Raw genomic sequence first — 72,089 nt, 5'->3', positions numbered from 1 at the left:
CGCAAAGACAAAAACTGGGAAAAAAAACGTAGCTCCTGGGATGTATTTGGCACTCTCCAGAAATGTATATAGAGGTACGTATTCAGAATGAATCAACAACAGCTGAAATCCAAAGTTAAGTCCATCCCTGCATGAAATGTAAACAAAATGAAATATAGAAATAAAGATGCAAAAAGCTGTCATGAAAGGTACACTTTTGGGTTTGATGGACCCTTTATGTGCAATCTATCTTTTGAAAATGTAACTGCCATGCCACAGTGACAGCATTTATTTTTTTCGGAGATATTTCTTGAACAAATTAGGATTGATCTGACTAGAAAAACACCATATTGTGTTCAACCTTGAGGGATAACTACATATGGCAGATGTTTTTTATGTTAATTAATAAATTGTAAATTATTTAAATGTTGAAAATCAGACAGCACAGAGTAGTACACTCATGAACATTTGTTATGGTCATATTTATAGCCCTGCATTGCTATTAGGATGCAGAGCACAGTTCCAGCTTCAGATGGCAGCTGTTGATTCTGAAGAGGTTCAACCTTCAGGGCATGGCAGCCGCGGGTTTAACAGCCTTTCCATTTCCTTCTGCCATACCCATTATATCCCACTCACGTGTGTTGCAAGAGAACAAAAGGTATTGCAGGGATAGTTGTCCACAAAGTGGCCAAAAATTCTGGTGACAAAAGTGACAAACACCTTTTTTAAAAAGTACAAACTTTTTACTCTTGAACTTTATCTGTATGTCATCTTGAGCCATATGATGTATTAGTGCCATGAACAGATGGAAATGTAATAATTATTTACTCAAAGCTCTTCTACTTTGGCTCATGTGCTGATTCTGTGCCAGCCCTGCTTGATCTTCCTGATCCTTTTAAGTCTAGACTATGATTCGCCCATTTTATCAACTAGAAAGTACAATCCACTATTAGCTTCACTGATAATAGCAGATTTTTATTATAGTTTTTTTATAGTCCTTGTGAGAACATTTGGAAGCATACATGTGAATGAATAAGATATTTTCTTTGCAAGAATTGTTATTTAAATATAATTAATAATGGTTGAAAACTAGATTATTGAGAGATATAGATAGCATTAATGTAACAGACAAACAAACAGCAGTTACATCTACAAACAGAAAGGTAAGCTTTCCTAAATATTATATAGGTTTCTCTTTTAAATTAATATTTTATATAGAATAGTATAAAGTAAGATATTTGTGTATATACTGTATATTAGTCTGTGATGAAGTCAAAACTAAAACTAGTCTAATAAAATAAGATGGCATTTTTAAAAGATCATTGTGCAAAAATTAGTATGTGAATATGTTTGGGAAAAGATTCCTAAAGATGACCAAAATCTTATTTTAAAGAATACACAGTTTTAATGAAAATATTTTTAGTTTAAATGCTTATCCAATATATATATATATATATATATATATATATATATATATATATATATATATATATACACCTGCAGGAGTTTGCATGTTCTCCCCGTGTTCACATGGGTTACCTCTGGGTGCTCCGGTTTTCCCCACAAAACATGCTGCATAGGTAAATTGGGTAAACATAATTGGCCGTAGTGTGTGTGTGTGTGTGTGTGTGTGTGTGCGCGTGTATGTGTGTGAATTTGAGAGTGTATGGGTGTTTCTCAGTGTTGGGTTGCGGATGGAAGAGCATCAACTGTGTAAAACATATGCCAGATTAGTTGGCGGTTCATTCCGCTGTGGCGACCCCTGATAAATCAGGGACTAAGCCGATGGAAAATGAAGGAACAAATACTTAAATTAAGTCTAAAGCTTCAAACATACTAGCATATCAGTGGTAGCAAAGTAATCCACACAAGGAAGCACATTTGCTTCCAAAAACATACTTATTTTAATCACGTGAGTAACCTGACGTTGTGGCTGGTGGGAATACAGAGGTGCTGTTTACTCTTGTCACTAAGGTCACACGGTGGCACTGGCAGGAACATGTTTCAGCCTGTGTGTGTGTGTGTTTACTCCCTCACAACTACAAAAATGTAAATCAGTCCTTTGGAAAGTCTGCTGTTGGCAAGGAGACAGTGAAGGGCAGTGCTAGAAGCAGCCAGAAGTGCTTTAAAAATAGAGCATTTTTACCTTTTCTGGCCCAGGTTACATAGAGATATATTACGTCAAAATAATTATGTACCACCCATGGCCTTGATATGTTTTCTTTCTTTGTTTTTGGTGGCAGCGGTAATGTCAAAAACATTGCCCTAGGCGTTAAAGTCATCCACTCACACACACATTGTGTTGAGGCATGTTATTTTTATAATTTTTTTGGTGGTATAAAATAAACATCTTTAAAATAAAGAAGAGCTTGGGCCAAAGTGAGTTATATTCATCAAAAATTCATTTTCAGGGAAAAGGGAGATGCTGCGTCTGCTGTGCTGCTACAATATGTGAAGGATGGCTCGAGATGAATTTAGGTGAATCTCAAAAAAGCACATTTGGGTCAACCAAACGTCAAAAAATGAAAAGCTGCAATCTGCAATAAAGAAAAAGCTATTTGTATTTCGACCATTATATCATTTATTTTTGCATTGTGATCTTAATTTTTAATTTTCATACACTAATTGACAAAAGTCTTGTCGTCGATCCCAGTTGTATGAGCAACAAATAATAACTTGACTTCTAGTTGATCATTTGGAAGTGTCAAAAGTTTGATTGTTTCAAATGAATCATCTGTTGAACTGCATCCCAGTCATCACAAATACTGCAGAAGGCCTATTGGAATCCGCATAGACCCAAGATTTTCATAGAAATCAGTCAAGTTTGGTCAAGGAAAAATCATGGTTCGGGTTACATTCAGTATGGGGGTGTGAGAGAGATCTGCAGAGTGGATGGCAACATCAACAGCCTGAGGTATCAAGACATTTGTGCTGCCCATTACATTACAAACCACAGGACAGGGCAAATTCTTCAGCAGGATAGCGCTTCTTCGCATACTTCAGCCTCCACATACAAGTTCCTGAAAGCAAAGAAGGTCAAGGCGCTGCAGGATTGGCCAGCCCACTTACCAGACATGTACATTATTAAGCATGTCTGGTGTAAGATGAAAGAGGTGGCATTAAAGATGAATCCAATGAATCATACACAATATTCATTCTTTTTCCACTGCACAATGACTTTATATTCTATACTGTACATTATTTCTGTTAAGTGACAAGACTTTTGTCTAGGCAAAGTCAGACCTTACTGTCCTAATGAAATCATTAAATATCAAGGCATGATCATATTTTATTTTGGTAAAATAAGTGTAATCTAGAGGCCTTTGCCTTTCATATAAGCCACTGCTGATACCAACCAATTATCAACTAGAAGTCAAGTTATTATTTGTTTGTTCCTAAAGCTTGGATAGGTGAAAATACTTTTTGTCAGGTTTTGTAGAGCACACTTTCCCTTGACAAATACAATTTTATGTGATCATCATAAGAAAAATAGATGTGTGTTTATAAGAATGTGACTGAGTGGAACTGGACACAGAAACTGAATGTTCTGTGATAGAAGCTTTCTCATATCTTCATCACTTCCTCCTACAGCTGCCATCTGGATTATTCTCCAAGCCTTCAATTCACAACTGCAGAATGAAATTTGCAAAGGGCCTGCAAAACTTTTAAGTAATAAGAATGACTGTAAAAGCCAACTATTAGTGAAAACAGAGTTTAGCTTTGCGCCAACTTATCCAGCATATGTTTTACACAGTGGATGCTCTTCCAGCTTCAACTCTGTACTAGGAAACACACACAGACAGTCATTTACATACTACACACAATTTAGTCTATTCATTTCACCTATATATGAAATGGTGAAATTCACCTATAGCGCATGTTTTTGGACTGTGGGGGAAACCAGAGCAGCCAGAGGAAACCCATGTCAACATGAGGAGAACATGCATACTCCACACAGAAATGCCAACTGGCTCAGTTGGGACTCAAACCAGTGACCTTCTTGCTGTGAGACAACAGTGCTAACACCTGCGCCACTGTGCAACCTACCCCACTTTTTCAGAAGCAAAATTGGCCGGACCTATAGGTTTAAATCTAAATTCAATTATGTTCTTGAATTCGAATGATATTTTCCCCCTGAACAACAGACAGATAAATTGGTCACACTTTAATTTACATTTTATTTGGTTAACCAGGAACTGTAATTTTAAAATATGTGCAAAATTGAGTGATTAAAAATCTGTTATGGCCAAAGAGTGTTATTGAACAAATGGCCACAAAGTTCATGATATTATGCATCATCCGGGTAGTCAAAGTGCACTTATTATTGTTATCAGTGTGAACGCACTACTTACACGCGTAGAATAGTGCATAAGTATGCGATTTGGGACGCACCTAATGTCAAGTTGTATTAACTTAATATCCTTCAAGAGTTCACACTTAGCTGATAATTGATTAGAAACTTGTTTAGCATACTGTCCCGGGAGAGAGCCCTGAGCTCAAAAGATCCTCGAGCCCAGGGCTCCCTCCCGTTGCAAGGCGGGAGGGGAGTTTGAGCGCAGGTAAATCTCGAGAACTCCCCTGCCGTAGTAACTGATGAACAGATAGTGATTGCTCTTAAGAAATAACTACTTACTAGAAGCATATTTATGGTGCCGATTTGAATTAGTCAATTAACTTAAGTTGCATGTTTTTGGATGGTGGGAGGAAACCGGGGGAAACCTACATGAGCACGGGGAGAAAGTGCAAACTCTTCACAGAAACATCTGCTGGTTTGGTAAAGCCTGGAACCAGAGACGTTCTTGCTGTAAGGCAACAGTGCTAAGCACTGGACCACTGTGTCCCCATCTAGGAAGGAGGAGGAGGAGGGGTGGAAGGGGGGATTCTTCAAAACGAAGATAGCGGTGGAATGTAACCCAGGGTACTTGTAGTAGTTTAGGAGTCGTCTGATTGGGTCATTGAGAATTGAATAATGCAGATCCAGCTGCTAGCAATCATAAGCACAGGATCCTCTCGAAATTAGTTATATAAATAAACTTCACTTAGTAATGACAACAGCACGGTTTGCAGTGCATGTGTCATAAAGCAGACTGTAAAAAAATGCTGGGTTCCACACAATACATTCATGTTGTTCCAGGACAAATCAGTTAGGTTAACCTAATGGTTTTTACACATTTAAGTGGATTGAACATAAAACAGTAAGGTTGCCACCCCCTTGCGTTGTTTCAGCTCATTTTAAATAAGTAGCTGAAACAAGCAGCGAAAATAATAGGTCACTCCTCCATACCCATGTCATATTAATTTGTCCTCCTAAACCACCAAAACAAGTACACACACAAAAATTGTGTGCATGTATGTGTGTGTGTGCGTGTGTGTGTGTGTGTGTGTGTGTGTGTGTGTGTGTGTGTGTGTGTGTGTGTGTGTGTGTGTTCCAAGTTCAAGTGTGACTAATCTTTTACACACAGATGGACACTATTTTTTCAAAATGTTTATATGTTATTAGTTATGGGGCAAAATGGATAGGATGAGGGTTAAACATGTAACAGTAACATGTAACATGTTTATTTTTGTTTCTCTTAATAACTTATCTAAAGAACTTATTTTGTGTTCAGCATAACAAATAAGCTCATAAATGTTTAGAACCACTTAAGAGTGAGTAAATAGTAAAAAATTCCCTTTTTTGGGTAAACAAACTTTTCTTTTTAAAGAAGAAAAGTAAAGTGTGGAAGAGGTGACTAATCTTCACATCAGCACCCAGAGATTTTGGGAACAAGTTACAGGTTATTTTCAACCCTGTGTGCAGAGCTGATGCTGCGGAGCCTGAGCAGAACACAGGCTACTCCCAGGGGAAGAACCAATGAGGTGAAGAAAGAGAAGACACAAACTTCCACACCCTTGAGGTTTTTTCCTAAAGCAGTCCAGCATGAGCTCTTGGAGTTAACGGATGCTTCCTCCAGCCTGATTGTGCCCTCGCCTGTTTTGTTGTTATTAATCTTGGGACTCTGAGTCATAAGAAAATATAACCCAGTTGGAAGGTGGAAGTACAATGTCTAGGCAAGACTATAAAGGAGTTTTTTTGTAACAAGTTCTATACTGGTAGTCAGTATAGTTTTTTGTTGTTCTTGTTCATCTAACTAATCGTTATGAAGTGGCATATAATTTGTCTGTAACAGAAGTGACAAACTCATCAGGGAAAGCATCTGTCTGATGACAAGTACACTACAAAAGTTCACTACACTACCTGACAAAAGTCTTAAAATTAAATACAAACTAACATATTATTCATGAAAAGTTATCTAATTTCTTATTTTTACACCTGATATTGCTCAGTGGAAGCCTTTAACTGTGAGGAATGGCAATTGACTGTTTCAACAAAATGGTGGATGCATCAACATGTCTGGAGAGGTTGAAAGTGACATCTACATCTATGGGAATACAGAAGAAGTCAACACAAATGAAGTCTGTTTAAACTGAAATGCTGGCGATGACTCACAGCACAAGCAGGGACCCTAATGGTTACCAAAGCTAATGAGTATGTTGACACCATATAAAAGCATTTGAATCCTCATGATTATAAAAGGATTGACTTTGACCACATGATCATTGTATCACCTGTCTGCCACAGATTAATTTAGGCATTATGTTAAAGCATTATGTTAACACTGAAACAACTCTAGAACTCTAGAGAGTCCTAGAATGTAAGCAGCTTACAGTAATCGTGTGATTTATTTGAGAAAACACGTATTGTCATCTTGAAATTATGGTAATCACAACATGCCATGAACACAGATTGTGGCTTACTTCTAAGTCCCCTTGCTAAGACAGATTATGTTAAAGTTTTTTCGTATAGACATTGCTAAGTAAATGGCTGTTCACTAGAGCCCCTTCTGTTATATAGTGCGTTTATGATGTCATCAAATTGCCATATTGGAGAGCAAATCGTAAATAACACCAACTGGCAATTGACTTGCATTTTATGGTGATTTTGCTGCTGAAAATGATCAATTATCACAAAATTCAAATAGATTTTGTTTCATGTCAATCAATTGGACATTTAAACACTTTGAGTGCTATAGACTGCCAAATATTACAACAAATCAAGCAGAAAAGAGAAAAAAAACCCCATTTCTGGTCAATATATTATGCTCATTTTTTAGATACTACTGCTCATATGTATGTTTTACCACCTATTAAAGAACCCCTATTATGAGTTTTTGAAAATGACCTTCCATGCAGTGTGTAACACAGCACTAAGTGAATGAAAACATCCAGCTGAGATTTATATCTGAAAGTGCACCCTTTTTAAAACTATTGATTCTTTAAAGAAATAGTCGACTCAGAGTCGAATAAATAAATCGTGTTGGGTTTAGATCTTTTGCTTGAACGCATCAGTGTCAATATGATACATCAACATAAATGCTCTGCTGGTTCTGGTAAAAACGTGAACTAGCAGAGTGTTGGGGACCAGGGGACTGATCATGACACAAAGATGACAATCACTGACAGATGGAGATTCGGCTGCGGGGAATAAAGTGTTAAAGTTCATTTTCACAACAATACCACCGTATAGCCAACCTTGTGCTCAAGTCATTTTTCAGATTTTTGATACAATAACCTACACTGCAGCACAGGATTTGCAATCTGTTTGCTATTAAAGGAAGGAGCAGCAGGGACTATTACATATGGGACTTTGTCAGACTTTGACAGGGACTTTTTTAGTAACTGTTACAGTTCATATGGACCAGTTTCTTCTTCCTCCGGATCATAACATGTAAGTGTCATTAAAATTGTTGCCTCATTTTGTGTAGTTTGCAAATTATGTTGTGGAGAGGTAAGCATGATCGAACACCCAATGAGAGGGGAGAGCATGCTCAGAGCCACCAGCAGGCCAATCAGAAATAATAGATAACACCTGTTTATTCTAGTGATTGGACCGGAGGGACACGCTTCTTAAGGAGAAGGGAGAGAGCACACACAAACAAAGCTTCATGTGTGGTGCCATTTTAAAATACAATAAAACATTTTGCTTACCTGAATCTTCTTCCCACAACAACAAACTACTACATATGTGTTTGTGTGTTTGTAACTTGTAATCGCTCCACATGGCTTGTAATCACTCATTTTTTTATAGATCAGTGCTTGTACTGTATCTCTCAGGTTAAATCTTTATCGAGCTGTTTACATACTGCGTCCAAAATCACGGTGAAAATTTGTCGCGTGCTTTACCAATTTAAATGTGTTTTTTGAACTCGCGTCTCTGAACTCGCGATCATGCCGTTTGTATTTGCAAAGGCCAACATCAGCTGTTCCTCACGTGCTCATCCTCAGTCAATTTTCAAAATAGTTAAACTTTTGTCACTGTGTGGATCAATACTGAATTTGTGTCGTTACTTGGGTTTTTTTCACATGGGACCATGGGCCAGTGCTACATTTGGGCTTGTCTGTACAGTTTGGGGTAAAATAATTTCATGGATTTTAAGCTGTAGATGAAGCTATATTTTAAGTGACATTTCTCTATAGAGCTAGCCTAGTGTTTTAAATTGTATATGCCCAGGGCTGGTGCGTCCATAGAGGCGCTTGTGACACCCACCACCTCCGTTGAAAAAAAAAAACAAGAAAAGCCCCCTGATTTTTACCACTTTTTCAGACGTTACCCCATTCTCACCATGTTATTTTTTTGTTTATTTTATTTTTTGGCTTCTGTTTTCATCTTATCTGCTTTCTGAAACTGTTCTTCACCAGACTCGAACCCCGTCATCATGATCAGCTCTTCTTTGCATCTCAAGTCTAACAACATACTTGGCAAGCTACTGGACAAACCTGTAACAGCAGGAAAGCCGTGCACATGGAGGTACAGTAAGTGGTCAGCTGGTAAGTGCGAAAAGGAACAGCATTATACCACCCTGTATTGTTCGTTTTAAAGACAAAATGCAGCCATACGTACGTCTGGCTACATAATTCGCGATCTCCAGAAATGTATACAGGGGGACATTTTCAGAATGAGCCTATGTTGGTATATACACAGTTTTTATTTACCCTTTGAATGTGAGGGACAAGTTTCAGCCTGAGGCAGTCAGTGTGTACTCTTGAGTACCTGTATGTGGTTCTGAAGCTGTGCATATTTTAACAGAAGACTGACAGACTTTTAGCCCTGTCATCTACTGTTATCCACACTCACTGAACACAGGGTATACATTTTCTTTAATTTTTTTATTAGAAATTCAGAATTTTCACTCTGTGATTAATATATGTAGGAGTGACATTATACTTCACAGTGATAAGTGTCTGTCAGTTGTTACAAAGGTAAAATATTTACAAACTGCTTTTTATTTCAGAACCTAAAGTATAACCATGCTCGTTGCTCATCCTCCCAAAATGTACCTTAGCTATATTACTGCTTTTTATAATTGAAGATTAACTATAATGGGTTTGCAGTTTAGTTTGATGGTGCCTTTGTGGCCCGTTTCCACTGAGTGGTACGGTACGGTTTGGTATGCTTTTATGGCCGTTTCCAGTGTCAAAAGGCGTACCGAACCGAACCCTACCGTACCGTACTGTACCACTTTTTCTACACCCTTTCGAAAGGGTACCAAACACAAGAAAGGCTACCAAAAGGCGGAGCTAGACGCGCAGCTGAATGCTGTTGGTTTACAGAGATATGTCATTCGCTTGCGCAACAAGCCAGAATGAAAACAAAAAACCTGCCATGTTTAAAATACACAGCAAGAGATTACACCGGAATTAAATATACACATAATAATAAGTCATGGTTCATCCTGGCTCAAACAAACCTTGTCGTCCTCTTGATGAACAGCCACAAAGGCATGGAGAAGAGCAGAATCTACCCTGTGCCTCACAGTTTTTTACGAGCCAGTCTGAAGTGCGAGCGGTTTCGCTTTCTTTCTTGCGTTCGCCGCGCGTCTATATCTGAAATAAACTTCTTGAGCTGATGATAAAAACCTGCGCTTGATTATTGACGTGCTTTTGAAACCCAATCCTGTCAGACACTGACAAACGCGAGAGTGAAGCAAAAAAAAAAAAAAAAAGCAAAGGAGAAGCCGGAAAAAAAGGAGCACATTATTTTTCAGCAAACATGAACAAAATACCATGTATAACTATTATCTTTACCTTTTGGACTAATATGAACTGGGAATTATGGAATTACTGTCTAACAGAGGCTACATGTGCTGCTAAAGATTACAGACACGGATAAGAGGTTTTCACTGACTGTAGGCTATATTGTGTGTTGTTTTTGAACCTAAATAAGCACTAAATGTCTGCTATATGTAGTTCTTCTGTAGTTGGTAACATATTGGAGACTGTAAGGGGCTGTATGTGTTTATATTCATTTATTTATGTTCATTTGTTTATTTAATATAATTACAGACGTAACAGTAGGCTGTTTCGTACTGTCATTGATCTGTAGTTATAATCAACTCATGTTCATAGAAAAGTTAGTAATAAACATTTCTACACAAGTAATTATGTGTGTAAAGCATCTGTTTTGTGAGAAGTGCTTCTCATATGATATGTGAGTGACCCGTACAGCTTTATTGTAGACATTTCCTCGAGCGAGAATGACGTCGACTGAAACTTTCTGTCATACACCACGCCCACCAAAAGGGTACCCTTGGTAGTGGAAACGCAAGCCTGATAAAGGTGACACGTACCGACCCGAACCGTACCATACTGTACCAGTCAGTGGAAACGAGCCATTAGAGATTCAGTTGACTATAAGCAACTTTCGTCAACTATCTCTTATTAAGGGATTAGTGTCGGGATCCTGCCCTGACAGTCTTGTCTGTCTTGTCACTATTTAATTTTCCTATGCTAGTCTTGTGCTTGGGTTGGCCATGTGCTCCTCTTGTCCTACCTCTTTGGCTGCAGTCCACTCCACTTTTAGACACACACTCATACACTTCCCTTCTCTTGTTCCCACAGGGAATCCCTTCCGCAATTTTAAAGTGCATTCCACTTTAAGTGAACAAGGAAGCTTATTTTGGCGAACCCTTGATCTCTCGATTTTTACCTAGGGAGCAAGCCTGCTTCATACGTCCACTCCAGCACCTGAATTGTCCCAGAATGCAACACGATTGTGACGTCACAACAGTGTAGTTCTCAAGTGCTCAAGGGTTTAGGGCATTCCTTTTAAACCCATTCACATGTTCCGCCTGTAGTGGACACTTGTGTAACGTAATTAAGGATGTATATCTGAGGAAACAAGATGGAGGCAGGTTGGCGTGTCGAGGGCATAAAGATGGACTGGACTGTAGCCTTTGTTTTCAGTTACCACACTCCCTGGTTTAGCCCTTGTTTTCCTGATTGTGTTCACCTGGTCCTCTTGTGCTCTTCCCTATACTGTATATTGTGCTCCTTGCCCTCATGTTGTTGCTAAATTGTTTAGTTGTATGCTTTGAGAGTGTGAAATAGTAGGCTTGGAATCCCTGGCTTATTTGCTTATTGTCTTGCCCATCTCTCTTGTTTAGTTGTGTTTAGTTTATTACAATTCCTCTCTATTGTATTGTGCCATTTTTGTTAGCTTTCATTACATTTTGACCCATTTTTGTATTGCTGTCTTTTTTTGTCAGTCATCAGATCTTGTTTTATTGTACTCTGTCTTCCTGTGAGCCTCAGTATTGTATTAGTTTATTGGTTCTCTATAATATCTGGTATTCTTAGCTTTTTATAAGATTTAAATATTGGATTTCTTGTCCTACCTCATATTATTTGTATAAGTGAGTCATTTCTTGATGGCTTCTTGGTTTTCTAGTATGGCACCTTTTTCTATTTTTTTTTTAATTGTTTTTTTATTTCTCATTGGTCATTTTTTGCCACATTTTTTCAAGTGGTGCTCACTGCAGAGCCACTTGGGGAGAGCTGAGCTCCAGCAAAGGGGAGCTTGAGCTCCAGCTCCTCCTTCCTTGCACTACTTCTACGAGTGATGTCACTGGGGGTTGGGGTTAGGGGTGGGGTGGGTGTATGTATTAAAACAGCTTGTAGGAGGATAAGCGAGAACTCAAGCTCTCCCTCGCTGGAGCTCATCTGGCTCTGCAGCGAGCAGTGTCTCCATTTTTTTGCAACTCTCTTGTTTTAAGCAGAGCTGCACCCAGTCAGTATATGGATGGGAGACCACATGGGAAAGCTAGGTTCCTGCCGGATGGGGTGGTAGTAAGACTTAGCTTAAGCTTAGTAAGACTAGCAGCGGCACCTGCGGTCAACCATCTGTAATGCCCCAGGATATTGATGAGGAGTCTATACTGCTCAGTGAGCGCCATCTTTAAGATGAGATGTTAAACTGATATCCTGACTCTTTGTAGTCGTTAAAAATCCCAGGATGTCCTTCGAAAAAGTGTAGGGGTTTACTCCCGGCATCCTGGCCAAGTTTGCAGATTGGCCTCTGTCCATCATGGCCTCCTAACCATCCCCATAACGTAATCAATCACACAGTCTCCTCTCCACCAATCAGCTGGTGTGTGGTGTGCGTCTGGTGCAATATGGCTGCCGTCATGTCATCCAGGTGGATGCTGCACACTGGTGGTGGATGAGGAGATTCCCACAAAAATGTGTAAAGCACTTTGAGTGTCCAAAAAAGCACTATAGAAATGTAAGGAATTATTATCATTATTATTGTTTTGTCTCATCTTGAGTTTGTCTTGCACTGGTCCTGTACTACATTCCTTCCCTGGCATGCTTGTTGGGTTTAAACTCTGCTAGTTCCTTTATCAAGCATCAAGCCCTGCTTCTATCCACTATTGCCCTTACTCCTTACTGGCCAAAACCTCTGATGTTGTCTGGGGTTGATAGAATGTGTTGCACTCACAAAGTTACTTATAGTCAGTTAAATGTGTGTTGGAGGAACAACAAAGTAAGACTAATTAAGTGACATACACAACACTCTTATGGCTGTTAGCGGCAAAGATTCTTATACTTAGCAATAGGTCTAACGAGGACCATAAGAATGATCTTACAATGAAATAAAAAAGGCAAACCTAATTCAACCCAGGCTCATTGCAGATGCAAAACCAGGTCTTCATTTCTGGGGACAGCGAAATATGTAATCGGAGATACGTCTGCTCCCAGTTTTTGCTTTTATAAATCAGCAGTGTATAATTTTTGATGATCTCAATATTTTATCATGCGTACTCTTCTCACATAAATCCACCAGAGGGCACAATATACACTTCAGCCGACCAGGGGTGCGTTTCCCAAAACGACGTAACTCATGGCTTAACTATCATAGTAAGATGCATCATTTGGGAAAAGAAGGATGTAGTGTAGTTTCCAAAAACAACAGTTTCTCTGTTGCAGATTCATCGTTTGAACCACGTTAGTTATAACGTAAAACGTCCACAATGACACTCTGAACGAGGTGGAGTAACTACTTCTTTAGAGAAAAACCTCATACTTTTTAATGCGAATTATATTGTTTTACACGCACATACATTTAAAAAAAATCCAATATTAGTTTTGGTAAAAACATACACTCGTTTTCCATATTAATTGATATGTATTAAAATGGCATATATAGGGCCAATGTTTCCTTTACCAATGTTATTGAGAATATTACATAGGCTATTCTAATACAAAATCACTTACAAAAAAGCTAAGTAGGATATTGGTTATTTATTTTTTATTTGTGGAAAAGTCTATTTTTATAATTTGACACATTCAAGCCACTGCAGAAATGTTCTAACCAACAGGCCCATGTCATATATAGTACAGATATTTAATAAATAACCTACTTTAAATTAAAAGCATTAGCGTATGCTATGTATTTTTGTTTTCACAAGCTTTGGAGACGTAACGTAAATTTCACATTTAAATAATAGGTCACCTATAGCTTTTGTCATGAGCCACGGCTGCGTTCAAAATGGCATAAATGTTTTTTAGTGCACAACAAAGTAAAGGCAATTGTCAACATGAAGATCGCTAAAACTGAACTGCAAAAATACTTTGAAAGCAAATTACACTTAGGAAAGATGACTTTAGTGTTTTTAAATTTTTTTTTTAATAATTTTGAGTTTAAATGTTGGAACGTTCTAAATGAACAGGGCATGGGGGGATAACTGGGAATAGAACACAGCCAGGAACTATGCTTCTAACTACATCTCTAGAGGTGGAGTTGCAAGCGTACAAGTTTGCGACGCAGTTTGCAAATGTTTTGGGATTTGGAAAACGCTAAATCAATGAACTATGTTTGTAACGATGGAACTTGCGATCTTAGTTGGCTAACAGTGGTTTTCGGAAACACACCCCTGGCCAGGTTGCAGTCGACTGACTGACCAACAGACCCAACCACCCCTTTCTTTAAACTCAACCGCTAGTGTTTCAAAAGCAATCTAGAAAAAGAAAAAGTCACTGTGGCCATGTAATTTCACCAGTGATTTCAGCCTGTTGTTTACTTATTTTTTTAGCTTTTGTTTTACCTGGTTTCTAAAACCATTCTGCGCCTGACTCGAACCCTGCATCAACTTGACCACGCGGAGGTGAGCAATCGGTGGTAGCGGGAAAAGGAAACTGTCACAGTGTCTTATCGCACCATATCATTTGTTTTACAGACGAAATGGAGCCAGACGTACCTCTTGAGTACATATTTCGCAGTCTCCAGAAATGTAGACGGGTACATATCCACATTGAGCCTGTGTGGAACTAATTTCACAGATCAATATTTTCATATTTTAAGTAGAAGTAATCTTTTCATTGAAAAAAAGTGAGGTGTTTTAACACATTCAGAGATGTCTCAAACTATTTTTACAGTTCATATTAGATACACAAAACAATAGTTAAGGCATCCATCTGTTGTCATACACACAGTGGCACACATTAAAACATGGTGATGTCTATTAATATGATAATCTACACTGAATAAAAAAGAAATAACTGTAAAGATATGCTAATAAAGACTGTATTCAGCAATAAAACATAATGTCAACAATCCCTGGAATGATGCGTATTGTTTGTCCCTGAACCATTTGTGAAAGAGATCCTGAAAATCAAATTGTTAATCTCTCAAAGCCAAAGTGATGGCAGATAAAGAAAGTGTAGTCAGTGCCAGCCAATGTCCGACTCCTGTCCAAAAATCTCAGCTTTTCTCAGAGTGAGGTTGTGATCTGTTCCGCTGGAAGAGCAAAGTCAGCCCTTTCCTAAAACGATGGTCCCGAACACTGTAAATAATTACATTGCAGCAACTGTTACCGGTCAGAATCCAAAATGCAAAAAAGGAGAAGTTGCACCAGGTGTATCCCACTACGTTCCCCAGCACAAATACTGCAATGGGAGAGAATGAGGCTGTGAAGGCAAAGGTCAGGATTCCAATAGTTTTAGCTGCTTTGATATCAGAAAAAGAGGGTCTGATGGGACACCCTCCGGCTCCTGCGTCTATGCCAAGACTTCCTTCTGACAACAGCTTCCGTTTGCGGGAGTAACGGCGAATACTGGTGAAAGACAGGATATTGACTGCTAACGTGCCACCGAGCAAACTGAAGTCGAAGGCTGGAAACAACAGAAGGATATTTGCATCTGGAGGCAGTTGATTTCTTACTAGTAAGGGTGCATAGTTGCACATTCTGCTGCATTCGTTGTACTCCAAAGTGAAGCTGTTGCTTAGCATGAGTGGAGAGATGGCCAGTAGGAAGCTGCCTGCCCAGGACAAGAGGATTAAGAAGAGGGTACGATGCCGAGTCACAAGAGTGTCTTTATGCAGCGGACGCAGGATTGCCACACTACGCTCCACTGTCATCAAAAAGATCGTAGTAATCGAGACAAAAGTGCATCCGGCAAAAACAGGACCGATCAGCATACAGGGTTGCCATGATCCCGATCCATCCTCCAGTGACGCTGTTGAGATGCCCTGGTACCACAGCGGAGGAGTGCTGCTTGCCATCAGAAAGATTTCAGTGTATACAGAAAACGGGACCACTAAGACTCCAACCATCATGTCTGCAATGGCCAGGGACACTGCAAGACAAATGTACAGATTGTCTCAGTATTCATCACACTGGAAATCTGCATGATTTCATCTTTTGAGAAGTTTTCAATGGGGTATACGAACACTTTTTTAATTTTCAGTCCCAAACACTTCTGGTAAACTGTCATGCCATTATAAAATCGCCATATTTATATCTGGTTATTTTTAAAATCAATGATTTTCAATTGATATAAGATACAAAGTGAGTCTCAAACTGGACAAGATGCACTGCATTAACTTTCCACTGTTCCACGCCATGTCTTTAAAATTTATTTTACCACAGTATTTTAAATGACTCCTCATGGAGCTTGCATTTACACAGCCTTTCATCTCGTTTTACACTTGAACAACAAAACGAATGCGTACATCTATTTAACTTATTATATTTTAATTAAATTACATTATCAATGATGTAATAGGAACCATATGAAATAAAAAAATCACAAAACACCGGGAGTTTATTGGTGGCTGAAAAACACTTGCTTTGCTTATAGCCCATTGCTGTATACCATGCTGGATATACACATGGATAGCTTAAAGTAAGCTTAAAGCACACATGTGCACATGGAAAGCTTAAAGTAAAAAATGTCTTGTGGCATAAAATATAAAAGAAACTCAAAGTTACTCAAATTTAATTTACCTTACCTTAATTTACCTTATCTCATTTTTTGTAGATTTGTGTGAACAGGGATTGTTTATCAATCGGCCTCATTCAACATTATTCGTGCTAGTGTAACTTGTGTACTCGTTTAGGCATTTCAAGAGTTTACACTTAGCTGATGATTGATAATGAAGTGTGTTTTGCATGTTGCCCCGGATATATCAGCATGTGGTTATGCGGTGAATGCCTAGTACTAAAACACTCATAAACTGTGCCAGTTTGGTTTATTCAAGTCACTTATAGTGTATGTCTTTGGACTGTGGGAAAAAACTGCAGTACTCATGCGAGAACAGGGAAAACATGTAAACTCCACGCAGAAACGTCAACTGGCCCAGCTGGCACTCGAACCAGCGACCTTCTTGCTGTGAGGCAACAGCGCTAGCCACTATGCCACTGTGCTGCCCTGTAGTCTAGGAAAGAGGGGGAGGAGTAGAGGTGGATAATCATCTTCACCTTGAAGATTTCTCCTAAAGGCTGATTTATACTTCTGCGTCAAGCGCACATGTATGCTACGTGCAGCCTATGCTTGGACGCGTACTTAGCCCTTGCCATCAACGATGTTGACGCTCACCTCTCAAAAAATGTACCTATACGTCACAATGACGCGTAATGCAAGCTCTGTGATTGGTCAGCTTGGTAGCGCTGACTAGTGTGGGCAGAGGTGAGAGCCGCGCGAGCCCGATGCAGCAAGTGTTTACAAGTGTGGAATCCCAAGAAGGAGCTCCGGATGGAGACTGTTGTTTTGTGTTTACCTTATGATTAAAGTTCCATGATTCCAGCCTCAAAATGAGCGAGTTTGAGCCACTTGGACATTAACAAAACAAAACAAAAAAAACAAAACACTAGCGAAGAAACTCGATACAGAGGAACATAAACACCTACTGCCAGCTAGTGTTTCTAAAGTGTTGTTGCAGAGCTACAGAAACAGCGCGCAGAAGTATAAATACACGGCTACGCGCACTGCATGCGCCGTGGGTCATGCTGATCACTTGACGCAGAAGTATAAACCAGCCTTAAGGCAGTGGTTCCCAAAGTGGGGGTCGGGACCCCCTGGGGGGGTCAGGGGACAATAACAGGGGATCACTTGGTGATTTAAAAAAGTCAAATAAATTTCATTAAACTATTAGAATTGCTATATTTTAAACATAATCCACAGAAGATAAAAATACTATTTTTTATAGAAAAAAAACTACAACATGCAAATGTAAAGCCATCGGCTTTTAAATATTTCTTTTAAAGGATTGGTGTGTTTACGTTTGATTAACAGCACAGCAATAGTGTCTGCTGCAGCAGATTGATTTTATGTCACCAGGTTAAACTTTCTGACATCTTTATGGCAATCAAATACATTAAAAATAAATACAGGCCAAACTGAACATTGAGGATGATCTCTAATTGGCAGTCTCCAAAATGAAATCAAGAATAGACTTGTGCTGAAAACATTGTGCCCACCAGTCTCATTAGGTGAGGTTAATATTAAATTAAGCATATTAACACATGACTGTAAAAATTATATGATTGTTAGACTGTTGCACTTTTTGTGTTGTCAATTTGCTTGTGTTTATATAGGACTATTGTTGTATGAGCAACGTTTGCATATGTATAACCACCTAAGAGGATTTTGGGGGTCGCGAGTCACTGATATTGTTCTTTAAGGGGTCGTGGGCTGAGAAGTTTGGTAACCTCTGGACTAAGGTAAGGAAACCTCGTTATTTATAGGGAGTTTGGATTCATCTGATTGGTAAATCATGTGATAGCTAATGCGGGACCAGCCATGGTCAATCATAAGCATGTGATCCTCTCGAAATTTAGTTTATAAATAAACTTCTCTTTAAAAAAAATATGTAAAGCACTATATGCAGTGATACATGTTTGTATGTAGTATGTAATATCAATGTTGTTGTCACAAAATAATGGGTCACACTTTATTTTATAGAACAATTCTTGTGTACTTTTGCTTATTAATAGTTATTTAAGGTAGAAGTTGGATTTAAGTATTGGGTATACTGTGTGATAAGTGATGTAGAATAAGATCATGCAGAATTTGCACTTTATAAAGTATTAATAAACAGCCAATTTCTTAATAAAGGGCTGTTAATAAGCCAATAGTTAAAGTTGAGAATTGGTCAATATACCACTGTTTCAATTTTAATATCAGATAGCAAGAGCATGTATCACTTAAAGACACAAAAGTGTGTGTGTTTGTGTGTGTGTGTGTGTGTGTGTGTGTGTGTGTGTGTGTGTGTTTTGCATTAAAATACTCAAATTAACCAAATTCAAATCTCATTCACTAACCATGTATACCCAAATATTTTTGGATGAAATGCATCAAGTGTTGTGAATTAGGTGGAAAGTTCTCCAATATTATGTAGATGCAGTCTTGATTATGCAAGCTGAAACTGCAAGTCTTGAACTTGCAATGTCAGATACAATGGACCGAATGGAGCTAGTGACGCCACTGTGAGGGGTAGAGTTAGGGTCAGGGTTAAGTGTGAGCATTAAAAAGCTATTTTTTGTGATGTATGCAATTGTTAGTGAATGAGATCTGTCCTTGTTTGTTTTGTTGACATGTAAATATTTGTACTTTTTAAACTGGGAGAAATCTGCCATTTTTACTTATTTAGAAACCATTACTGTGATTATGAATAAATGCAGTAGTAGTTTGAGGGTTTTAGTAAGCCAGTCATTCAGTATAGGTTGCAGATTCTGTTGCCAAAAATAAACATGTAAAGCAAAAACAAACAAGTATTTTAAGTAGGTCAAAAGGTTTGGGACAAGCTGTCTTCATTATTGTTTTGAATAAGCCAACTCTAGTGTTGAAACATAAATATTTCCCATTAGTTTACTAAAAAAAAAAAAATATATATATATATATATATATATATATATACATATATATATATATATATATATATATATATATATATATATATATATATATATATATATATATATATATATATATATATATATATACATACATATATACATATATACATACATATATACATATATACATACATATATACATATATACATACATATATACAAACATATATACATATATATATACATATATATATATATATATATATATATATATATATATATATATATATATATATATATACATACATTGCAATATAGTTTTTTTAATCTGAAGAGAAAAGTACAAAATGTGAACACAAACATACATTATATGCAGATCTAATTGTGTTTACCTTTGAGGTAGCCCTGTGGTGTTCGAGAATGCCGGGTCTGCATGAAAACAGTCAGTGTCACCACGTTTCCCACCACAATGGCAAAGGCCAAACTGACCATGAACATGACTGCCAGTGTTCGGTTTAGCAGTCCACAGCAGCGGCTTGTGCAGAGAGGTGCAAGAGTTTGTCCTGCACCAGAGAATTCAGTCACTGTCTGATTTGCAGTCTCCATTATCCAGAGTTGAAGTTCTGGTTGACTGGGTACAGCAATGTCGGCCAATAATGCAGCCCAGCTATAGTCTTCATGCCTCTAACAGGCACTTATAAAGCTGAGCAATTCAAGTCAGTGTGTTCAGTGGTTCTGTTGTTTTCAGGGAATCACAACCCTGTGAAAGAGCAGAGAAAATTGTTTTCCTTGTTAGCTCGTTTTACTGTAACAATCACAGCAACACTTGTTTCTACACTGTAAAAATATCCATTAATTAACAGGTATTTTGGGGTTCACATGATATTTTTTGTTTATTTATGGTTGTGAATTGCATTACTGTGGACTTTTGATGTTGAAAATTCAACACAGCAGATTAACAAAGTGATTTTAACAAACAAAGATCACAGAGTTTTTATTGGCATTTTAATAGTTTGAGACAAGATATTGTTTAAGTAATATGAAGAGAATTAAGTCTGTAAAATAACAGAAAATGTACTGGCAGCATATTATCTGTTTTTTGTACTGTAATTTACAACACAAATACAGACAATACCCAGCAGACACAGTACGTCAACATGACGTTGGATTGACATTGTACCCCAACATCATGGGACGTAGCATTTTGTTTGTAAATGAAAATTGAGTTGACGTCAGAACCCAACATCAGGTCGACATCAATGACCAATGTTGGACAGACGTTGCATTTTGGTTACTTTCCAACGCAACCTTAAAACAACCAAATATCAATGTCTAATGTTGTTACAGCTTGATGTTGTGTAGACGTTAACAATATGCCGTCTATCAGACATTAAATTTTGATTGCCATACCTGACGAATAAATGTCAGTATTTGACGATAATATGACGTTGGTTTAAGATGTTGGCTCAGCGTTGGATTTTGGTCAAATTCTAACACAACCTAAAATCAACAAAATATCAACGTCATTTCATGTCATTATTGGACGTGAAAATAACATTATGCTAAGATGCTGGCAACCTAAATCTAACCTAATATTACAGCTTATGACATTGTGTGTATGCTGGGTATATCCCTTCAAACTGATAAAAATGTCAACAAAATTCACTTTTCAAACTTTTCAACATCAAAAGCTTTTGGAGAAAAGATCAAGATCCCATAATGCAATTCAGACAAAAAATAAAAACATGAATCACAAAATGCGGAGAACTAACTGCTCTGTACGTGGTCACACTTTATTTTGATGGTCCATTTGTTGAATTTAAGTTACATTGCATCTACATGCCAACTAATTCTCATTAGACTATTAGTAGACTGTTAGTTTGGGGTTAGGGTTAGTGTAAGTTGACATGTACTTGCAAAGTTTCTTTTAGTCAGTTAAATGTCTGTTGAAGGAGCAGAATCAACAGATATTAAGCAGACAGTCTACTAATACTCAAATGGACCATTAAAATAACTTGTTACCTTTTACTGTAATAATGATGACAAACCAGTTGCTCACAAATCAGTGTATAGAACGGGCGAGGAAAAGTGCACAGTTATTCTCTACAAAATGATACACTAATTCAACTTTATTTAGGTGAACACTGATGTTGAATGATTTCATTCACTAAAAAAATGTTGTGAATGATTTCATATTTGATTTCATATTTACAAGAATATGAAAGCAATTACATTTTATGTGATAACATATTCGCTTAAAATCACATATGAGTCGATGGTTCAAATTTCTAGCCAATTTTAAAGATTTTGACCTAAAAATGGCTTGTTTATAACTTTAAACACATGATATAATCAAATAAATACACACTTTGCCTTTGAAGGATGGTTTATTATATATGGTAAATAAAAAAAAATTGGTAGAAAAATAAGGATATATTGTGTACTGCTTTGATGATTTTTGAATCATTTTAATCACAGTAAGTATTTCTTAACATATTATTATTAAAATATATTATTTTTAATATTTTAATTATTATTTGCAGAGCATATGTGAATAAATTAAGTAGCCCTAAAAATCCATTGGTGTTAAAGTACAAGTAAAAAGTACCGTTCTGAAAGGAAAAGTCCATATATATATATATATATATATATATATATATATATATATATATATATATATATATATATATATATATATATATATATATATATATATTGTAATTAAACAGAATTTTTTATTATTACTGATAACATTTTAAAGATAGAAAGCTTGAATATTGATCTTTATAGCCTCAGACCTGATTAACATCAGTCAGTACACAGTCCTTTTGCCCAATCTTTATTTCAAATCAAAGAAATCATGTTTTTACAATCAGTATAAGAAAAAAAACTCTTCAAACTTTATGTATTTAGTAAGTTTTTTCTAGAATTTTCTATAATGTGACTATGTAATATATGTTATGTTATAATACAATTTGATGGGACGCTGACAACGGAGGTGCGTATCCACATGCAGAGCTTATTTAACAGAATGGTCAGGCAAGTAATGGTCAATACAGGAACAAACAGATGTATGCATGCAATCCAGAGTCGTGGTCGATGGTCAAAAGACAGGCAGCATAAAACGCAAATAAACAAACAAAACAAAACAAGGGTCAAATACTGAAATGCAAGGCGAAGGAAACGGCGTCATAATGTTACACACAGTAAAACAGGAAATGCTGCTTTTAAAGTGCTTTTAAAAAACAGCTTCAGCCGTGTGTGTTAACAATCAGTGGGAAACTGGAACAGGTGTGAGTGTGGTGCATGACAGGTTTGTAGTCCTGAGTGAAAGTGATTGATTCTCAGCGATCTACAAGCCTGGACTGCTTGTGATTGTGACAGATAATGTGAACAAGTACATTGTTGTTACACTGTAGATTAACAGTGCTGAAATATATGGTGTACAGTTGAAGGCATATTATTAGCCTTCCTGAAATGTAAATTTCTTTTTGAAAATATTTCCCAAAAGCTGTTTAATGAAGAGGAGAATTTTTTTCAACACATTTGTAAACATAATAGTTTTAATAGCTAATTTATTTTGTCTTTGCCACGATGACAGTACATCATTTAGTTAGTTATTTTACAAGATATAATATTCAGCTTAAAGTGCAATTTTAATGCTTGACTAGGTTAAATACACCCCAGACAATAATAGTGTGTTTAGTAGTTTAGTAGTAGTAATAGGGCTAATAATATTAACCTTTGCAGTTTTAATATATTTTTCATTTATTCCAGGCAAACTTAAAGAACCAAGACTTTCTCCAGAAGAAAAGAGAGGCCAGGAGGACTAATAAGTTTGTCCTCAACTATTTAGATTCTAAATATATATTTAAAATGGAGTTTGTGGCCGTAATGGCCATTGTGCAGTCTGCTCAGTTTTAGAATCCTGCCAGCATGTCTTCAAACACGACCCAAACATTAGTCTCGACTGCTTTTAGTGCTTTTAAACCAGCATAGCCCTGCTGAGAGTACGACTCCAGCTCTCGGTGTTTCAGCTGAAATTTAGCATGATAAATATTATGTGGGTATTAAAATAGAAAGCTCTGCTGGGGCTCCTTGGCAGTTATGACAGCATCTCGGCTGGACACCAACACACACACACACGCACACACAGCCTCTCTCACTCTCTCTCTCTCACTGTCTGTCAAAAACTTTTACATCTTTTACTACACATGCATTTAGTAGGAAGTAGGCCAGGGTTTCGTCTGACGAGTCCAGCCAGGACATTGCTTTTACAGTGTGCATTCATTATTAATTAGACGTGTGAAAGCGGAATCAAACTTAAAATGTAACATATTAAATTGTGATTAGAGGGCATTAGTTAAACCTGGAAACGATACAATGAAATTTTACAGAATTAATGGATACAAATAAACTCAGAGCTTATTTGTATACGTGTCTATTTCTGCTTTAGAATCTCCATGTAAAAAGGCCTACTTAAGGCCGACTTAAACTGGCTATGGCAGGATGATGGTAGTATGGCACAAGAGGACAGGAACTCATTTCGAAACTTTTGATAAATGGCTGCTATGCTGACTTGTTGACTATCTGCCCCATCAGGCATTGATTGTGGAGGCGGCTATTCTGCCTGAAGAAACTTCATAAAATTGTATTCAGACAAACTTCGGAGGAAGCAGAACAATTTAATAACAAAATAGATAGAGCTTTTTGTGATAATGGGAATATGTGCTTAATACAATACTAAGGTCTTGACATGCCATCAAAAGTGGAAAACATTGATCAAAACACAATTTTTACAGACAAAATTGACACCCAAATGGCATTTTGAATTGTCTTTTTTTGGCTCAAATCTAAATGAAATGCTATTTTATCAGATTTTTAATGAAATAATTTTACATGTTCATCAATTACAGGCAAATCACTGATGTAAATCAGCCAGATGTGTTAAAAAGCTAAAACAACAACCAGCAGTATTAAAAGATCTTTTATTTTATAATTTCTATTTAGTATGTTTCACAGAATATTTTTTTGTGCTATATTGGAAATACTTGATTTTTATTCGTTCATTCATTCATTCTCCAAGCTTAGTATCTGAATTATCAGAGGTTGCCACAGTGGAATGAACCGCCAACTAATTCAGCATAGGTTTTACGCAGCGGATGCCCTTCCAGCCGCAACCCAGTACTAGTAAACACCCACACATTCTCTCATTCACACTCATACACTACGAGCAATTTCGTTTATTCAATTCACCTATACCACAGGTCTTTGGACTGTGGGGGACACCGAAGCACCCGGAGGAAATCCACGCCAACACAGGGAGAACATGCAAACTCCACACAGAAATGCCAACTGGCCCAACCAGGACTCGAACCAGTGAACTTCTTTCTGTGAGGCTACAGTGCTAACCACTGAGCCACTATGCAGCCACTATACTTGATATTTTATATATATAGCACTTCAAGTATCTCACTAGAAATAATAAAAAAAACTATAAAAATAAACATAAACAAAATTGTTTTTCATATTTTTCTTACTCAGTCACTCCCCCATTCCCCCTTAGATTTACACCACCCCTGCTGAAGACTAAATTTTGTAGAGTACAGCGGTTAAAGATCTATTTTTGGTTTCTTTTATTGTGCCATTAATTTTATTGAAAAGTGTCATAGAATACTAAGGTGCAAATAGTATACAGTTGAAGTCAGAATTATTAGCCCCCTTTGCATTTTTTTTCTTTTATAAATATTTCCCAAATGATGTTTAACAGAGCAAGGTAATTTTCACAGTATTCCTGATAATACTTTTTCTCCTGGAGAAAGTCTTATTTGTTTTATTGCGGCTAGAATAAAAACGCCATTTTTCATTTTCTAAAATCCATTTTACGCTGTATAGAAGTGTCTTAAACATGTCTAGTAAAATATTATTTACTGTCATCATGGCAAAGATCAAATAAATCAGTTATTAGAAATGAGTTATTAAAACTATTATGATTTTAGAAATGTGTTGAAAAAATCTACTCTCCGTTAAACAGAAATTGGGGAAAAATAGGCCAATAATTCTGAAACAAATGTATGTTCTCAACTGTACATACATAATTATTTACATTTACAACAACGAAAAAAAATGCAATGTTAATTTATGGCCATAAAAGGGGTATGCAAACAAATCGAAAATTTTTAAATTAAGTGTCTATATTGTAGATGGTAAATTAATGATTGACAAACTTGTTCCCCACTGATGATATTTCCCTTCTCTTTTAATGAGTACAACATAAAACCTTTTTTGAAGCATTACAGCTGTTGGCTGCAACACACATCAACTTGGGACTGTGCCTGCGACCATTTAAATTGTAAATAAATGACTAGGCTTATTAATAAACTGTGCTGAATGTGAAGAAAACTTGTCATTGAGCCTGTTAATCATGAAAAAACATGAGGGATATATTGTTTTTTTCCAAAGGGTATACAAACTCTGCAGTGTAAACAGCTTCCAGCCCAGATTTTGTAGGCATGTTTGCTCTTTTGCCTGATCTGCATCACTAATTTAGTGAATTGGAAGCTGAAATTGCTTACAAATAACCAGTGCATTCCAGGATGTGTGATTCATTGCTTGTGAATTTCCCCTTCTGTATTTGTCTGATTACACTGATTAAACTACTTACACTAATAATCTTGTATTCACCCCAAACTCTTTAATTTTAATATTACATTAGAATTGTAAGCTGAAAAAGACACAGTCTGAACATTAGTGACTACAGAATGTGTAACACTAGTTGTACTGTGGCTCATTCATCTTACGTTGCTCTCAATATTGTCTTAGACTGTGGAAGTCGTATTTTGTAGTTTATGGAGGACTGCGTTAAAATTGTGCGGTAAAAATGTAAATACAGTTGAAGTCAGAATTATTAGCCCCCCTGTTTATTTTTCCCCCAGTTTCTGGTTAATGGAGAGAAGATTTTTTCAACACATTTCTAATCATAATAGTTTTAATACTCATTTCTAATAACTGATTTATTTTATCTTTGACATGATGAAAGTATATAATATTTTACTAGATATTTTCAAGACACTTCTATACAGCTTAAAGTGACATTTTAAGGCGTAACTAGGTTAATTAGGTTAACTAGGCAGGTTAGGGTAATTAGGCAAGTTATTGTATAATGATGGTTTGTTTTGTAGACTATTGGAAAAAAATATATAGCTTAAAGGGGCAAATAATTTTTTACTTTAAATTGTTTTTTAAAAAATTCAAAACTGCTTTTATTCTAGCCGAAATAAAACAAATAAGACTTTCTCCAGAAGAAAAAATATTATCAGGCATACTGTGCAAAATTTTCTTGCTCTGTTAAACATCATTTGGGAAATATTTAAAAAAGAAAAAAAATCAACTTCAACTCAGATTCAATTCTGACTTCAGCTGTATATAAATGCATAGCATTTTAGAAAACATTTCTTCCATCAGAATAAGATGTATCCCTCTCACACAAACAATCACATAATGCACAGCAACAACTTTCTAATTTAAATGTTTGCTGTATGCATTTTTTGAAGTTTATTTGTAAACTAATTTCGAGAGGATCACGTGCTTATGATTGACTAGGCTGGTCCTGCATTAGCCATCACACATGATTTACCAATCAGATGAATCCAAACTCACTATAAATAACCAGGTTTTCTTACCTTAGTCATCTTCTTCTTAAAGAATCCCCCCATCCACCCCTAATCCCCCTCTTTCCTAGATTAATCCAGGACAGGGCGGCACAGCAGCTCAGTGGTTAGCACTGTTGCCTCACAGCAAGAACGTCACCAGTTTGAGTTCTGGCTGGGCCAGTTGCCTTTCTATGTGGAGTTTACATGTTTTTCCCTTGCTCGCGTGGGTTTTCTCCAGGTACTTCGGTTTCCTCCCACAGTCCAAAGATATGCAGTATAAGTGAATTAAATAAACCAAATTGGCATCACATATGAGCACTGAGTAGAGCTTTCAATGCACAAAATACAATGATCAAACTACAGGCCGAAAGAATGAATTCAGGGGAGTTCTGGAGACCTACCTGAGCTCAGACTCGCCTCTAACCCCACGAAACAGGAGGGAGCCCTTGGCTCGAGGATATTCTGAGCTCAGGGCTTTTCTTCCAGAACAGCATGTCAAACACGCTTTATTATCAATCATCAACTAAGTGTAAACTCTTGAAATGCTTATTAGAGCATTGTGTGATTAGCTTAGCAAGATGCAAATGAAAAATCCCATAAGTGCTCAGTGAAAATTAATTATGAATGCGTATTTTATTCAACGCTGAATAGTTAGAATACTGATAATAATTCTGATACTGTGGGCTTTAATTAAATGTTTTTTTTTTGTATTTTATTCATCCATTTAATCATTTGCCTTCGGCTTTGTCCCTGATTTCACACCACAACAGAATGAACCACCAACTATTCTGGCATATGTTTTACACAATGGATGGCCTTCCAGCTGTAACCCAGGACTGGGAAACACACATACACTCTCTCGTTCACACACACACCCATACACTACGGCCAAATTAGTTAATCCAATTCACCTACAGCGAATGTCTTTGCACTGTGGGGGAAACCGGAGCACCCGGAGGAAACCCACATGAACACAGGGAGAACATGCAAACTCCACACAGAAATGCCAACTGACCCATGCCGGGACCCATTCTTGCTGTGAGGCAACAGTGTTAACCACCGAGCCACTGTACCTACAACTCTACACCATCACTGCTCTAGGGAATGTTGAATTTAGGGCTGAGCATGCCTGTTTTAATCAGGTGATAGACGGCATGTTTACATGTTTTCACACTTGCAAGAAATTATCGAATGCATAAACACACAGGCATACATTGTTCAAGACGTATGTGTGGTTTACATTCATAACATTCTCATAGTTGCCTTCATGTGAGTGATTTCAGATTTCAACATACATCGGAAACATACATCAACATTTTGCCTTGCCTACTTTCCCCCATTGTTTTTTTTAATGACATTTGCATAAAGTCAAGAAATGGCCAACTTTCTTCTGCTCTCAATAATTTTCTGTGCTGCTTTCAATCCCACAATGCACTGGGTGGGCGTTTACGCTCAACTTCCATATGAATGAACTTAAAAAACATGCCAGAGGAAATGCTCTGTAAGTCAGCTGCAGCGCCGATTAAAGTCGGACAAATTGTCTAACAGAATGCTTTGCTTTGTCATGCTAAAGCCGATTCTTGAGGTGCCGCATAAAGTCAATCAAACTGTTTTTGTCGCCCTCATTTTGTGTGAAGGCATGGATTTTTGTTTTATGTGCCATGTTCTCTTGTCTATTGAGTGAACTCCACCCTTCCTGTTACCTTAATGATAGTTATTGTCTTTACCTGTACTTTCTACTTCCTGCCTCCCTGGTTCCCTATTTATTCTCCCTACTGTATGTGATCTGGTTTGTTTTGTGCTTCCTGTCAATGTGAAGTCAAGTTATTGGTCTGGTCTCTTGTTTCCTTGTTTTATATTGTTCCACTTTATGTCCTATCATGTGTCTTTTGTTTTTCAGCCTCGTTGGCTACTGTTTTGCTCAAGTTCATTCATTCATTTTCTTTTCAGCTTAGTCTCTTTAATAATCTGGGGTCGCCACAGCGGAATGAACCACCAACTTATCCAGCATATGTTTTTTTGCAGCGGAGACCCTTCCAGCTGCAACCCATCACTGTGAAACACCCATGCACTCCCATTCCCACAAATACACTACAGACAATTTAGCTTGTCTTTGAACTTGTAATGGAAACCAGAGCACCCGGAGGAAACTCCACACAGAAATGCCAACTGACCCAGCAACGGCTCGAACCAGTGATCTTCTTGCTGTGAAGCGATCATGCTACCAACTGCTACATGCTACCCGTTTTGCCCAAGTTTTTTTCATTCATTCATTAAATTTTTATTTGGCTTAGTCCCTTATTCCCCAAGTTTTTTGTTAATAATTTATTTTGTTAATAAAAACCTTTTTGCAAACTCCCTGGCTGTTGTGCGTGTGGCTTCTGTCCTCAAATCTTGACAATTCTAACTCTGTTGTTGGCTTAGCAACATACATATTCACAATACAGTAATGCAAAAAGCTCAGTTAAACAGATTATAATTCATTAAAGGGGTGGTCCAGTGTGTATTTTTAAGATTTGGTTGTGTTTATAAGATGCAAAGCAATGTGTGCTCATGCTTCATTTGTAAAAAAAATCACGTTATTTTTTCATATATCTTTGATTATGTACTGCTACACAGCTAACATGATAAGGACAATCATATTTCCTAGTTCCTTCGAAAGCCTGCCCTAAATAGGCTCTGATTGATGTAGAATGTAGATGTAGAACGCAGGGAAAGTGGCCGCAAAGAGAGACACTGCATCGCTGGTGAAGATTGTGGGTGTCTACATCGGTTTAACGATAAATATTAATTTGTAGTTAAATTGTTAACGATGCCAAAGAGCATTTTACATTGTTTACATCCTTGTTTACGTCCTTGCTACAACATACTGTTAATGCTAGAAACAATGCATGTAGTAGATAAATTTGAACAAATAAAAATACTTAGGTTGTGGCTCACAATCCACAACTATTGCTATTACTGTGCGTTCTCCCCGAAGGCAGTGAGAGCATCAAAGGTCGCTCTGGCCACCCTGGACACAACGCTGTCTGCCTTCAGCTCCGGTGGCGAGAACGTTTCGTATTTAAAGGAGCCGTTGCAGCATAGTACACCATTTTACCATTCCTGCATAAAAACATGCTTTCTAGCGTGAATATATTGCGTACATTTCAGCAAATTCAGTTAACAATGGAAAATCAAGTTGCATGTGACGTGGCTTGCTCCACTTAATTATCCAATGTATCCATATGTCAGACATTTTCTGAAGCAGCAATACTGTTTTGTACTGTCGCATGAGATTCTCACTTTTTTAAAGTAAAAATATATATATAATAATAATAATAATATATATATATATATATATATATATATATATATATATATATATATATATATATATATATATATATATAACATTAATGCACATCAGTAACTTTTTTGAAGCATGTTCCTGTAAGAAAACATTGCAAATAATTGGAAATCTGGTGACCGCAATAATCAAACCCTTGGGAACAACTCTGGTCGGAACCAGGAGTTCTCTGAACTCCTCTCAAGCGGTGGACTTCTGCATTCTGATTGCTTGCCAGTGAACCGCGTCATAGCTCATTACCATAAAATTGACTTGATTTCAACTCTCCTTGACGCAAACACTGGCAAAGATGCACCACGCTGCTCCTCACTGCTTATTGCCACTTATCACCATCGGCTTCCATTGAAAACTGTACATGTGAGTGTACAGTTATGGTAGGAGCTGCTCCTTCTTTGAGGAGTTTTTAGCTGAATCCAGCACTGAACTGGGAGAGATTCTGGAAGCTGTCTTTAGTTAGCTTTATATTTTTTATAATTCTCTGGAGCATAATTAAAATTAAATTGTTAGCACTTCTCTCCTTGTGTCGTGTCCTTTGGATGCTCAAATACATAAACAGAAGAAGCTCTGTGGAAATATAGCAGTGTTTGGACGCCATTTTAGCTTTCTCTGCTTTAACATTACAGCGCCTCTGGCCACGCCCCATTGCTGCGCGTGGTTTATGTATATGGTGTGTGCAGGTAACCTCAAGCATTTGTGATCTCACTAAACCGGATGTATTTTTTTGTAGTCCCCAAACTTTGTTCACTGTAGGCTTTGCTAAGCTAACTCTGTAAAAGCCAATTGAACTTTGAGCATTTTACATTCATAGATGTTGGTTATGCTCACACATCTACATTACACGTCAACTAAAGTTTAAAATTTGATATTGTAGTGGACCACTCCTTTAATTAAGTGAATTTATTGAATGTTCATTTAATGAACTTATTAATTAAGTTAATTTTAATTAAAATGTGTGCAGTGTTTCATGCTTCTTAGCAACATGCAAATGTCAAAATGTTGAATCTCCAGTGTAAAGATGTGTTGAGATTCTTGAAATTAAATGAAATGAAGCATCACTTATATTCAACAGAATGCTGAAGACTTCAATACCAACAAAACTGATTATGCTCACTTTAATTAAAATGTGTGCAGTGTGATTCATGCTTCTTAGCAACATGCTAATGTCAAAATGTGAGTTGAGTCTCCAGTGTAAAGATTTGTTGAGATTTTTGAGATGAAGCATCACTTATAATTCAAAAGGCAGCAAAGCAAATAATTAGGTTTTTAATCAGAGCCAATCTGTCAAACAAAAGTAATACACGATAGATATATTGTGCATAATTGAAGTGATGCTGGAAGTGAGCTATATACAAAGAGATTCTTCAGAGTTTAGTGGCAGCAAATGTCTTTATATGGAAGTCTCTGTAGCAGCAGACAGAATTCAGCCTGTTTATGCAGCACTTGGACAGTCATATGGAATAATGGAGCAACCAGCGCTGGATAACCATAGACTATCTATGTGTCTGGCTATTGGTCCGCCATTGGTTTATTTCATATCTTCATATGTTTCATATCTTATTTCATATATCTTATAAAATGCTGCTTTTTTCAGCTCATGTGTTTTTACATTGTCTCTCCATCTCACTCAAAAAAGTTTACATGTGGATGTGTAAACAGCTCTTTCAAGTGTTTAATTCTGATATGACATTTGAGCTTTGGTAGTTTACTTATTACTAAACAATATAGTTATTTGATCAGGATTATACATTGCAGGTAATGCATTTACTTCTTGTTGATTACTTCTTAGATTACCTCTAAATTACTCAAATATTTGTTTTAGATTACTTCGATTATCACATAGATTTAGGTGGACATAATTGACATTAAGTGCATTTAAATAGTTTTTAGACACATTATGATAGGAGTCATTCATTCATTTTCCTTTGGCTTAGTCTCTATTTCAGAGGTCACAACAGTGGAATGAACTGCCAACTATTCCAGCATATGTTTTACACAGCCTTTCCAGCCACAACACAGTATTGGGAAACATCCACACACACACACACACACGCACGCACGCACGCACGCACGCACGCACGCACGCACGCACACACACACACACACACACTTTAACACTACGGCCTAAACTATCTATACACAAAAATGCAGACTGGCCCAGCCAGGACTTGAACCAGTTACCTTCTTGCTTTGAGGCGACAGCACTACCTACTGCACCACCTAATATATTATTATATATTTTTTTATAATCTGAATACATAATCAAGACTTTAAGCAACCAATTATTAAACTTAATTAACTGCTTATTAAATTAGGGCATACAAATCTCAAAGTGGGCACCCACGCAAGTGGGTATAGCACAATCGCCTCACAGCAAGAAGGTTGCAGGTTCGAGCCCTGGCTGGGTCAGTTGGCATTTCTGTGTGGAGTTTGCATGTTCTCCGTGTGCTCGTGTGGATTTCCTCCACGGGCTTCGGTTCGCCCCACAGTCCAAAAACATGTGCTATATGTGAATTGGGTAGGCTAAATTGTACGTAGTGTATGTGTGTGAATGTGTATGGATGTTTCCCAGTGATAAGTTGCAGCTGGAAGGGCGTCCGCTACGTAAAACATATGCTGGATAAGTTGGCGGTTCATTCTGCTGTGGTGATCCCAGATTAATAAAGGGACTAAGCCGAAAGGAAAATGAATCAACGAATGAAATCTCAAAATGGAAGTTTTTCCGTTTTTGGCTATGTTGTTGTCATGTACACTTATTTCTCAGCGGGGATCATTTAGAGCCCTTTGAAGCTGGGAAGTTCACTTTGTGGAGAAAATTTTTATAATGTTTTTCTCAAAAAATATAATCTCTTTATGAATGAAAAAATAAAGAATGAGGTGAATAAATGATATGTGATTAAAACAAATCTTTAAAAGCTTGTGTATTACAGTGGTTCCCAACTTTTTGACTCACAGCACATGCAGCCAAAAACCTGTTTAAGCACCCCCAAAAACTTGTAAATTGATTTTTTTTTCAAATGTATTAAAATGTATTTAATACATTTATTTAATAACATTTAATAAAATGTAATATATTAATTTCATAATATCTAATAATATGAAAATTATATCAAAATATGTATAGAATAATATATACAGTTGAATCAAAACTATTATCCCTGCTGTGTTTTTTTCCCCCCTTTTCAAATATTTGCCAAATGATGTTTAACAGAGCAAGACATTTTTCACAGTATTTCAGATATTATTTTTTCTTCTGGAGAAAGTCTAATTTGTTTTATTTCAGCTAGAATAAAAGCAGTTTTTACATTTAAAAAATATATCTATAAAAAAAGAAATACAAAATTTTGTACTGTCATCATGGCAAAGATAAATGAAGTCAGTTATTATAAATGAGTTATGTTTAGAAATGTGCTGAAAAAATCTTCTCTCCGTTAAACAGAAATTGGGGAAAAAAAGAAACAAAGGGGCTAATAATTCAGGGGGGCTAATAATTCTGACTTCAACTGTTAAAAGAGAATATCTATTCTAGACAAATTCTAGAGTTCTAATATTACACGATATACGATACATTACATAATGTATTTTATTCTAAAAAATAAGTAAAACAAAACAAAGACATGCATATTAACTATTGTCGTTGCTCATAATTTTCTAATAAATTCACATTTTTTAAAATTTGTAAATGTTGAGTTGAAATACATTGTTTTTGAAAGTGAAAATATTATTAGTACACTATGGAGCTGTAATGGTCTTATGTTAAATTAAAAACTAATTTGAATATTTGTAATATAATTAAAAATGTATTAAAGTAAGTTAATCAGTAGATAAAGTACGGTGACTAGAGGCACAGCACCTAAAATGTTTACTTTACACATAAAAAATGTTGTCCATTCATAAACATTTTAGGTCAAGCTACAATATATCAAGATGCAGTATCCAACAACCTATGGAAGACTTGTCTATCATCCCTTTAAGATGATTTGTAAATAATAAAATGATTAATGAATATTCTGTAAGGATATCTTTTTCTCATTTACAGCAATAATCTTTATGTAATGCTCTTACCTGTATTCTCTATTCCTGTAACCCTTCTCTCAGTAGTAAAAGAACAAGGTAATTGCACTGTCAACTGCCAGTTTTGGTCCAGTCAAGATGTAAAATAAAATCCAAGTTGATTCCTTTGTTTCCCATTAGTCCCATCAGAAAACAAGCAACTCTCTTGTACACATACACAGGAAAACAAGCTTACATGCATTTGCAGCTTTTGAACATTTTTTTTCTCTGTCAGATCTGCCATCCCTCTGTCCTTCCCTGTTTTTCTTACCATCCTTTCTACATATTTTGTCCTCCTACTCTATATAGCAGCCTCTCAATCCTTGTTGACCTAGTCTTGTGCTCGTTCTCTCTCTCTCTCTCTCTCTCTCTCTCTCTCTCTCTCTCTCTCTCTCTCTCTCTCTCTCTCTCTCTCTCAAACACAGCTGCAATCTCAAGCCTTACAGTTGAGTATGCATTCCGCTCTCCTCCTCCTCTTCCTCCTCCTCGTCTTCTGCTCTCTCTGTGCATTTTTCTCCTTTCCTCACAGTGGTCCATTTGCCAGCAGAAGCCAGTTTTCCTCTCTCATCAGTGTATAAAAGCTGCTGTGAATCAGTGCAAACTAGTCGTGCACACTTTTACCTATTACTTTTATAATGACACTTCAGAAGCAAGGCCACTGCCTCATTCAAATTCATTCATATATATATATATATATATATATATATATATATATATATATATATATATATATATATATATATATATATATATATATATATATATATACAGTTGAAGTCAGAATTATCAGCCCCCCTGAATTATTAGCCACCTATTTATTTTTTCCCCCAATTTCTGTTTAATGGAGAGAAGATTTTTTTTCAACACATTTCTAAACATAATAGTTTTAATAACTCATCTCTAATAACTGATATATTTTATCTTTGCAATGATGACAGTGAAAAATATTTGACTAGATATTGTTTAAGACACTTCTATACAGCTTAAAGTGACATTAAAGGCTTAACTAGGTTAATTCGGTTAAATAGGCAGGTTAGGGTAATTAGGCAAGTTATTGTATAATGATGGTTTGCAGACTATCAAAAATAAAATAGCTTAAGGTGCTAATAATTTTGACATTAAAATGGTTCATAAAAAAAATTTAAAACTGCTTTTATTCTAGCCGAAATAAAACAAATAAGGCTTTCTCCATAAAATATTATTAGACATACTGTGAAAATTTCCTGAATCTGTTAAACATCATTTGGGAAATATTTAAACAAGAAAAAAAAATTTCAAAGGGGTGCCAATAATTCTGAGTTCAACTCTCTCTCTCCCTCTCTCTCTCTCTCTCCCTCTCTCTCTCTCTCTCTCTCTCTCTCTCTCTCTATATATATATATATATATATATAGACAGACAGACAGACAGACACAGGTTAAAACACATCACACAGATAGAGTAGGGATTATAATATTTATTTAGTTTTTTGTACATTTAGCCATGAAAATAGAAGGAAACCTTGAATACTCGTGTCTTGAATGGATGTGCGTATATCAGTGATTTTTTACCACATCAGGTTATTTTTTCTAATGTGTTGATTCATAATCTCCTTCATCTAAACTAACTCTGTTTTCTGATCTATTTTGCTAAGCTTAATAGCTCAAGCTGCATTTTCTCACCACACAAACAATTTACGAAAACACGCTGCATTTTCTCACAACACTTTCAAATAAAATGCAATACAAGGGAAATGTTTCAATGTTTTTTCATTTTTACTGTGTTTCACGTTTTCGTAAATTGTTTGTGCTGTGGGAAAATGCAGTGCGCTTTATACATTTTTTTGCGTTGTGTAAAAATGTAGCACATTTTTTTTATGGATGATGGATTTGCAGCATGTGTGCTGTCAAACGGATGAAGATCTTTTCTTAATTTGCTGCCATTTAAGCTCTCTCGGCCACTTTCTTTTTTTTTCTTTCTTTCTTTCTTTTTTTTATTCTTTTTCTTTCTTTCTTTCTTTCTTTCTTTTCTTTTTTATTCTTTCTTTCTTTCTTCTTTCTTCTTTCTTTTTTTCTCTTGTTTTATGGAAGACATGAAAACGTATCTTAGATAAGTATTAGCAGGTAAACTCCAATGTTTTTTTGCTAACTTAAACTGTGTTATTTAATTTTATTTATGTTGCCTGCATGCGACTTTGACCTATTCTTGTGTCATAAGCAGGGTATGAATTAGAGGGGGTTTGACCCCCCTAAATAACACCTGGGGCTCTATATTTTTCTGTTAAGTTTAAAGCGCATGGCGCAAAAGCATTAAGGGGATGTCCGAATCCACTTTGCTATTTAGTTGAAAAAATATGCTCTGCGCCCTGGCGCATGGTCTAACAGGGTTGTACTTATTCTCTTAATGAGTTATGGGTGTGTTTTGAGTATAACATGCATTAAATCAGAGGCTCATCTCCCTTTCCCTTTAAGAGTTAGTTGTGTCACGCCATGGTACATTTGCTATTTACATGACGGACTTTGTAAGTGGGAAAAACTGAACAATTCACTTGCGAGAAAACAGTTCAACAGACCATCTGCAGCGAAAGGATAAAGAACAAGCCTCCTCTATTCCACCTCTTTATTTTTACTTTTTACTCATTTACCTTCGTGGAGTAAGGAAACGGTGTTGTACGCACTCCACTAAAGACATCCATTAGCCTACATATTTAATTTTGTATGTTAAGCACAAAGATTTGTTTCAAAACTATTTCTAAATTCAGTTCTAATTTCCAGCAAATGAATAAATGAATAAATGAACAATAATAACGAAGCGTGGTGCAGACGTCCAGACATCTCAAAACCTTATTGATCCCATTAAAAGATGTTAAAACAAGATGTAAAGGGGGTCTGCCCTTTAAACTATAACCATAATTATTATTAATAATAAAAAAATTAGTTAATAGAAAAATACATTTGACAGCCCCTATAATGGTTCATACAATTATCAATGCATGATCTAGCCTACTGATAGAAACTGTTAGAGCTCCAAAGGCACCTTTACATGTAAAATAGATGTTTGTATCTACATAGCATCAATCTACATACTCATATTATGAATTTTAATAAATGCCTATATGCTCGCACATTGAAGTTAAACAGTAAAACAGAAAGCACAATCTTTATGATCATTCATTTATTGGTAATATGACTTTACAAACTTACCACTATTGTACAAAATTCACCCTTTTATTTCAAAAATATTTTACTGTCATAAAACCAGTCAGTATCTGGTGTAACCACCATTTGCCTCAATCTTGGAGGTGATGTTAGGTGGATGTTAGATGTGGAGGTCCTGAGCTGGGATGATTACAGAATCACCTTTAAAACAGCAGGAAGAGATGAACTTTCCTGAGATGGTTTCTCACAGTTTGTGCAGAAGTTCTTTGGTTATGCAAATTAATTGTTGCAGCAGCTGTCCAGGTGGCTTGTCTCGGATAATCTTGCAGGTGAAGATGCTGAATGTGGAGGTCCTGGGCTAGCGTGATAACACATGGTCTGCGATTGTAAGCCCAGTTTGATACACAGCCAGTTCTCTGAAACGTCTTTGGAAACAGCTAATGAGAGAGAAATTAGCATTCAATTCATAGCCAACAGATCTGATGGACATTCCTGCAGTCAGGATGCCAATTTCACACTCCCTCAAAATTTGTGACATTCATGCCATTGTGCTGTACTATAAAACTGCACATTTTAGACTAACCCCTTATTGTGGCCAGCCTAAGGCAAACCTGTGCAATAATCATGCTGTCTAATCAGCATCTCAAAGTGCTATACTAATATATATGTAAACACACAATTCTTACTTGAAAGACCACAGAACTACAATGAAGATGGGAATTCTTGAAACAGAAAGCAGCAGCAGCCTGATGAACTTGAAGAGACCTGTCCACTGTGCTGAATGTCTGCTGTATATTTCTAAAAATAAAATATAAGTAAACTTTATAAGTATAAACAAGTATACTTAGCACATTTTAATAAACATAATTTTTTTATAATGGATGTACATTTGGGTGGCACAGTGGCTCAGTGGTTAGCACTGTCACCTCACAGCAAGAAGGTGGCTAGTTCGAGTCCTGGTTGGGCCAGTTGGCATTTCTGTGGAGCATTTTCCCTATGTTCATGTGAGCTTCCTCCATGTGCTCCGGTTTCCCTCACAGTATAAAGACATTCGCTATAAGTGAATTGAATAAACTAAATTGTCCATAAACACTATGCATAAAACATTTGCTTGAACAGTTGGCAGTTCATTCCACTGTGGCAACCTCTGGAATAGAGACTAAGCCGAAGGCAAATTAATTATTGAATGGATGTACATTTTAGTGAAGTGCATAAAATTAGACAGAAAGTATACATAGTTTTAGTTTCAAAGCAGAATGTTGATAGTTGAATAAACTTCTTTTTCGTAAGGGTGTGCATATAAAGTACTCTTCTTTAATAACAGATTTTGAAAGTGCTGCAGTCTAGACCGCAGCCTCTGCATATTAAACTGTACTTGATATGGCTCAATCTAATAGAATATGCTAATAGGATGAGAAAGTTATGCTTATTTAAATGTAATCCTGGGAAAGCACTTCCTGGAGGAACACTGCTGTTTTTCCATGTCTGAGTAGGAGAAAGCTAATACACGGCACTTATTCTCAAAAGATTAAACGAAAAAGTACCACCAGACTAAATTGGGCTAGACATTAATATCATGAATGATTAGCCTCTTCTGAAATCAGCTAGTGTCTCACAATGGAAATATATACAGGGCTAATAAGTATATGTCTGAATGTGGCAGTCATAGCAAAGACTATAGAATACACAAGACAGTCACTCGTATAGTTTTGAATGGGGAAAAGTGTAACAGTCAATATGGCAAATGAAGCTCCACCTACTAGTACAGGAGCCAATCATCAATTGCTATAGACTGGCGATTCTTCGGTGTGTTTTTACGAAGGTTTGGTGGTCAACAAACACACTGGAATCTCAGCGAATTCTTGCTAAAAGACATAAGAGATATATGCAAATAAAGCTTGAACTAAGTGCACCATTACATGATAGCAACTACTCAAACGCTCACAAACCTGTATACAAAGAGTCTTTTTCATTTCTGGAGGAGATTTGCCATCAAGACCAAGTTGTGAATTACTTCTGAAGACCAGCATGATCAGATGATCATTATCCAAAGGATGATAATATGTAGAACGGCCATCAATGAGGTTGGTGTCGTGATCTCGTCCCTTTCGATTGCGCATGAGCATTAGCTTGGGCAACCTGAAAATTTGCAGATTTTGTTTGGTTTAGATGCTTAGAAATGAAACTTATGAGACAGCTGTTGTTCAATTTTATTGATGATTTTAAATATGTAATGTAATCGTAAGCTTGGCAAGCAATTTTAAAGAGTTCGATGTTTCCCCAATCAGACAGAATGCCCGAGCATTTCAAAGATGGCCGGTGAATGAAATGACCTGCCCTAAAGAGACCTTGGTCATAGTAAACCTATAGTACGTGTACTTTTTAGATCTGCTTTTGGCAAAATAAACACATTCCTACAATCCCAATATAAACACTTGTGGGAAAACATTAACACTGGCAGCAGCAATCAGGAGATTACGCAACGTGCATTTCCCTAAAATCTGTCATCACATAAGTGCAAAGTACATGAATGTGGAAATCAAATGGATGCACACACTGGTGTGTTACCCTCTTCATTACATTAAAGCATTTTTACACATTACACATGGTTCTAACACCTCAGTGATACATGCATGTATATGAATTTTCCCCTCCTTTTTAAAAAAGTGAATAAATGAAGTAAGCTCTCTGTCTATACATATACATTTTTACATTCTAAACATTTTTGAGAGTTTTTTCTGGAAGTTTGTATTAATATTCATAAGATTAGTTACATTTTGGAGGCATTGTTTTTAATAATTAAGAAACATTGCCTAACAATGAAAACTGAGGATAAGAAACTTTAAAAAAAATAATCCTTTGGTTAGTTTGTGTTGTATTTCATAATTTAAGTCATTACAAGAGCAGTAAGTTCTTCATCAGGGGCTGAAAGGTTATGTTTTGAGTTTGGCTGCAGGCTAATGACGGCAGAAATGACCCATTTCCATCTCTAATACACTTGTGAGATGGTGCAGGCTACTGCATGTCATTAATACTCCATTACATACAAAACATTTCCGTTATCTGCCCTAATCTGTCTGATGACTCCCCCACTGCATCAAAACTGCAGGGCATCATACAATTAACAAATACTTATTAAAAACCATCCATGTGGAACTTAAGGACGCCAGTTGTGAATTTAAAGCCAGCTGTCTCCATCCAGGCTGAACACTTTTAATTTTTTATTTCCAAATCCTCACTCGCATCTCTTTTGTCATTAACACATTTATTTTTTAAATTAAAAATAAGTTCTGCAAATCTACAATAAGATCTGCAAATCTACATTTGCTGACAGTAAGTTTGGGCTGCTGATCAGTAGGTATGGGAATTGTTGGCCCGACAATTTTTAATTGGATGAACATTTTTTAGTCTTACACCTTACCCAGAATATAAAAATACATATAAACACATTTAGGTCATTTACTTTAATCATTACTAGTGGAATGTGAAGAGACTTTCAACCAGCACAACAAAACATGTTTCTGAAGACCTGAACACCTACTGCACCTTTAAGTTTAAAAGTGCATTACCGAGAAAAAGATCATTCATCAACTCCAAGCCTTTAAGATATTTAGAAGTGTTTTATTTTATTTTTAAATGTTATATTATATACTAATTAGTTTTATTAAAGTAGATAAAAAATCTTCTGCTTTTATAATCCATGTTTATGGAAATGAATGTGGAAAGTAGTGTAAAGAATTCAGCTTTTTCAACCTCAATCATTAAACAGTAGAAAATCCTAATTTTAATCATACACTGTCATGTAAAATCCATTAGTATAAGTGCTGATCAAATGAGGAAACCAGAAATTAAAATGTTAACTGTTGTTCAACAAAGGAAATTGTATGGTGCATCGCAAAACCCTGATGATGAGGTTTGCAAATCTGAACTTACTATCTCACTACTATTTGAGCATTTGATGATCATAAGCATTCATCATCTTTATTATTATATTTGTTTACTTATTTTTATTACAACATCATGCAATTGTGCTGTGCCTGGTTTACATGCAAACTGAACATCATGTACAATGTGCTGCTTCTGGGAAGTTTTGCTAAGCTAACTTTCCTATCTGTTTTTACCATGGATAATGTCAACATTTATACACTGGTAAATTTCCCTGATTACGTAATTTGTGAGTTTAGATGTTTGTTTTTAAGGGGCAGCGACTATATATAAATGACAGAACCTCGATATGAAAAAATCATTAAAAACAACTCCTTTCATCATGAGGTGGTAAGTTTTTTTCTTGTTTTACATGTATGTTATTATAACTCTCTAATCAAATGTATAGTTAATTTGCTAACACTTTTTTACAGTCCAGTTCCACATGTAGAGTCTGTGTACACTCTAAAAAATTTTTTGTGTTAAATATGTACAAACCCAACATTGAGTTCATTTAAAAAATATATATTTAAATGACACTTTTTAACCCAGACAAGGTGTGTTTCCACATTTGACCTAACGCTTGATTACATCAACCCAGCATTTATTTTGTTTTTGCTTATAATAATTAAAATATCATGGAAAATAAAGTTTTTGGGCTCTATTTTAACAATCAAGGCCAAAGTCTAAAGAGCATGATGTAAAAGCATTAAGGGCGTGTCCGAGTCCACTTTTGCTATGGAAAAATACATGATGCATGATTTACCTTATTCTCTTAATGAGTTATGAGTGTTTTTGAGCATAGCATTAAACCAATCTGAGTCTCATCTCCCATTCCCTTTAAGAGTCAGTTGCGTCGCATCATGGCAAATTTGCTATTTACATGGCGGACTTTGTAAGTGGAAAAACTGAACACTTCACTAGCGAGAAAACAGTTAAACAGAGCATCAGCAGCGCGAGGATAAAGAACGAGCCTGCTCCATTCAGCCTCTTTACTTTCTCTTTACTTTACTTTTACTCTTTACTCATTTACTTTTGTGGATAAAGAAACTGAAGGAAACACCACTGAAGACATCCATCAGACTACATATTTAATTTCATTTAAAGCGCAAAGATTTGTTTCTAAATTCAGTTCTAATTTCCAGCAAATGAATAAATGAACAATAATAACGAAGTTTGGTCAAAAAAATGGAGTTATATCCAAACACACGTCCTATTCTTATGCCCCATATGGTGATGCAGACATCTTCAAAACCCAACAGGTGGACAAATCTAAACTTGTTTTTATGAAAACAAATATAAATATGCATATAATAAATAATACTGCTAATAATAACATTATACAAATGCAAATTGTTATGAATAAACTGAAAAAAGGCATGGAGGCAGTAGTTTTTATATTTATGTAGAAAATAATAATTTTTGTAATATTTTAATCCTTTCATTATTTTCATATGTAAAAATATTTGTGTATTGCTCTACATCCTGTGTCTGTTAAGCCATGTGTATGCGTTTGATCCCATATAGGTGCATAACTAACATGCTCTGTGCTGGATTTTAGACCTGTTTTCAGATGGACAATGGCTCGGTCTATTTTAGTTCCTCAAAATAGCAACGCGCCTTAACACACCTTTTTTTTAGACCAGCACTCCCATGAGTCCACAAAGTGGTGCAAATAGATTTACTATTTAAACAACGTGGTGCAAAACGTGAAAATTAGCGTTGCACCATACACATCTTGTGACTTACTGCGTAAGGCCAGGGGTGACCAACCCTGTTCCTGGAGATCGACCTTCCTGCAGATTTCAGTTGCAACCCATTTCAAACACACCTGCCTGTAATTATCAAGTGCTGTTCAGGTCCTAATTAATTGTTTCAGGTGTGTTTGATCAGGGTTGGAGCTGAACTTTGCAGGACGGTTGATCTCCAGGAACAGGGTTGAGCACCACTGCGCTAGGCGTATGATAAGGCCCTTACTGTTAAATTGTACTAAGGGCACTTTATAATCCTGACTTTAAAAAATGAACACAATAAGTAAATTTTACCTTATAATAAACACTTTTTACATAGTAATTAAAGAAGTCATATATAAAGTGAAATTTAATAAATGCCATTGCGGTGCACAATGCATTATTAATTAGCATCTGTTCAAACAAGCAATCCCTTTAAATAAACAGATTATTTCTTGTAATCATCTTTAGGCTATCCATGGCTGTGCTTCTCTTGGGCACTTTTTCTTTCCTGACAGATGCGTCTTCTGCTTTGGAAAGAGTTGAAGAACATGTTTTGGGTAATTAGCAATTTCCTCATCAGACATGACCAATCCTTAGATAAAATACATTACAAAAACTATATATATATATATATATATATATATATATATATATATATATATATATATATATATATATATATATATATATATATATATATATATATATATATACTAACCGGCCACTTTATTAGGTACACTTATCTTAGAGGTCAGAGGAGAATGGTCAGACTGGTTCCAGCTGATAGAAAGGCAACAGTAACTCAAATACCCACTTGTTACAACCGAGGTATGCAGTAGAGCATCTCTGAATGCACAACATGTCCAACCTTGAGGCGGATGGGCTACAGCAGCAGAAGACCACACTGGGTGCCACTCCTGTCAGCTAAGAACAGGAAACTGAGACAGTTTCACAGACTCACCAAAATTGAAAAATGTTGCCTGGTCTGATGTCTTGATTTCCGCTACGACATTCTGATGATAGGGTCAGAATTTGGGCTCAACAACATGAAAGCATGGATTCATCCTGGCTTGTATCAACAGTTATGGCTGGTGGTGGTGGTTTAATGGTGTGGGGGATATTTTCTTGGCACACGCTGGGCCCATTAGTACCAACTGAGCACCGTGACAAAGCCATCGGCTACTTGAGTATTATTGCTGACCATATCCATCCCTTCATGACCATAGTGTACCCATCTTTTGATGGCCACTTCCTGCAGGTAAATGCACCATGTCATAAAGCATGAATCATCTCAGACAAATCTGCAGCAACTGCGTGATGCTATCATGTCAATATGGACCAAAATCTCTGAGGAATATTTCCAGTACCTTATTGAATCTATGACATGAAGTATTAAGGCAGTTCTGAAGCCAAAAGTTGGTCTAACTAGGAACTAGTAAGGTGTACCTAATAAAGTGGCCGGTGAGTGTACATGTATGAGCAAAATATTACACATGCATGCACTACATATTTTTCTGTATCTAATCTTTGTTTCAAGCATGTATTTTATGGTTATTTACAACTATATCATGAAAATATTCTGTTAAAATTTACTCAAAAAGAGTGCTATGGTGGCTAGTAGGTTAGCTCTGTCGCCTCACAGCAAGAAGGCCGCTGGTTCAAGTCCCGGCTGGGTCAGTTGGCATTTCTGTGTGGAGTTTATATGTTCTCCCCATGTTGGCGTGGGTTTCCACTGGTTGCTCATGTGATCTCCACAGTCCAAAGACATTCGCTGTAGGTGAATTGGATGAACTAAATTGGCCGAAGCGTATGAGTGTGTTGGTGAATGAGAGTGTGTATGGGTGTTTCCCAGTAATGGATTGCTGCTGCAAGGGCATCTGCTGCATAAAACATATGCTTGAATAGTTAATTCCGCTGTGACGACCTTTGGAAAAATCAGAGACTAAGCCGTAGGAAAATTAATGATTGAAAGGTGCTTAAAAAGATCTTTCTCTCATTTATTTTACATCGTATGATTTCAGCTCCACGCTCTAGGAGGATGGTGGGAGGATCACTGACTGCTTCTGTCCCCTGGCAGGCAATGGTCTACCTCAGTGAAAACATACTGGATGGAGGTTTTGCTGGGGGGGCCCTGATAGCAGAGCGTTGGGTACTGACGGCTGGCCGTAATCTGTTTGTAGGAAAGAGTAAAATTCAGACAAGAGGACAAGAACCACTTATCCCAAAAGTCTATCTTGGAATCAGCAAACGTGCTGATGCTACAGCCTCTACTGAAGTAGCAGTGGAGAAGGTAAATAGAAACATACCAAATTGCAAATATGCTAATCCAGCTATGCTAAATCGCAATCTTCATGTAGTTTATATACGAAAAGACAAAAGCTTTAGTTAGCATGCCTACCAATCGGAATGCAAAGCTTCTAAGGTTACGCTACGTATAGGTACTTTGAGAGAAATGCTAGAAAGCCTAAATTCCTAAACTATAATAATCCTTATTTATGTGGAACACTAGATACTTTATCGCTCTTGTCAAAGGTAGCCTATGAAATGCTGTCAATATTTTGGTTCCAATACAAACCTGCTCAAAACTTCTGCAATATTATCTAATGTCATTAATGCCTTTTGTCCTATTGAACTTAGTTCAGTACAGTATGATTCGGCATGGGTATCAGTTTAGTGTTTTCATTGCCAACAGTACCCTTACTTGGTAGACTTGACTGTATGACAGAAATTTGTTATCAACAATATTCTAAATTTAAATAGCCTCTAAGGGTGGCTCACATATTGCAACTTATCCACACTCAACACGTGAGTTTTTTTAATACTTGTTTCAGGTTTGTTATTATAAATGGTGTCATTCTTCATCTTATTGCACACACAAGTGAGAAATCTCTGTAAACCAATAGCATTCAGCTGCAAGACTTGCACCACCCCTTTGGAACCCTACTGTTGTGCTATGCACACTTACAAAAGGGTCTCAAAAAAGTGGTATGTGTACCGTACTGGAGGCCTTACATTTGAGAATTGTCATAACTTGAGGTACTTCCAGAATATCCAGATCAATAGATCCATCTTTTTTAGTAGTTGTTGTGTTAACAAGACTGACATTTGCACATTCAGCACAAAAACACAACTATTCAACACATTCCCATGGAACTGAACCCGAGATATTATATTATTATTGAGATATTATAAGGCTATGATATAACAACACATTGCCCTACAGATGTATGTTTTCCTCCTGAATAGGTTGCAGCTACTGTAATATTTTGACAGAATCTTTCATGTAAAGTAAGTGATTTCAGAGAGGCTAGCAGTTGCTAAAGCTAAAGATCATGCCTGCTATGGATAATAACTATCCAAAGCCATGCCTCCTCTAAAACACATAAAAGTGTACAGGTAAACACAGAAACAGTCTTCTGATTGGTCCACTGCTTTCATGCTGACACTGATGTGTGGCGCTGAGTGTAAAAGTTTAAGTTCTTTTAACTTGACAGAGCATCTTCAAAAGATGCAAGACCATCATGCACCATCTATCAAGCACATGTTTACATTGAAAAACAAATGAACAGCTTTGGAATGGAAAAATAGGTGCATGTTTTTCTGTTGTTTTCAATGAGAGTGCTGCATATTTGAACACCAGCAGAGTGACGAGTCACTGTTTGGCCTGCATTTTTTCAAAATTGGAGAGTATTCCTATTCTACTTTGAGCTAAGCACTGCAGAAGAGCTCTCAAGCCCTCGGCTGAGAGATTTTGGAAGTTTAATAGAGACTTTCAACCTGCAAAACTAAAAAGCTTTTTGAACCAAATCACTTAATATGATAATAATAGTGATTTTTTTCTGGGAGTTTTTATAAGTTTAAACTACCAATAAGTATGACATTTGAGGTTCAGATTACTCATTTAAAATGCATATATCCTGCAGGTGTTTTTGCATCCAGGCTTCCAGAACACATCCGATTGGGACAATGACCTTGCTCTGGTCAAACTAAAGGAGCCAGTCAAGTTTAGTGAGACTGTAATGCCCATCCCTCTTCCTGAGACTGGAGATAACCTGGAAGAGAGAGATGGAGAGAGAGGCATCATTGCTGGCTGGGGATGGGGGAGACTTTTAACCCCAGCTCCAGTGCTGAAGTACCTTTCTTTGCCTGTCAAGTCCTGCAAGGGTAACTACCAGGCAAGGGTTCTTGAAAGTTCACCAAATATAGACAACAAACAATTCTGCACAGGACCCGGCAGGTATATGGAAAATGTGTGCTTTGGTGATGCAGGAGGAGCAATTGCATTTCTGAACACCAAAACAAATACAGTTTATGCTGCAGGCATCCTGTCTTTTGACAAGGCCTGTTCTGTAGAAGAGCATGCTGTCTACACAAAGATTTTTGCCTATCTGCCTTGGATTCATAGTGTCATGAAAGGAGATTCGCAAGATTTTGCTGCACAACGTACTTCAGCTATAAGAAACATGTTTTCACAACAATGGTAGTACAGTGTTTGTAATTGCTTAAGTATAACTCTATTACACTGGTTTATAATTACACTGTAAAACCCAATAAGTTAAAGTAACTCAGACCATTTGAGGAAACCGATTGTAACAAACTATTTAAGTTCAAAAACTAATCCTAATGAGGACTGTGAACTTACTCAATTTGAGTAAACGGAGCAATTTGAGCACAGTAAAACACAATAAATGAAGAGAACTCAAACCAACTGAGTACTGTAAAACCCAATAAGTTAAGGTAACTCAAACCGTTTGAGGAAACCAATTGCTAGAAACCATTTGAGTTAAAAAACTAATCTATATGAGTACTGTGAACTTACTACATTCAAGCTGAAGTGATAAGGTATTTAATTAACTTATTAGCTTCAACCCTGAGTTCAAAACTCTTTTCAAATAAGTAGAATTAACTTTCAGTCAATTTTGAGATAACTACACTCATTTCATTTGAAAATGCTGACAGTTGGGTTTTACAGTGTAGCATTGTTATGTACCATTGTTGCGGCTGGAAGGACATCTGCTGCGTAAAACATATGCTGGAATAGTTGGTGGTTAATTCAGCTGTGGCAACCCCTGATAAATAAGGGACTAAGCCGAAAGAAAATCAATGAATGAATGTACCATTATGTGAATAAAATGGTGGTGGCAAACATTTATTTTCAGATGTATGAAAGCAAAATAAATCTTCATTGTTCAATTTTCTGAAAAGAGTTTTGCAGGTCTGCATACTGCATCTCATAGACCCACAGATATCATCCTTACCAGCCACATCAGTTTATAAATACAAAGATATTAGCAATACCCTATGTACTGTATATCCTCACAGTGGATTTCAACACATATTGTTAATTTAGAAAACAATACTGACAATGGCGGAATTAAAAAAATTTAAAGAATGGATTTACGTAGAATGTTATAATCATGCTATAAAAGTCAATAATTTTACAGCACACCCTATAAAAATGATTTAATATTAGTTTTACTTTATGCATTTCATCAACACACACACACAAGAAAGACCATCACATATCATTTAAGCTCATTAAAAATGAAAAGCTCTGCTGCTTAATGTTACTGTACTTACCACTTTGTGCTGTCCACTAGCCCTTACTTTCAGTCAAGAACACTTTAAAAGCAGAGTGGTTACGGTTACATAAACACATTTTGAGCATATCTTTCTGGGACCAAAGGAGCATGCAGAGTAGATAAACTTACGAATACATTTCTTGAATGACTGTTCCTGAATAGTCGATCATTCTGAAAATAAAATACAGCTTTCTCCAATCTTTCACCATTCATTGATCCCACACTGACAAGCTTAGGCCTACACACTGTCCACAGTAATACATTTTTGTTTAAAAAATTTTCTCTACTTTTTGGCATACTGTCAACACTGAGACAGCACTTTTCTTCACCAACAACATAAACATATCTTTTTGAAAACACTGTACATTGGATACATTTCAAAATCCCATTATCGAAAAAACCAATTGGACTGTGAAAATTGAGGCTAAAAACAAATTACAAATTCAACTAAAATGGTGCACGACCCAATTACAAGATATTAAGACAATTAAGATATTGTCTATTTGCACAGCATTGTTAAAAGAGTATTGTCAGTTTGTGTTTGCTCCATATTGCTTTTCTTCACATCTGTATCCATATGTTCCATGTGACGCCACACAGTTGTGTGGCTGCCATATTTGTGACTGAACTGTACAATGCTAAGAATCTGCTGTGGTGCTGAAACAGCTGAATTATGTTGTGTTGCGTAACTACTTTTCATTACATAAATGAGCCCTGATGTAATTGATAATTAATGTCCTTTACCAACAGGCTATCCAGTTCCGAGATCATGCTTGCGCTACTCGACTAAAGTTAACCCTTTGTGGAGACAGCATAAATCAATAACTTGATATTCTTTATTACTGAATAAAAGCATACTGTTTTTGTTATAATCATGGTTAAACATATAAAATAGCCCTTTTACACTTTTAAACTATATCTTACTCTTATTTGCACAACGTAAAATGGAAGAATAGCTATGCTGCTACCTGTGGGATTTTCACTGTCATAAAAAAACGCAAACAAGGGCCTCACAGTGGTGCAGTGGGTAGCACGATCACCTCACAGCAAGAAGGTCGCTAGTTCGAGCCCCGGCTGGGTCAGTTGGCATTTCTGTGTGGAGTTTGCATGTTCTCCCCGTGTTTCCTCCAGGTGCTCCGGTTTCCAAAGACATGCAGTATAGGTGAACTGAATAAGCTAAATTGGCCGTAGTGTGTGTGTGAATGGAAGAGTGTATGGTTGCTTTCCAGTGTTAGGTTGTGGCTGGGAGGGCATCTGCTGTGTAAAACATATGCTGGATAAGTTGGTGGTTCATTCCCATGTGGCAACCCATGATTAATAAAGGGACTACGGCGAAAAGAAAATGATGATGAAAAAATGCAAACGTGCATAGTTCAATGCTACTCAGGAGGCACAGGACATCAACATGATGTTAGATTGATGTTGTACCCCAATGTCAGGGGACATTGCATGTTGTTTGTAAATGAAACTTAGGTTGGCATCAAAACCCAACGTCAACCCAACGTCCAACCTAAAATCAACCAAATATCAACGTCTAATGATGTTAATGACGTCTATCAGACGTTGGATTTTGGTTACCATACCTGTCAAATAAACGTCAGTATTTGACATCAATATGACATTGGTTTAAGATGTTGGTTCGACGTTGGATTTGGTCACTTTCCAACACAATCTAAAATCAACCAAATATCAACGTCATTTGTCGTTGTTATTGGACTGCAAATTAACGCTGTTCTTAGACGCTGGCTAGACATTGAATTTTGGTCACCTGACGTCACAACGTAAATCTATCTTAATATTGTTTTATGATGTTGTGTGCCTGCTGGGTGGTTTGTAATCTAATCTAATCTAATTGACTGTCACTCACCCATATTGTAGATAACTGTGGTGAATGATGTCCAGAAATGCCCTGGAGTCTATTTTCGGTATTTGTTGACACATTTATGTGTTGCTCATTAAGAGCGTGCTCTCCCTCATGTGGGTCTGTGTATGAGAAACACGCGAGCGCCATGTGTGATTTGCCGTGTTTATGACCCAAATAAATATTGTGTGTGTTAATTCAATTCCTGAGGTCTATATCACTTTCTGTAATCAGGTACGCTTCATCTTCAAATACATAGGATAGTCATCACTGTAAATGCCCTGATAATTTTTGCTGCTGTTTGGAGTGCATTGTAAACAAATTAGATATAAATTTCGCCAATGTTGGAGGTTATTACTAGACTTAATGTTTCAGCAGATCACCAGTATGCATTTTCTGTAAATACTGTTGTTTTTGGGTGAGTTTTCTGATCACTAGTAATAGGCTCTATATTCTAAAGTTTGTGGCCACAGCAAACAGTAGTGAAGCTGTGAATACAATTAATGTATAGAAAAGGAAGCTGAGACAGACACGTCACAGATTTAAAGGAACAAAACACAGTTCAAGGTATGATCAGAGTTATCATAACAAGTATTTGTTTATTCTTTAGCAAAATTTAGATTTCATTTATTCTCATTTAAATGCGATGTGTTTGTTGGACACAAATATGGTGATGAACTTAGCACAAGTGACGCTTTTGGTCCTCATGAATACTCAGAACTGTTGTTTTGACACGTCTTCCAGTCTATATTCTCTCTCGCTTTTGCAAATTTACACTCCTGTGTTACCCATGTCAATAACTCCTCCTCATTGCCTGTCTATTTATTTAAAGGGCACCTACGGTGAAAATCTACTTTTCAAGCTGTTTGGACATACATGTGTGTAGGTATAGTGTATAAACTGTCATATTGGGGTGATATAAACACACCCAGTCCTTTTTTTTTTATTTAACAACATAAAAATGGTGGACCAATTAGAGCGGTTTTCAGACCAACCGCAACTTGACATAGGAGTGTGGTCCCCCCCGCCCACCGAATTGATTGACAGCTGCGTATTAACATGTCACGGTAGTCACGTGTATAATCATACCAACAAGACAGGACGTGCACAAAGCAGCCGGGAATAAAAGGTCTGTTCAGTTAGCTAGGATCATCAATCATCATCAAATGTGATCAAGAGTGAGTTTCACATGTTTAAAATGTTTTAAAACAGAGCATGTGTGTAATGAATTACAGCGATTTACTTCAGCTTTACTTTATCACCACAGCCGCGTGTCAGAACAATTATAAAGGAAGACGCTTCAATCCCAGTTTGTGGATGTTAAATCAGGTTTATTTTGTATATTAATATAACAGATATTCAAACAGCAGTGAATATTAACCTGTATCCTGTCACAAATGCGTGGAAAAAGAGTGCAAAGCTAAACAAGCGCGCTGTCTGTGTGTGTGCGCATGTCTGCACTGTGTATGTGTAACTGTGTGTGTGTGTGTGTGTGTGCACGTGAACTTTGTAATGACATTGTGTGTGACTCATTGTTGCAAATCGACAATAAATGCATTCAAATACTAATTGGTAAACTTCTTACTGTAGTATTTCCCACAAACGCTACGTGAGATCTTCTTCCTTTATGTCTGTCAGTTGTCTGAATCAGCCGAGGGAGGAGATTGAGGCATGCAGAAAAGCACATAGAAACGGTGGGCGGGGAGGACTAGCCTTAAAGGTGAAGTACAACAAAATCGCAACTTATAAAAGGTTAATAAAAATTAATAAAAATGTGATGGGTGTTTTGAGCTGAAACACACACATTCTGGAGACACAAAAGACTTATATTAAATTTGAAAAAAGGGGTAACCTAGGTGCTCTTTAATCTCTTTCAGAGTTTTCATTGCTTTCAGAAATAAATAAACGGTAGGTGTAAAACATGCAGCTTAAAGCTTTTTACATAGTAAAGCATGTCCAATACAGCGTTTTCAGTCTTTTCAGATTAAAATAACAGCTTATGAGAAATGATTGAAAATGATTTGACACAGGATGTCTTAGAACATCAGAGCATCATGTTTTTATAACAATAATAATGATGCAATTTTTAATGTATCCAGATTAGTGTAGATGTAGCCTTAGATTAAATCAAGCTGTTCTGTTTACCGCAAAGTAGGAAGAGAGCTCAAGAACCCTTCCTGATCCTTACTCCCTTTTGCTAAATATCATTGGGGTTGGATTGGAGTTTGTCTCTGCAGGTCAGTGGCCCTCCGGGAACAGGTTTAGACATGAATTTGTGATGAGTTTCTCAGATTCCTGCATCTACCAAACAGGGGTAAGTCGGAAAACAACCTTATTACAATAGAGAGTGTGGAAGCTGAACCTGTTGCTCAACTTCCCCACCACCAGAGGGCAGCCTCAATTGAATACTGAACTATTTTACACAAAACTGAACTGTTACAGAGAACAATAGTGTATTTAGAAATATGCCATGTTTGCTCAGTTCTGCACTCATGTTCTTCAAACCAATCAATTAAAATGCCATATGGCTGATCACCCTGGAGCTGCAGGAAAGAACATGATCACTGATTATGGTCCTGAACTTCTCACAAATGACTGTGCTGTGCTGTGATGCAAAATGAGAACAATATTAGTCTGCTTAATTGAAAATTGAAGAAATGTATTCAACTCCAGTACAGAGTTAATTCTGAATGGCTGTTAAAAGAGACTAATAGTGTTGTTGTAAATGAGACTCCTGCCCCTTCTCTTCAGACCATCAGAGGGAGCAGTCGCTTGAATTTTAGTTCAATTCAATTAAATTTAATTCAATTCATCTTTATTTCTATAGCGCTTTTACAATGTAGATTGTGTCAAAGCAGCTTCACATAGAAGAATATAGTGAATTGAAACTGGGTCAGTCCAGTTTTCAGTGTTTAAGTTCAGTTCAGTTTAGCTCAGTTCAGTGTGGTTTAAATTTCACTGCTGAAAGTCCAAACACTGAAGAGAAAATCCATCGTTGTGCAGGTCCACAAGTCCCAAACCAAGCAAGCCAGTGGTGACCATGGCGAAGAAAAAACTCCTCGAGAGAAATCAGGCTCAGTTGGGCACGACCATTTCTCCTATGGCCAAATGTCTTGTGCAGAGCTGCAGTCTAGGTGCCGGAGGCTGGAGAACGCTGGACATCCATTGTGGAAAAGCTGCAGGTGGGAGAGGTCATCGGCTGGTGTACAGGCTGGCCCTTCAGGATCAATGCGAGGACTCGTCTGTCACTGGGGTCTTACAGGAATCAGACCCATGTTCTCCACTCTTCCATGACCACCACATCACTGCTCAGGATAGGGCCTGGTCCAGGATTATGGAGACCTCAGGAATAATAAAAACAGACTAACATAAGCATAGATTCCATTCAAATTATGTCTTTTGGGAAGTGTTACGGGCTCCGGTTGCCCTAAATAATGCAGACTAACAATCTTTTAGAGGATTTGGATTTCAAAAGCATTTGTGTTTTATGTGTATGCTAATGCAAAGAGATGTGTCTTTAATCTAGTTAAACAGACAGAGTGTGTCTGCTTCCCAAACTGTGCTAGGAAGGCTGTTTCAGAGTTTAGGTGCCAGATTTGAGATAGATCTACCGCCTACAGTTAATTTAGATTTTCTGGGAATAATCAATTGTCCAGAATCAGTTGAGCATAGAAAAAAAATTGGGCTGGAATGCAGCCTAAGAGTTTGACATCCCTGCATCGTATTAGATATTGAATAACGAGAACCTTAGTAAACATACTGTTCCAACATCAGCTACAGTTGCCTGCAATTCATTTGGAAGGGACCAATGACTTAATTAGTAAAAGGGTTTACTCTACAGAGAGACAAGGTTGAAGGGATTAGGGCATAGGGATGAACTTTTCATCATAGGGACCAAGAGTTTCTATTTGTTGCACACGTTGAAATCCTTAATTCTAAAGTTGCCACTTTTGAGAACTTCAGTTTGGATTGATACCTCATTATGGTGGCCATGATTGTTTTCACTCTTAAGTGCACTTTGGGATTTGTATCGTTGTATCGGAATGCACCAACCCAGTCAAAAACCTGAACCAGCTAAAGCTCTGCTTGATTATTACAGGCATGTGTGATGGAGCTGGTTCTGAGCTGAAGTGGGTGTGAATTCAGGTTAGTGATCTAATTGACTAAAGCCATTTAAACTGAGAATCTATCTGGCCCACTGGATAGTGGATGCCCTCTTCCTCGCTTACCAGAGCCAGGGCGAGCCGTGTGCCCCAGGAGTTCGTGCGCACTCTACTCGGAGCATCACATCTTCTTGGACACGAGCAGGCGGTGCCTCTCTAACAGACATCAGTAGAGCTGCGGACTGGGTGACACCTATTACATTTTTAAGGTTTTACAATCTGCGAGTGGAGCTGGTTTCTTCGAGGGTATTAAGTAACCCTTGGTGATTGAGGAAACAACTCGGTTAAGGTGTCAGTAAAGTTCCCCACTTAGGTGAACCCTGCAGAGATTCCTCCGAGGCCCCCAGCACTGGCTCAGCAGAGGAGTCACATGCTGGCCCATTACGTTGTAGGTCTGCCAACTTGTCAGCCTGCGTTCTGGGTATAGGTGCCTGCTATGCACAATCCCCACTAGGCGATCCCATATGCTTATTTAGCCACGGTGCAGCCCCCCCTCACAGGCGGACCCGTGTCTTCCCTCACCACTAACCATCTTAATTTCATATGCGTTCTCCCCCTTCTCAGGGCTAATCCATATGCTCTCTTGCCACCATATCTCCAAATTTAGGTAGCAGGTGGCCTCCACAGCGTCCTCCCAATCGGGACTGTACACTTTCCCAACGTACTGTCGTATTTAATTCCTAGTTTTATCTAGATACTTTGCGGCTCCCGAAAAATATATCTAAATCCGTAAATCTTCTGTTGAAGTGGGATAAGTACGGGCCAGGGAAGACATTGGAAGACCGCACCTCTGGTGATGTAGGTGCGCTCACGATCTCTTTGCCTGGAAATCTCTCATCGGAGGTGAAGGTAAGGTTTAATCATTATTGCGTTTTGATACATTTGCCCATAGTGGAAGTTTCCACATAGCATTGAAGTTACAACCCCCAATGTTCCTTTGCCATAATGATTGCTCCTTAGCAGTGGGTTTAAGTCACTGCAGCTAAAAAAGGATGCCTCACCTTGCTCTCGCTGTGCTTATATTGCCAAATTGGTTGCAACGAGCATCAACTGCACAAGCTGATGCTGCCAACTCATTGGCATTTCATTTGCCTGATTATACACTCTTTCAGATGATTGGATTTCTGAATGAAATCCCCATAGTGGAAGTGTCCTCATAGCATTTCTGTTCCCACCCTTCGGGGAACGAGGGCTACTTTGGTAACCAGAGTTTTCTCTTTTCTCTCATTATTACTTGCTTCTCTTTTTTCTCATTATATGCATCTAGGCTTGGTCTGCTTCTTCGCCTCTAAGTCTGCTTCTCACTGTATTTATGGTTATTTGTTGGTTATCATTTTATTTTGTTGTTGTTGTTGGGTTTACTTTTAATTATGTTCAGATGAAAGATGAATGAAAGATGAAATCTAGATGAAATCTGAAAGATGAAATCTAGATGAAAGCATGCAATAACAAATGATCTCTTGCCTATAGATATCTGAGCAAATCTGACCTGACTATTCAAAAGTTTAAATGTGCTTAAACAGGTTTTATACTGGGTACTTGCCCAAAATGGATTTCCTTAATTTTCAAACTAATATACTATTGTAAAGCAGTTTAAATGAGCTTTTCTGTTGCATTGTGAAGTAAAACAGAACTTGTCCTACCAGAACTGGTCAGACTAGGTTAGATTTATGATGTGGAAATTTTGTACATGTTGTAGCAGGTGATGCATGAGGACAATGGTAAATGCTTGGGACTTTCCATTAAAAAAAAAAACAAAAAAAAAACATGAGGATAAGGATGTTAAATTTGTGTCTATCTAGTGCTTTTGTTCATCCTGGCTGTCATCAAGGCTCTAGTCTAATTGGTATTTAGTCTTTTTGGTATTTTTGGACCATGGTTAAGTGGATACACTTGAACCCTATTAATCTGAAGACTACCACCGACTGTGCTGCAACAATTGGCCTTGGGAATTGTATACCTGCAACTTAGATCTGTTTATTCATAAAGAGAAATAATTCAAATCTAAGTTATCAAATTTACCTTCACTACCTTTATTGATTTTCAAAGAAAAGGGACATTTTCTACATGGAAAGAACCTGTTTTAATATAGGTTTTTAATTTGTTACATATAAAATTGTCTGGTTTCCTATGTTATATGTACATATATGTTTGCATAAATACATGCATGCATATATATATATATATATATATATATATATATATATATATATATATATATATATATATTTGTATGTGTGTGTGGTGCATATATTCACGTGTTCACCTATATGTTCACCTATATGTTTCACCTATATATTAGTAACATTATTAAAATCCATAGCTGCTAGACAACATAAATAAAAGCCATGTAGAAATTTACAGTTTTTTATTTACTTAAGATCAATCGAATAGTTCAAGAAAAAATATATAGTACAAGAACAAAAATAAGACAAAATAACTAAACAGAAAAAAACAACAAACCATTTTGTTATACATTTCCTTCTTTCCAGCTGTAATTCTTCTCTCACTTATTTGCCATAGTTAAATTCTATAGCATGCCAACTACATGTGATACCATTTTCAAGTGTTTGCACATACATACGTTTTCTGCATTTAGTTAGTTCTAAGTTATTGCCTTGATATTAGAAAATATGAGCTAGGCATCGTGTATGACAGTTAGACAGTTAGCTCAGTGAGTTATGAGCTACTGTATATAGGATACATATCTTGTATGTACATATAGGGCTTATATGTTGATATAAAGAAGAAATACAGGAGATCTATACGGCCTGTATATGCACATATATGCACCTCCAATTTGCCTATTTGTGGCATATATACACATATATATATAGTATCATATATGTGCATATATACTGCACATAGGTTACATATATGTTCATATATCCTCATATAGCTTCTTTCCATGTGGGTTAGAAAAATAATTTTATTCCATTTCTCTCCACCCTTTGTTAGCCAATGTGAAGCCTTGGTTCTGCCAGGAATAATCTCTTCTAGAGAATGTAAAATCTGAGAAGTCACTCTAGTTTGCTTCCAACCTCTGAAGGTAATTCTACCTGCCGGCTGGTGCAACTGTCAGTATGGTACAAACAAGGGTGTAAAAAAATAGGGAACTCCAGCAACCCTTGTAATAAAAAACTATTATGAAATAAAATAAATGCCACCGCTTTTCAGCTTATATCCTTCCTCAGGTCATAAAAACACATCACATACAAACATTTTCCAATGCTTTAAATATATATCTTCATCTTAAAACATCTAATTATAGATTAGAAACAGCCTTTTAAACCTTGAATTGCCACAATAGATTGTTATGAGAACAAAATATATGCCTTCAGTGATTTCCTGAAGAACCAAAAAAAACACAACTGGAATAACTACAGCAGTCGCGATCGTTTGATCTCACATGAAGCAAAATATCGCGATGATATATGATAACGTCTGCAGGTGTTGTAGTGATGTCCCATTTCTTAGTGGTAAATTTTTAAGCACTTCACATTAACACTCTGTTTTAAGGGCCAAGGGGAAGGGGTAGGGGGACAAAAATAGAATTGGGATTGGGCCTAAGGCTGCGTTCAAAATCACCTACTACTCGAGTAGGTACTACATTTAAATTTACAACATGATCGTTAGAAAAGTATGTTCTGTACAGTATAAATATGAGTAGTATGAATGGAATTCAGATGCACCACATCCACTACATCCATTACCTACCCGCGTATGTTGCATCTCTTCACTCCCATTCATGAACTCTTCTGTAGTGCATCATGGGATAGTGTAGCGTCCATGGTATGTGCACTTCAAAATCTCGCCGGAAGTAGTTTGTCATATGGGTACTTCTCGCATAATGTTTTTCGAATACTCTCAATTCAGACACTACTCGACTCGCATACAATTTTTAGCAAGATTTTTAATATGAAAGTGTGAGATTTCAGACGCAGCCTAAGTTATGGGTTGACTTCCCATTGTTTTCACACGCTCAACTGAAATGTCAGTAAATGGCTAAAATGGTCATCAGTGCACTTGCTTAACTCTGCATTTACACAAACACGAGACCATAAATGGGGCAGCATGGTGGCTCAGTGGTTAGCACCGTTGCCTCACAGCAAGAAGGTCACTGGTTCAAGTTCTGGCTGGATCAGTTGGTATTTCCGTGTCGAAACACATGCGCTATAGGTGAATTGGGTAAGCTAAATTGTCCATAGTTTGCGAGTGTGTGTGTCAATGAGTCTGTATGGGTGTTTCCCAATACTGGGTTAAAGCTAGACAGCATCCGTTGCGTAAAACATATGCTGGAAGAGTTGGCGGTTCATTCCATGGTGGCGACCTCTGAAATAGAGACTAAGCCGAAGGAAAATGAATGAATGAATGAATTAAGGATTATTTTGGGGGAGTAAAACTAGCTCCTACACTGCTTTTGTCTTGTGCATTCTGTTCTTTTCTCAGCCTTGGTGATATGTAACTCAAGTTCACATTGCTTATATGTCTATATTCTATCTTTGTTGGAAACAAACAACAAAACAAAAACAAATCAAAAATAAAACATTCATTTTTTATCCATCAATTGTTGATTTTTGTTGAATGCTGAAATTGATGTCACTGCTGGCTGGCATACATCACTTTAGAATTCCTACTAGCTGAGCAATCGCAACCAAGAAAACAATGAGGAAAGTTTAGGTCTCAGGGGAACGGCCAAGTGGTTAGGTCGGTTAACTACCTAGTGCAAAATCCCCTATAGGAAATGTGCAACTCTTAGAGAACTGTGGGTTTGAAAACACAACAATTCTCTGTGAATTTGTCTGACAAGTCTAGCCTCTCTAAACCAAGAGACCTTCTCTCTATTCTCAACTGCGGATTTATGCATAATCTCAGTAACTTAGTACATACTGTATATTGTTGTTGTAAAATGAAGAGCTCTGGGATAGAATACATCGTCCCTATTTTAATGCTTAACATTTACACATTAAAGTCACAGTGTGACAAAAAGGCTTCACAAAAGTCCCCACTGTCTATGAAATTAAGAACAAATGTACTGTGTTTGTACAGGCCTGTATGTCTTTGCCTGTATAGATTTTCTTGAGTTCCCTTTTTAGCAGTTATTTTGCCAAAAGCTGTTGATTGGAGATGACAGCCTCTGAATGTCATGCAAATGCCATGTGTGATATGCTCTAGACGGCCACTTTGTACTTTACCTCCTTTACCATTCTATTTCTCTACATCCTTGTACAGTACTCACCCATATAAAACATTAAATGAGTGAATAAATGACTAATCTCAGATTCAGCTTCAGTGTCTTTTTACAACACATGGGGGCAGGATGCTTCAATTTCTAGGAAACATTTTTTAAAGGGCCATGAACCCCACCCACCACCCCCCCTTCAGTTCAAGTCTACCTCAGAATAAAAAAAAAATGCTTCATGATGGACGTGAATGCTGTGAGCAGATGGAGGTGTGGGCATAGCTAGCAGAGCTGGGAGAAAAGAAGGGAGAAAACAATACAAACCATGAGGAGACACATGATTTTATAGTTTACAAAGTTTAAAATGCACAAGCCTGGGCTCGACCAGCGACCTTCTTGCTGTGAGGCAATTGTGCTATTCACTGCACCACTGTGCTGGCCCCAGTGCTGTTTATTTTATATGAAATTATGAATATCTATATTTTTTTCACCATGACTATTTAGACTTGCTGGACATTTTCAATAAAAAGGACAAAAAAAAGGACAACAAAACAAATTAAAGTTTTCTGCGAAACTTAAAATTAGCATATAGTGTCACACCAGAGGACATGGTTTTGAGTGACAAAATGTTAGTTCCTATGCTTTTAGAAATGTATAGATAAAATAAAATATTGTGATTAAATGCAATGTCACATTAACAACTCATATATACAGTAAAACAAGAAACACAACTATGAATATAGGGTTAACATATTCTACAAAAATTTAATTTTGATTTGATAAGTGCAAATCTTTCCCCGCAGCTTTCCAGTTCATTTGTACAGAGCATAACACGATGTCTTTCACACGTGAGATTAGCAGACTCGAGAGTTTAAAATGTTGTTTCTTCCATTCAAATGCAAATTTCAAGTGCCATCCATCACAATTAGTGCAGCACAGGTGCAGTACTTCACCTCTAAACACTTCACTCTATTCATTACAGAGAGCGGAAATTTAAAGATCTGGCCTTTAAGATAAGTCTAATGCTCACAAGAACATCAGATGAGCTTAACTAGCTCTGCTCAACACCCCTAAGTGTAACAGTTTGCTCGCAACAGTTTTATCATCACACCATTCATTTGATAGCAGCTTTAAAATGACCACCAATATCTGAACAGCAGAGACTTTCAAGTAGGTTTATTTATATCTGCTTTCACAGTAGCGTTGCATATTAACAATATTTTCCAAGCCATAATGAACAGCAAAGAGCAACAAGAAAAAACATTATGCTTCAATTGATTATTTACTGTACAGCGAGTGAACTTTTTTTTTTACTTGTTATCTAAATTGTTCTTTTTACTGTTTTAAATGACTGCTTTATTTTTACATTTGATTTGTTGACACATTCAGTTGAAATATTTCTACATTTCTAAATAAAAATGGGCATCTGTAAACCAAAATATTTATTTATTTATTTGTGCATGCAGTCACCAAAGGATCAAAATACCTGGGTCAGTACCCTGAAAATGCAATATAATAAGGTACATTTTTGTACCTTCAGTGTCTACAATTTTGTTCCTTGGGGATACAAAATTGTACCTTAAATGGTACAAATGTGGAAGGTACAATTTTGTACCCTTTAGGGTACCACCCCATTGACAGGCCACTTGTACCCTAAAAGATTCAATTTTGTACCTTTTTTTAAGAGTGAAATCTCTGTATAGCTCTAGTAAAACAAATAATACATTTACACTTAAATTATTTACATTCCATTGTAAATTACATGATATGTGATCCTGGAGCACACGCATACAACATCTCACAAGTTAAATGGGTCAAATTACAATAGCCAAAAATACATTGTATGGGTCAAAATTATACAATTTTCTTTAATGTCAAAATCATTAGTATATTAAGTAAAGATCACATTCCATGGTGTTATTTTACTTTAAATATATACAACTCAATAAGTGTGTAACATCATTTGGACAACTGAAAGCTAATTTTTCAATATTGTTTTCTTAAACCCTTCAGATTCTAGATTTTTAAATAGCTGTACCTCAGCCAAGTATCCTATCTAAAGTATAAATCAATGAAAATGTATTTATTCAGAGTATATGCATATTTCTCTTTATAAAACACATATGACTGGACCAAGGTCACGTCAAACTTTTTGATCACAATTCTGATATAGATGTTTGTTAATCTTCAATTTAATGTTAATCTTAAATCACTATATCACGATACTTATGATATTGCATCAAACTAAATTTTCAACTTACAAGCTGTTTAAATTGTAAATACTGCTACATTTCTCTTAGAGTCTCTTTAAGGGGCTATAAATTTGCAATTTATAAGCTATTTAAGTTGTAAATACTGCTACATTTCATTTAAAGTGTCTTAAAGGGCTGAAACCTTTATTAAAAAATAAGTTAAAAGCACCAAGTAGATAAACAAAAATACATCAGCTTATTTTGCTTAGCTTATTTACATCATGGAATGAATTATTAGCGGCATTACTACACATAGCATGAAGTATGTTAATAGTGGCGAGTGCTTATGTGAGGAGAAGGATCTCTCTGGATGCAGGATTATTAATGTTTATCAGGGGCACTAGAGTCTCCCCGGGGCAATCCCGTTGAAACAGCAGTGAGGAATCTGCCATCTGTGAAAAGTAAACCTCATCGACGAGACCACTCTGCTCCTTTGTGAACATGTTCTTCCAGTCTCCCACTTTACCTGAAACAGGTAGATTTTGCTGTTCAGAAAACTATAAAAAGTGGAATTTTTGAAACATTTTTTAAGTTTACTGCGTTCCACATAATCGATTTCTGATAGGACAGCATGAAGGAATTAAGTTGACTTATCAGTTTTAACAAATTTAAGTTTATTAAACATAAAACAATTAAGTTGTCTAAAAAAAACTCAAGATTTGTGTTGTTTTAGCTCAGTTTAAATAAGAAGTTTGAACAAACAGCAAACATCACATTTTTGAATGTTTAGAGAAAGGATTACTTCCAATTCTAAACTTACATTTTTAATGAGTGTTATACTAGCAACATACCTTTTCTCATGAACTTTCCCTTGCTGTGGTCGATGATCTCTTTTGGGATGAGGGTGTAGTTGACCATGGCATTTTCCTTCATGCTATTGAAGCTACAGTGCTTCTCAGCAAGATTCAGCTCTTCTTTGTGTAATGTGCAATGCAGGAAATGACTCACTTTCTGAAGAGACCCACGGAGATCCTGATAAAATCATAAAAAGTTGCAAACTTAAGCTTGTTTCAACATTTAACAGTACACTGTAAATAAAAAAAAAATCTTTGAATCATATTAACTTTTCTTGTCATCACAATTTAAATCAGTCAAACTGACTAAAAAGATTACGTTAAACTTTCTATAGCTCAAAAAAAAAAAAAAATTGTTGAAACCTGGTTAGCTTATTAAATTAGGTACGTAACGTAACATTAAAAAAAAAAGTTGTCATGACTTTTTGTCATTGAATTTTTTACTGTTTATATGTAACCCAGGATCAACCAGTTTTATGTTGCATGTGTATATTTTTGCAATAGTCAAAAACAATAATTTTTCTTTTATGTCATTATATAATATATAATATTATATTAAGATTATATAATAGAATATTAAGTAAAAGTTATGTTGCATGAAGATATTTTGTAGATTTCCTACCATAAATATAGCTAAATAATTTTTTGATTAGTATTATTTATGGCTAAAATCTTAATTCAAACTGTTTTAAAGGTGATTTTCTCAAAAAAAAAATTGTAAACCCTTAGATTCCAGATTTAATAGTTGCTTCTTGGACAAATATTGTCATACTGTATATCCTAGCAAACCATACATCGATGGCAAGCTTACTTATTCAGATTTAAATTAACTTATTAGATGACATATAAATCTCAATTTAAAAAAATATATATTTGACTGTTAAGACCAGGGTCATATAGAGTATGTCTGTGGTCACCAATTTACTGATAAAGTAATCCTACCTGAAACATTTCCTCGTAAGTGATGTAAAAAAAGTTCTGAAAGTCTTTAGCGTGACTGGTCCAGCCATTCACATGATCGAACCAGGATCCATAATGCACTGCAAAAATAAAAATAAAAAACAATAAATGATTTTTAGAACAGACTGAAAGAAAAAACAACAACACGGTAATAACTGACTGATAATGTAAACATCAACCAACCTTCACCCTTCAGGAAATTCTTTAGAAACTCAGGGAATGTTCCTGGGTCAGGCAGAAAATTTGCCATCTTGTGGAAGTGGTAATATGAAACACACACATCTTTGACATTTCTTGCCACATATATCACCTGTGGAAAGACAAATGTTTATTACTTGCAAACATGTTACCACAGTAAATTCAACAGAAATACATTTTGGTTATCATCATAACTGAAAATTTTTTAATATGCATGCCAGGATGTATTCCTCAAAAGCATCATCAGTAAACTATTGTCAAAATTGCTCTGCTAATAATGGAATTTGTCTTTAGGAAATGCACACCAGGCCAGTATAGCGGGTTTCTGTGAACTCATACTCAAACGCTGCAGAGAGATAACCGCATCTCAGCACACCATCTTATCACATTTAAATAGTTTGAAGTGTTAAAAACACTAATGAACACAAACAGCGAGGTGCAAGTGAAGATGTTACTTATTTAGATATTGGCTGTTTATTAGTACTTAAAAAGTGCACACATGTATGATTTAATTTCACATTCTTAATCACACCCAATACCTAAACCTAACACCTTAATCAATATTAATAAGCTGCAAATTAGAAGTTTATTAAGGCTAACGGTATAGTTTAATGGTTTATTAATAGTAAAAGTGTGATCAAATGAGTTTTTAAAGACTTGATTTAAAAACAGCAAGTTATTATAAACTATATTATATGGCATATAGTATTATTAAGCACAAAGTAAAATGTACTGAAAAAAAAGTTGATTCAACTTAAAATTTTAAGGCGACTTGAAGCATAGTTTTTAAGTTGACTCATTTAAATAGAGTCAGTACTTGGTTTAAAAGTTGAGTCAAATCAAAAAGCTGTGCAGCAAGCTGCCTTACAATTTTACATTGAGTTAACTTTTTTTGTACAGTGAATCTCGAGGAATATGAATAATTTCTGACTTGGTGGTTATCATATTTACATTTTTATGTTCATGGTAGTTAAAACCATCATTAGGTATAGGTTTAATTAACAAAATAAAAGCAGTGCACAGTGAGTGTCTTGCTCATCTCCTCACCTTTGCTTTGCAGTGTTGCAGGGCTGGTGCCAGCAGATGGTAAGCCAGATGTGTAGTAATAATGCGAGGTCCAGAAGATGCTATTAGAACTTCAGGGCAGTAGTACTGCTCAAGCCATGGAGCACGAGCCCAGTTGGGCTGACTTTGGGCAATAGTCGGGTCCCCTTTACTCAAAACCAGAGTGAGGATTTCTTGCATCCATGTGGTTCCTATAAGGCAAAATGATTCAAGCAAAGAGAAAATGAATTCTTGTGTGATATCTTGCTTGGGAATAAAGATGAAAGATGAAAGAAAGATGAAATACACAAACCAAGAAAAACTGCTTTTTGAAAACAAATACAGAAATTAATTTTGTTATTACCTGATTTAGGGTAGGTGACAATCAGAGTATCTGTGTCTTCAAACTTGAAGTTAGTTGCAAAATTCAGGGATTCTTCAGTATGCATGTGCCCAGGAAACATGATGCCCTGAAAAGATTCTGTGACATCTAGTCGAGACATGTTAGCACGTGAGTCGATGTTTGAAAAAGAATTATTGAACTAGAAGGTCTGGAGTACTGACATTGCTGTCAACTAATTTATAGACAAAAAAAAAGGAAGTGACACGTCACTAAGAAAGGGAAAGTACACATGCAAATTTGCCAGAATAACTGGTTACTGAGGAAATTCAAACTCCACACTATGATAGTGGATTTGATATTTGATAAACATCTTAATTTTTTTTTTTTGCCTCAATTCCCTGAACTTGGCTTAGCTTGTTCCTGAAATGTTGGTTGCTTGGATTCCTTTTGACCTTGTCTTTTTTTTTTTTTTGTCACTGTTTTCAGTTTTATCAGTGACAGTTTTATTCACTGGCATAAACTAAAAACACAGTTTGCTTATAAGATAACAAAAACAGTACAGTTTTTCATTGATAAAAGTACAATTCATTGTTTATTACCGCTGCAGCCCATCAACATTATTTTCATGACACTTTGTCTTTCATCCAACTGCATCTCAAAATGAGTTATTATATATTAAAAGAGTTGTGTTTCATGTGGAGTGGTTAGTTTTAAATAGCAGTTTGTTTGGATCTCTTGTGTACCTTGTTACATGTTTTTGAGAACCAGAGCAATTTATTTCCTAGCCAAACTTAAAGATTAAAAAATGTGCTATATTATTCATGACATAAATAAATAATAAATATTTATTTTCTCTCCCTTGTCGGTGTAGTTGGCTTTTTCCTTCACTAGAACAATAGAGAAGTTTTGTTTTAATTAAACCATGTTCCTTGGTGATACATAAATCCACAGCTTCTAAAAATGTTCTGAAGAGAAGTTAGTGGGGCGGTCTGAAACAGGATGGCCATTAAAGTTACTCAGTCAAAATTTACTTTCAGACATTAGTTCAAAATGGGCCAGTATGTGTTTTTTTTATGATACTATGACTAAGCAAATGGATCCATGTTTGAACTGACGAGCTGGCTAGTTAGAGAAAACCACATGTTTGAAACAATACTATAAAAATGCTGGGTTCCACACAATTCCATCATGTTGTTCATACACAATTTGATTAAGTTAGCTCATAAGTGGAATTAACATAAAACAATTAAGTTGACCTCCCCAAAAAAATTTTTACAACTCATTTTAAAATAGGCAGTTTTATATATAGGGATTTTATAAATAGGCATTGGGACAAAATTTTAGTTTTATTAGAAAAAGTGAGATGATGAAGAGTTTATTCATGTTACATGCTTTAGACATCAGTAGTTCTCATCATTATTTGATGAACAAATGTTTTAATTGTGAATATATAACATCATTGCATGATTATGTAAACTACTGTAACTGGCTCAAACCAGTTTGACGGAAATAAGCAGATTTTCCTGAGGCTGTGGATTAAAGGTAACATTGTAAGTAATGTTTGGTATCCTGCACTGACAGTTTATGTTGTTATATCATGAACCATGAGTATTGATTTATTAATATTATTTTTATTATTATTATTTTGCTTTTCTGAACTCTCAAATGAATGGTAGCCTATGACCTGCAGTACAGTATTTAAAATAATAAAACACCACAGTTATTTATAAAATATATAATTATGTTTATGTAATAAACATCTGCTACATTATGCATGCTGTAAATTACAAAGTAAATATTTTTGGAGGAATTAAAACCATTCATAACCTTGTCATATTATATATTATTGTGAAATGGGCAGATTTCTGACCATTGTATTTCTTTATATGTCGCTTTTTACAGATGCTATATAGGAAACATTTCTCAATACTTAGGTCACTTTTGCAAAACTCTTGACACAGTGAGCACAACAGAAGTCAATGTGGGCTAAACTAAGGATCAAATATCATTGTTTTGGCACAAAATGCATTCAATCACTACATCTATCAAATTTCTTGAATTCTTTTCTCACTCAACAACATTTTGCATGTGCTTCATACTGTTTTCAAAACTTATGTTCAAAACAATAACATAATGCAAAACTCAATAAGAGAGCAAAATTCAACAGCATTATTTTGTTAAAACATATTTCAAATCTAAAAATGCAGTTTAACCAGCCAGATTAGCATTACTATTGTATTTGTATCAGAGGATGTTGTGTATACAAGTTCTTGTATTTTGGAATTATTAGCAAAACAATTAAAAACGACATAAAATAATGAGGAATTCTGCATCATGTCTAATTCATTCCAGTAACATATATTGCAGTTATAAACAATATACATACAGTAGCAATTATAAACAGGCATGTGTCCTTGTTTTACACAGAAAACACTGTGTAGTGCTACATGTTGCTATCGTTTTTTAGGTCATTGTTTTGTGGGTGACAAAGTGTGTTTGTCGGCTGTCAACCTTTGCTAGTGTTCTGGAAGAATGAGTGTATTTGAGACCTTAATAAAGTGTTTTGGTAGTTGTACTGGATTTTGAATGTGAAATGAACTGCTTTGCCAAGCTGAAAGTCGGTTACGAGAATTGTGTGAAGAGTTTTGCAAAAGTGACCTAAGTATTGAGAAATGTGTCCTAGCGTCTGTAAAAAACTGTAATATATGGTGGCTCAGTGGTTATCACTGTTGCCTCACAGCAATAGTGTATAACAAGCCAAATTATTTTATTTTTGACAAGTATAAAATTGACAAGCTGTGGATAAGTTATACGAATATAAAGTAAATAAAAATATATAATAGTAAACAGTTATATTATGTTATAAACAGTTATATTAGTAAGAGCCCATATTATGGGTTTTTGAAAATGCCCTTCCATGTAGTGTGTAACACAGCTCTAAGTGAAGTGAAATATCCAGCTAAGGCTTAAATCTGTAAGTGTACAGTGTTTAAAACTATTGATTCATCTATAAAAGAGTCGACTCATAGTGCTTCAAACGAGTCGTCTTGATAACGAGTCATTAGGTGTTTCATGATGACGCAGCTACGAAACACAAGTAGTTGGGCGCGCAAACCCGGGAGATTTGAAACCTGCGGCCCCGCCCACTAACAGAAAAAAAAGTCACACACACACACACACACACACACACAGACAGACACCGGTTGAATGAAGTCACGCTGTGCAGATGGATATTATGGACAGTCTAATCAAAGATGAAACATCAGCAATATAGCCCAGCCTTGAGCAGTTCTGAGTGCTTCTGAAAACTATATGCTTTCAGAGAAGACTTCTTCAGTTTGTTAAAGGAAGGATCAGTAAAGACTGTCATAACATGGATCAGTGCATCATGAATCAGTTTCTACCCCCATTTCACAAGTGTAAGTACGTGCGATTAAAACTGTTGCCTCGTTTACTCTAGCTTGCAAATTATGTATTTAGTTGTGTTTTGTTACTTGTAACTGCGTGTGCTGTATCAGGTTAACTCTTTATATTCTCATATCGCGTGTAAAGCCACGTTGAAAACGCGACGCGTGCCGCTTTGATTACGGATCGTCAGCTGTTTACACACATGCAACGGTCAAGTTTCAAAATATTTCAGCTCAGGCTCGAGGTGAGGTGTCTAAATTGCACCCTAAATTGCAACTGGCGCTCTAGGCGTGTGTGTCGTGTCCTCGGGTAGGAGTAATGTGTGTGTGTGTGTGTGTGTGTCTCCTCGTGTGTGTAACGCACGGGTATTCGCGGATATAACTGAGCGCCGCGCCGCGCCCTCTCAATTCAGCCGCTCCTCTATGGACGCGCCGGCCCTGTGTGCGTGTGTGTGTGTGTGTGTGTGTGTGTGTGTGTGTGTCTCCTCGTGTGTGTAACGCACGGGTATTCGCGGATATAACTGAGCGCCGCGCCCTCTCTATTCAGCCGCTCCTCTATGGACGCGCAGGCCCTGTGTGTGTGTGTGTGTGTGTGTGTGTGTGTGTGTGTGTGTGTGTGTGTGTGTGTGTGTGAAAATAGCAAGAAGACTGTGACAGGCTAGATCTCCTCGCCAGTTCTTGGACTTTTTACTCAATAAAATAGTTCGTCGTCAGTATTTTCTAGTCCATCGTCTGTGTTTACATCTACCCACTGGCAGCCAAAATCCACTATGAAGCGTGTGTGCACTGTGACTACTTTTATATTGTTGATTAGCAGCTGGGCATTTCACTCTGTCTCGCGCTGAAGCCTTGTCCATGTCGACCAATCGCAGCAGGCTGTCATCGGTCCAATCAGCGCAGATTAGCTTCGCGCTGAGGAGGGGTTTGGGAACAAATAAATCACTGAACGATTCATATGGGAGTCGCTGGGATAATTAGGTAAAAATAAATGCAGATTATAAGACCATGAAAGTGTTTTTTGACCTTGCATGCATATTAGACTGTTGTTGGAGACCCTTACAACCTAAATAAGAGGTTATGCCAAGCTAAGAACGTGAGCGCACCTGCATCACCAGAGGCACAGTCATCCAAAGTGTTCCCTGGCCCTTACTTATCACACCTATAAAGAAGTTTTACAGATTTAGATATATTTTTCGGGAATCGTAAAATGCACCTACTTAAATTCTAGGAATTTTACATACAACAGTATGTTGGGAAAGCGTGCAGTCCCGATAGCGAGGACGCTGTGGAGGCCACCTGCTGCCCAAGTGGGGAGACCTCATGGCAAGAAGACATATGGACTAGCCCTCATATGAAAAAGATGGTTAGCCGGAAGAGAAGACATGAGCCCGCCTAGGAGGGGGGATTACACCGTGGCTGAGTGAGTATATGGGATTGTCAGTGGGGATCACACATAGCAGGTACCTATACCCAGAACGTGGGCTGACCAGCGGGCATACCAACAACTTTACCTGACTTCTCCGCTGATACAGATGCTGGGCACCTCGGAGGAACTTTGCAGGGTTCACCAAGAGGGGAACTCAACTGACAAAGCGAGAAAGCGCATGTATCTTTGTGTTGTTAGAGTGTTGTTACAATGTCTGTTAGAGAGGTGCCGCGTGTTAACACCCAAGAAGATGCACGTTTCGAGTGGAGTGCGCTCTCACTCCTGGGGGACACGGCTCGCCCTGGCTCTGTTTGGATATGGCACTTCCCTTCTGCCGATCACCATAACAGATAAAGAGCTGCTCAGAGGATCTAAAAGCTCTGTATATGGTTCGTATAATACACAAATCACGAACAGGACTCAGCAATAAAGAAGCTGGGTCTGCCTCTTCCATGGGCAGCCCTTGCAGGTTCATTGTGTAGTCTAAAAAGAATGCTGTAGGAACTTAGGGTACCTAGGTGGGCCAGGGTCTCAGGAATAACGTGAGAGTGGGCCGTCCCAAAACGCTGGCACATTTTGCTGACCTAAGATGCCCCCAGGTACCTGCTCATTTGACCGATGCCAACGCGACCAGCAGAGCTGTCTACCTGGACAGAGATCTTACGATACTGAGTCGAGTGGATCGAGCAGACCTCTTCTAAGAGAGATCTCCAAGTGGGTATAAGAGGGGAACAGGATAGAATTAATATCTGCATCTTGCTTCTCTGTGAACTGGATGATGACGCAATGCTTCCCCTGCGCTGGCCATCGCAGCTTCCTCAGAGCCGGGATGATCGTAACACCAACCCCTCAGTGCGGAGCAGACAGCCTTATCTCCAGCCAACTGAAGGAGGATAGCATCACACTGATCTGGCATGTTCGGGTTCCTTCTCGGAGAAATGTATACCGGTTGACCTGAAGCCCCAATAGGTCAAGGTGCTGAAGCACACTGTCTCTGTGCATAATCAATTGATCCCACGAGCGCTAAAATCAGCCAGTCAAGATAATTGAGTATGCGGATGCCCACGGGTCAAAGGGGTGCTAGTGCACCCTCCGCGAGTGAAAACCTGTGGAGACAGAGAGAGCCGGAAAAGGACAACTTGTACTGCCAGGCTCGACCTTCAAATGCAAACCACAGAAACTGGCGGTGGTGTGGAAGTATGGAGACATGAAGTTTGCGTCCTTCAGTTCTATTGCTGCAGACCAATCCCGAGGACGAACGCACCAGAGAATGAGCTTCTGCGTAAGCATTTTGAACAGCAGCTTGTGAAGACAGCGGTTCAAAACGTGCAGATCTAGGATTAGCCCACCACTCTTTTTGGGTACAATGAAGTACGGGCTGTAAAACCCGCTCTCCGTTTCGGCTGGAGGGACTGGCTCGATTGCATCCTTCGACAGGAGGACAGCAATCTCCTTTCGTTAGACACCCATCTCGACTGTCTGCCACTGCGTATCGCACACTCTGGACCAGGAGAAGCAGCCCGCTTTCTCGTTCTCTCTCTCTCTGTCGTAACAGTCGGAGAAACCCTCATATGACTCTCTCAGAAGCTTCATGCAAGGTC

The 72,089-nt window shown here is 36.9% G+C and overlaps 3 protein-coding genes across 3 annotated transcripts; 1 reads left to right on the top strand and 2 right to left on the bottom strand.

Moving 5' to 3' along the window:
• Positions 1-15,058: 15,058 nt before the first annotated feature.
• LOC130231455 (trace amine-associated receptor 13c-like) lies at positions 15,059-39,739 on the bottom strand. The gene is made up of 4 exons (XM_056460787.1): positions 39,634-39,739; positions 38,306-38,417; positions 19,826-20,115; positions 15,059-15,933 (listed from the first exon to the last, which is right to left on the bottom strand). The coding sequence occupies exons 1-4, from the start codon at positions 39,737-39,739 to the stop codon at positions 15,059-15,061; spliced, it is 1,383 nt and encodes a 460-aa protein (XP_056316762.1).
• Positions 39,740-41,886: 2,147 nt separating this feature from the next.
• hp (haptoglobin) lies at positions 41,887-47,760 on the top strand. Its single transcript, XM_056460786.1, has 4 exons — positions 41,887-41,894; positions 43,745-43,833; positions 45,298-45,566; positions 47,200-47,760. The coding sequence occupies exons 1-4, from the start codon at positions 41,887-41,889 to the stop codon at positions 47,758-47,760; spliced, it is 927 nt and encodes a 308-aa protein (XP_056316761.1).
• A 13,484-nt stretch (positions 47,761-61,244) lies between these two features.
• Positions 61,245-65,849, bottom strand: sult5a1 (sulfotransferase family 5A, member 1). Its single transcript, XM_056462938.1, has 6 exons — positions 65,677-65,849; positions 65,316-65,524; positions 64,254-64,380; positions 64,053-64,150; positions 63,108-63,288; positions 61,245-62,782 (listed from the first exon to the last, which is right to left on the bottom strand). The coding sequence occupies exons 1-6, from the start codon at positions 65,813-65,815 to the stop codon at positions 62,601-62,603; spliced, it is 936 nt and encodes a 311-aa protein (XP_056318913.1). The 5' UTR covers positions 65,816-65,849; the 3' UTR covers positions 61,245-62,600.
• Positions 65,850-72,089: the final 6,240 nt, after the last annotated feature.

This window comes from Danio aesculapii, chromosome 7, assembly GCF_903798145.1.
Source record: "Danio aesculapii chromosome 7, fDanAes4.1, whole genome shotgun sequence".
NCBI lineage: Eukaryota > Metazoa > Chordata > Actinopteri > Cypriniformes > Danionidae > Danio > Danio aesculapii.
Note: the sequence above shows the minus strand (reverse complement) of the source record. Positions and strands in the feature narration are given on the sequence as shown.

What these genes read in the sequence shown, in the direction of transcription:
- LOC130231455 (XM_056460787.1), bottom strand. Translation starts at nt 39,739, where the DNA reads ATGCGCAATCGAAAGGGACGAGATCACGACACCAACCTCATTGATGGC. An exon ending in GATCATGCTGGTCTTCAGAA is followed by an intron (nt 38,418 to 39,633) that starts GTAATTCACAAC and finishes TTTTATTTTTAG; the next exon opens with AAATATACAGCAGACATTCA. An exon ending in GTAGTTCTGTGGTCTTTCAA is followed by an intron (nt 20,116 to 38,305) that starts GTAAGAATTGTG and finishes TGCCTGTTAGAG; the next exon opens with GCATGAAGACTATAGCTGGG.
- hp (XM_056460786.1), top strand. An exon ending in AGTTGAAGAACATGTTTTGG is followed by an intron (nt 43,834 to 45,297) that starts GTAATTAGCAAT and finishes GTATGATTTCAG; the next exon opens with CTCCACGCTCTAGGAGGATG. An exon ending in CTGAAGTAGCAGTGGAGAAG is followed by an intron (nt 45,567 to 47,199) that starts GTAAATAGAAAC and finishes TATATCCTGCAG; the next exon opens with GTGTTTTTGCATCCAGGCTT.
- sult5a1 (XM_056462938.1), bottom strand. Translation starts at nt 65,815, where the DNA reads ATGTCTCGACTAGATGTCACAGAATCTTTTCAGGGCATCATGTTTCCT. An exon ending in GAATTTCCTGAAGGGTGAAG is followed by an intron (nt 64,151 to 64,253) that starts GTTGGTTGATGT and finishes TTATTTTTGCAG; the next exon opens with TGCATTATGGATCCTGGTTC. An exon ending in CTTACGAGGAAATGTTTCAG is followed by an intron (nt 63,289 to 64,052) that starts GTAGGATTACTT and finishes TGATTTTATCAG; the next exon opens with GATCTCCGTGGGTCTCTTCA.